Raw genomic sequence first — 72,089 nt, 5'->3', positions numbered from 1 at the left:
TTGATAATGAAATTATGAACTTTGGTTAAGGAACGAATCAACCAGATGTGAATCATGGAAAAACGAAGGTAACGAAGTAGCTAGCGGCCTCACTATTATGACTGTTTTGTTAAGGTAAGTTCGTGGGCTCGAACTTAATTTTTCATCTAATTATTATTTAAATTGATTAATGTTAAATTAGCTCTTGATATAAAATGTATGCATATTATGGAATTAATGATAAGAAAATAAATGAAGAATTTATAGAAGTAAATAATCGTACAATTGTCGATACATTCGACTAGCGCTGGGCGCAATCTTTGTCAGCTTGTCTGACTAGTGCTAGGCACACAACCGTCAATTTATCCGAATAGCGCTGGGTGCAATCACCATTGGTTCATCCGATAGAGCTGGGCTCACAATTATTTTCATCAATATACCCGACTAGCACTGGGTGCAAAATATTTTTGGTTTATCCAACCAGAGCTGGGCTCACATTCATTATCGTTGGTTCATCCGACTAGCGTTGGGTGCAACTCTTTTTCTGTCATTAACCGCTAGGCACTGGGTGCCACGTCGTTAATTGATCTCATGATAAAGTTACTGGAATTATTGAGAAAATTGAAATTTTATTTGGCTAAGTTAGATTCATATTAAGAGAGATTGGAATTGTGTTTAGCTAATAAATGGAACTTATTAATGATAAATTGATTTAGATGTTGCAGGTTAGATATATAGTAGAATTGGACTCAGCATCCTGTGAGAATCCTGTACTCAATGTTGGTAACATTTCTTTTTTTGTGTTTTTTGGCATGTACCTAGGATGCAAATTCAATGATAGTGTCCTTTTTGTTTAGTAAGCTTTAGGGTGCTAGTTTTTGTAAATATATATAATTGTAAATACCTTGTTGACATCTCATACCATATTAAAAGTAATGTTTGTTTAAATGAATTGGTCATTTTAGTGATCTATTTAGATTGTCTGTTTGATAGCATATTTGATGAATGTATATATGAGACTTGGCAATTGCTTGATATGTGTGTATGCTTGAACTTGTTGAATTGGTACATTAAGTATAAATATGTTTAAGCAAGCATGTGATAAAATGAGCAAGTTGAGTGTTTGAATAAATGTCATGACATATCATGCATAAAACTTGGTATTGGCATTGATTTGAGAGTTATTAATTGGCTTGTATATGTGCTTGGATGTTATGTAGGTGGAAGACTAATTGGGTAAGAAAAGTGGCCTGGAAATGGCCTATTTTCGTCCACATGGGCAGAGACACGGACGTGTGTCTCAGCCGTGTGTGACACACGGCCATGTACTCAGGCGTGTGGTTTGGCCATGTGTCCTCTGCACTTAAAATTTGAAAATTAAATTGTCCACACGGCCTAATAAACGGGCGTGTGCATGACCGTGTGACTCAAGTCAAAGAGTTACACGGGTAAAGACATGGGTTGGGACACAACCATGCACCTCATTTTGAACGCCGACACGACTTGGAAGACGGGCGTGTCATTTGACCGTGTGAGATACACGGCCTGGCCACACGGGCGTGTGTTCCCTATTTCTTTGAAAAATTTATATGTTTTCTGAAAATTTCTTGAGTACCTGATTTAGCCTCGAACTAATTTTAATGATCATTTTAGGTATTGAGGGCTCGTATTAGAGACCATATGAATGTTTATTAATGTTTTTTTTTTGAATTGAATGAGGAATGTACATGAAATGTTTGATTGATTGAGTTATAAGTTCGATAATGTTTCGTACCCTATTTTGGCAACGGTTACGGGTTTAGGAGGGTTACAATTTTTCCTTCTTTTCCCTTTTTCTTTTTCGTTTTAAATTTTTTTTCTAGTCTGCTTCTACTCTTTTTTACTTTCTTCTGTAAAAAAACCAGTTTCCTTAATTGATTATGGTTGAGGAGTGCTTTCTTTTATTTTCTTTCTTCTATAAAAAAAACTCATTTTTTTTCCATCATTGAAGAAAAAGATGAAGGAATCCTAATTTCTTTAATTCATTTCATTGTTTCGTTGCTTATTAATCCCAAACTACAAAAATCCAAACACAACAAACCCAAAAACCCAAGCTTTGACGCAGGATAGGAGTAGAAATGAGCGCTTTAGGTGGATGATGGTCACTAAATTAACTATAAATACGAAAAAGGTAAGCGCACCTATCGAACAGTAGTATAGCTATGGTGAGCAGAGAATATCATATCCACGAGGACTAAAAGTATTAGTAATTACCTTTTTTCTATTATTTAGCCAATAATTTGGAGTGATGTGTTTTTAATCTAAATTTACTAAACTAATTTAACTAAAAACATAACAGAGAATGAATCAAGGAAATAATCGAATATTAAACAATGAGATAGACAATACCTAAGAAAGAATTCACCTAGACTTCACCTATTATTATAAATCTAAATTAAACGATTTATTCACTTATGTCTTGATTTATAAAAATCCCTAAATTATGTTAATATCTCTTTCGAGAGTAAGAACAACTAACTCTAGGTTGATTAATTGAAATCTCTTTCTAATTAAAACCCCTATCATCGCATTAACTCGATCTATGGATTCCCCTATTAGATTTGACTCTAATCAGTAGATTTATGTCGTCCTATTTCTAGGATTGCATGCAATTCCACTCAATTATGCTAGATCTACTATTAAACAAGGACTTCTCCTACACTAAATTAAGCACATTAAACATGAATTAATATCCCGAAAATATTAAAACAAGAAATAAGCATACATAATTGAGAATAAGAATCAAGTATTTATCTTGTAAAAACAAACATTAAATAAAAAGATTCATCATAGGTTTCATCTTCCCTAGGTATCAAGGGAATTAGTTCATAATCCTGAATAAAAATATCTCAATGTCAGAATAACCACAAGACATAAAGAAACTCAATAAAACTTCGAAAGAAATTAAAAGGAGATCTTTGATCTTGACGGAGATCCGCTTTTGAGTTGATTTTGATGGTGTTCTTCGAGTGTTTTCTTCAATCTTCTCTTATGGCTCCCTTATGTCTTATTCTAATCGGTATTTATAGACTTTAGAATGCTTAAAAAGCCTAAAAATTATGTTTTTTCGCATATTTGGGAAACAGGATGCAAAATCGACACAGGTTAGCATATGACGTATGTCCAGCCCATGTGGCACACATGGGCGTGTGTCCTGCCCGTGTGGAAATGCCCAAGTAGTGTGGCTCCTAAAAACAGCTCTACTTGTCCAATTTTGGCTCATTTTTCACTCTTTTCGATCCAAATACTCTCCTAAGTATAGACACATGAATTTAGAGGATTAGGAGCATCAAATTCACTAATTTTCATAATTAATCATCCAAAAATGCATTAAGAATGTGATTAAAATATGTTACTTTTATAGCTTATTAATGGATATGCTTCGTGCTCTCAACCTGGTTTAGATCGTTTGACTATGGTTGAAGAGTGTTTCAACAATGGAGCCCACCAATTCATAGAAAAAGAAGCTATGCTACTGCTAGGGTTTCATTTCGGTTAATACAATATATACCCATAATTTTTTTCCCTCTCCTACACTCTATTATTGCTACCATAGTACGATTGGGAAGATGAAACCAAAGAAGAAAAGCAAATAGTGAGAAACAACAGCAACAACCCAAGCATATTTCATCTGTAGAAACTCCATGGATACGATAGTTGTTGGATGATGCCATCTGGTCTGGGATTCCATGATTTATAGGAACACTGGACGAAGGAGTAAGCACATAGGGAAAAAAGAAAATCACCATGATCTAACCTTAAATTTCCCTAAATGATAACTTGGAAAAAAAGAAATTCTATAATATCAAAATAGGCTCAAAATAATAACCAATCATCAAAAACTTTCTACCAATAGTATTGTATGTATCAAGCTATAAGAATGAAGGAATTTCAAACATTTACCTTCCTACACAAATATATTGAAGTTGTTCATAAAAATTTTAGAGGGGGTTTGAAGGAAAAAAAGAAAAAAAAAACGAAACAGACAAAAGAAAGGTAAAAGACAAAGAGCTCAGGTAAAAATGGTGAAAGGAAAAATAAAAAAAGGAAAAAAGTTACAGCAGCCAAAGAGGTAGAAGAAGACATGGGGAAAGAAAATTTCAAGGAAAAAAAATAATGGAAAATATAAATTAAAGGATTTTTAAAAATATAAAATGAAATGAAAAATAATTAAAGGGGAACAGTTTTTCAAGCCAAAAGAGAGTGACATGTGGCAGCGAGCGAGTGGCCAACATTGCCACGTCAGCAATAAAATTAACACTATTAGTTTCATGTACTAATATATTAGACAAAAAAAAAGTTCAAGTACAAATCTGGGACAAAAAAACCATAGGTACCAATTTGGAAGAAGTGGACAAGTTCATGTACTAATCTTATATTTAACCCTAAAAGTTATATTGCAACATTATTTAATATATTTATTTAAATATTATAATTAATACTTTATTATATTGTTTATAGTACAATGAATAAAAAATCTTAAAACCTGTGAATAAAAAAAAAGAGGAAACTACCAAAATAGTCACTTTTGTTTACCTCAGGTTACATTTTAGTCACTTATGTTTGAAATGTTATATTTTAATCACTTACGTTAACATGTTGTAATATTTTAGTTATTGAGCAGTTAATTACCGTTAACGGTATAACGGTAAGCTAAAGTGACACCTTAAATCATCATTTCAAACAAAAATTTTAGGTTAAATTATACAATTGATCTCCATATTTTTTCGTTGTGAGTAATTTAATTTTTTTCTTGTATGTTCTTTTAACTTTCCTTTTTTTTTCATTCTCTTCTGCTTCTCCTTCTGTTTTCCTCCCTTCTCCATCTCTTTTAACATAGTATTTCTATATTTTCCATTTGTTTAAACTTTTTTATGTTTATGAAAAAAGAAAAGGCAAAAATTAAAACCAAAAGAAAACTTACTTCGTATATTCTCACCCCACAATTACAAACCCTTATTGTCCATAATCCACAAGCTCGCCTCACTCGAAGACCTCATCAGTTGTGACTTATGGTAGTCCACCCTCAACAAAGCTTCCTAAGCCCATTCCCTTAACCTCCTAACCAACCTCGACAACCACCTTATCTATCTTAGCTACAACAGTCTCGCCCTCTTGAAATTACGTTGTTTTACAGATTCTTCGAACGAGCTTGACACTCTCAATGACTAAAATGACCACTATGAAACTTACCTCAACTTTACCCAAACCAGTTTGGTTCCATGCTCCCTTTCTCACTTCTGTTCATCCATGCTCGGCTTCCAATCAAGCTTGCTTGGGAATATCCAAGAAGGTCTAGATCAATTTTATTATTTGCTTAATTTATTCATCAGAAAATAAAAGAAAAAGAAATGAATAATCTACAATTTTGTAAAAGTTTGGAAATGGAAAAAAAAAATGTTTTGAATATAAAGAATTCAATTTTATGTTTAGACTTGATTAAGGATATGGCTTTTTATATTCATTAGTTAGATCTAATTTTAGTTTCAAAATTAGGTTATATTCAAATTGAGATTTGATTAAGAATGATTGATATTCGATTTTGAGTGAAATTCAATTTAGGAATCATGTGAAAGAAAGGACTTGGTTTATTTGGTGGACAAAGATTATGTTTCTGCAATGAAGAATATGAGAAGAGAGAAAAATAAAAGGGAATAAGAAAAGAAAAAATTAAATTATTCAAAAAAAAATAAAAGTACAGGGATTAGTTTTAAAAATTGAAAAGTAGAGAAAAATTACATTAAAAGAAATAAGGAAGAAAGGAAAACAGAGGGAGAAAGAGAAGAGAATTGTAACAGTCCGGTTTACACTTTAGTCAAAACAATGGTTTTGGGACTGTATATCCGCGTCATAAAAATATTTAAATATTATTTTTCGTGTTTATGATATGTGAATGAGCATGTGTGAAAGTCTCGTATGAAAATTTAAATGTTTGTGTGCTTAATTTTGAAAAATGACCTAATCGCGTAAAATATAAAAGTTGCCTGTTGTTTGTTAAAAGTGCCTATTTGATTTGGATTATTATTTTAGAGGTCCTTATGTGGTTAATATGCCATTTACATGGTTAATGGACACTAATGCCCTTGTGTTTATTGATTTATTAGTTTTAAAACAAAGGGCAAAATGGTAAACTAATTATAAAATGAATTATAATTAAAATAAGGTATGAAAATAAGTCATTTATTCATGTTCTTCAACTAAAAATCCCAAGAAAATAAAATAAAAAGACTACCTAGGTTTCGGCCATTGAATTCCTTGATTAAGGTATGGATTTTATTCGGTTTTTGATAATTTTTACGTTTTTATAATCGTTGCTTTGTGTTTTACTAAGCCCATGCCTCAATTTTTTATTTTGATGATGAATTTGAAATGTTTCATGGATAAATTCATGAGCTTTATGTTGTTATATGATGAAATATGAAAGTTTGATGTTGGGTTTATATGTTTTGTCTTTGGATTTTTGATGATTTTGAGTAAAATAGGCTAAATTGTGAAATTTGTAAATTGAGGGACTGAAATTTAAAATAAATGAAATGTGTGGACTTGTATGAGTGCTATGAATACTCGGCCAAGCATGAGTATATGCAAATTATGCGTATTTTGTGATTTTTTAATTAGGGACTAAAATGTCAAAATGTGAAAATGTGAGGGCTAGTTTGCAAATTACCCTAAATATGTATCTATGGATTTTTTTTGAATGAATTTGTGATTGAATAAGTTAAATTTGAATTTATTTAGATCAAGAAAAATTTGAATTTATTTAGATCAAGAATTAAAGAAAACGGAGTTAAATTGAGGAAAGTCGAAAGTTGTCAAGTAACCGATTTCATTCGTCCAAATCCGTACGAGGTAAGTCAATATACAATAAATGTGTTTAAACTGAATTATTATTATTCATATGATATTGAATTGTGATGAATGAATATTCAAGCTCAAAATATGCTATTTGAGAAAGTATCGACAAGTTTCGACTTCTGAAAAGCCCCGTATGAACCCTAGGAATAGTTAGGATACATATGTCATGACATAGGATTCCGTTATGTGAGTTCGTGTAAGACCACGTCTGGGGCGTTGGCTTCGACTTTTGTTTTACGTGTAAGTCCATGTTTGGGACATTGGCATCGTATCTGAGTTCGTGTAAGACCCTGTTTGGGATAGTGGCATCGATGTTTGATTACATGTAAGACCACGTCAGGGACGTTGGCATTGTTTATACTTTTTGATCTATCCGCGTATCCTTATGTTTCTGAATGGTTCAAATGGGCATTCCAAGAAAATGAATAACTTTTTGAAATCATATCAGATTCAAGTATGTTTACTTTGTATATCCTATTTGAGAATGAAAGGTAAGTATTTGAATATAAGATTTGTGTTAGTATTGGTATACAAAGTATAAATGATTTGATGATACTTATTTTCCTTGAATGATATGTTTATTTGTATATGGCTTACTAAGCTTTTGAAAGCTTACTTGTGTATGTTTGCATTTTTTTTTAGATATCGAAGCTACTGTGAGCTCGGAGATTGTCGAGGATCGTCACCACACTATCGAACCTTATTTTGGTACTTTTGAAAATGTATATATTGAAGTTTGGCATGTATAGGCTATAAGTTGTGCGATTATGTTTTGTGTTGTATATATTTAGCCATGTGATATGGCTAGTTTGTTTTTGAACTTATAGTTTGATAATGGTATATGATATGTGATGCTAATGTGAAATTGTGGTATGTTTTGGTTGGCCAAGGAATTGGTCAATGTTGAAAAGTTTTGGTAAGTTTTGAGCATTTGATTGAATGATGTATTGATCATATGTTTAGGTATGATTTTAGTTTAAGTTTTGGTATGAATTGATTGATGAATTGAGATTTAAAATGATTGATAATGTTATAGCATGAATTATGTATGGTTTGGTATAGATATGGGCTGAAATGGTTGTGCATATATGCTTGGTTTGGTGCTTGTAGGTTGACCCAAATTGGGGTGGCAAATTGGCTATTCAAATTGCCTATTTTTGTCCACACGGGCAGAGAGACGAGCGTGTGTCTCAGCCATGTACAACACACGATCATGTTACATGGCCGTGTGTCCCCTAGGGTACCCTACAAATTAAAGTCAGTATACCCTCCAGTTTTGACACGGCCTAGACACATGGGCATGTATACTGGCCGTGTGAGGCATATGAGCGTATGGTTGGCCATGTGGCCAAGTCAGTAGCCTCCCTAATTTTCACACGGCCTGGCACACGAGCGTGTCTTGTGGCCGTGTGGACAAGTCAGCATGTATGCCCTGCTTCACCACGGCTTAGACACATGGGCATGTCTAATGCCGTGTGAGGCATATGGCCTATTCACACGGACGTGTGACCTTTGAAAAGTTAAAAATTTTCTAAGTTTTCGAAACTTTTAGATGTTATCAGATTGGTCCCGACTGCACGAGTTAGGCTTTGTATGCTCAATTTAAGTTCTATTGAATATGAATGAATGACATTTTGTAACACCCCGTACCCGAGACCGTTGTTGGAGTCGGACACGAGGTGTTAACGGACTTCATTTACTTATTTATACTGATTCATTTTACCATTTCGCACAAGTGGGGTAATCGCATCACTGTCACCTTAAAAATCATATCTCGAGTTCCAAAACTTGAAAACTGATTCCGTAAATTTTCCCTGAAACTAGACTCATATATCCATCTACAAGTTTTTTTCTAGAATTTTTGGTTGGGCCAATTAGTACAGTTTCTTAGTTAAAGTCTCCCCTGTTACAGGGTTCGACTACTCTGACCTTCATGCATTACGACTTAGATATCATCCTGTACAGGGCTTCAATACTTATTCCATTTGTTTCTAAAGAAACTAGACTCGAAAATAAATCTGTACATATAGGGCATGACTTCTAATTATCTCTGGTTAATTTATAGTGAATTTCCAAATTCAGAACAGGGGATCCAAAAGTCGCTCTGGCCCTGTTTCACGAAAACTTAAACATCCCTTAAAATACAGATGATATGATCTTTTCGTTTATTCCATATGAAAATATACTCATCAAGGTTCGATTTAATAATTTATTCGCTATTTAATTCCATTCCTACTATTTTTAGTGATTTTTCAAATTCACATCACTGCTGCTGTCAGCATCTGTTTTTAAGGTAGACTATACCTATTTCATGATTTTCCATGGATCAACTAGCCATTTGTCGTACATAGCACTAAAATGATTGTGATTAACCATTCCAATGGCTAATCATTACCAAGCATTTCCATACCACTCAATGAACAATATACAAAATGATTATAATGCTATGCTCAAGATATATAAGCCATTTTCGCATGGCTATCCAAATTTATACAATACCAAAAGGTACATGACCAACAACAAAAGGGCAGTCCTATACATGCCATTTTCGAGTTCATCTAAAAGAGTACCAAAAGGATTTGATAGTGTGGATGACTTCGACTTTGACACTCCGATTCCGAGAATGGTTTAACCAAAATCTATAAAATAGAGAATCAAAGAAACGGAATAAGCATTTAATGCTTAGTAAGTTTTGAGTAATGAAATCATGCACAACTGAAGTATAGCATTCATATGACTAAACGAATAATTTCATATACACATATTCTCAAAATCGTACCTACTTCACATTTCCAACCCTTATATTCATACATAAGGAATCAACTTGACTAAAGGCCGGAAGCTTGTTAATCGATTGAGCGAATACTATTTAAAAGGAATCAATTATTCCAATGCATATACGAAACATACCTCATCGTTGGGATTTTACGAGCGTATTAATTGAAATTATTACAGCAAGATCGCTCATTCCCAAACCCAAGTATCTTCGGGATTTAGCCGGATATAACCACTCGCACAAGGCCTTCGGGTCTTAGCCCAGATATGGTCACTAGCATAAATGCCTTCGGGACTTAGCCCGGATATAGTCGCTAGCACAAATGCCGTCGGGTCTTAGCCCGGATATAGCAACTCGCACAAGTGCCTTCGGATCTTAGTCCGGATATAGTCACTAGCATAAAAGCCTTCGGGACTTAGCCCGGATATCATCCGAATAACCATGCACATATATCAATAAATCATGACACATCCATATTTCATTTTCATTACCAAAGCTCAAACACAAGACACTTATCACACTTACTAATTTCGGCTCAATAGCCACATACAAAGAGCATGATTTTGATTGGCTTTATAACATGATCTCTATACACATTCGGCTACCCGTCATAGGTATAAACTAATCACCTCAATATATAATTCAAGTAGAATCATTATATCACTTTTTTATTTGTCATATTTATATGTCATGACCTAATCGAATCATAATCTAAGTTCCATTACTCGAAAACTTACCTCGGATGTTGTCGAACGATTTCAACGTCTATTCGATCACCTTTTCCTTTCCTTTATCGGATTTAGTTCCCCTTTGCTCTTGAGCTTAATTTAACAAATAAATTGATTTAATCATTTTGAACATCAAAGAGAAATTCAAGGTACTTAGCCCATGTATATTAGGCATTAGAGTCATATATGTATGAAATCATGAATCAAATTCAACATATTAGCCAATATTCTCCTTTAGCCGATTTTCTAAGTCAAGATAAAGCCATCAATATGCTTACCTATAGCTGAACGTACAACATCAATCTATGTATTCATTCATGTGGCCGAATATGCATATCTATGTTGAGGCCGATTGTATACTTAATACATTCTACAAGTATGGTCACTTGTATTGACTAAACACCATTTTGTTTCAAGTTCAAAACTCGGCTAATACACATATATACACTAGTAATCAAATACTAACATTTGCACTTCACCTTAATAGCTAGCTTAGCAATCCTTAATTTAACATATAATTGTTCATAACATAATTAAAGCATCCTCTCCATTCCATCAATTCAACACATGCATTACTCAATAATATTCAAAATCATATTCGGCCTTAGTACACAACTTGCTAGCCAATTTTTCTCCATCTAGCAACTAATGCACATATGTGCTCATTTGTTAGACTCTACTTCATCTAACTACTAACCCCCTTTTTTTTCATCCAAATAACATGAACAACAACCATATTTCTCTTCTACTTCCTACCATGGCCGAATGCTCAAGACACCATAACATGATTTTCATAATTTTGACATGGGTTACTAAAATAACTTGATACCTCATCAACACAACATCAACACCAACCAAGAATGACAACATCCATGGCCGAGTATCATCTCCATCAAGTAGCAAAAAGAATTTAAACCATGGGCTAGGTAGAATTCAAACTAACATCTAAAAATATGCATGAATTTCATGGAATAACATCAAACATACCTTTTTCAAGACTAGAAGGAGTGGCCGAATATTTTACTTCCCCTTCCCCCTTCTTCTTAGCATTTTCGGCCAAGGATGTTAAAAGATGAACACATTTTTTTTTCTTTGTTTTCTTCCTTCAATTCACGGCAATGGAGGAGCAACCACACAAATTCTTTTTTTGTTTCTTCTCCTACTAACCACTATTATTTTATTACCCATGTTCTTTATTTTATTATTCCTAACATAAAACACTAACATAAAAATGTTTATAATACATTTTAACCCATAGCATGGCCGGCCACCATCCTAAGTTTTGGGTAATTTGACATGCAAGGACAACATTTTCTAACATGTATCAATAGGCCACTTTAACATTTGCCTAGCACATTTCTAAATTTTCTCACACAAGTCCTATTTAGCAAAATTCACTTACAATTAACAAAATTCAAACATGAAATTTTCACACATGCCTATATACATATAATAAGCATCAAATATAACAGTTAATTATTTTTATGACTCGGTTTTGTGGTCCCGAAACCACTTTCCGACTAGGGTCAATTTAGGGCTGTCACAACTCTCCCCCACTTAAGAAATTTTCGTCCTCGAAAATCTTACCGGTAAATAGGTTTGGGTATCGTTCTTTCATAGAGTTCTCTGTTTCCCAAGTAGCTTCTTCGATTTCGTGTTTGAGCCATAACACCTTTACTAACGGAACCCTTTTGTTTCGCAACTCTTTCACTTCACGAGCTAGGATACGAATCGGCTCTTCTTCATAACTCAAGTCAGATTGAATTTCAACCTCTGATGGACTAATTATGTACGAAGGATCGATCAGAACGTCAAGCATCGAAACATGAAAAACGCTGTGAATCCTTTCAAGTTCGGGGTAAAAGCAACCTATATGCAATCGGACCAACTCGTTCGGAGATTTCATACTACCAATGAATCTCGGACTCGGTTTGCCCTTACGGCCAAATCGAGTATTTTTTTCCAAGGTGGAACCTTAAGAAACACTTTGTCTCCCACCTGATACTCAATATCTCTTCTTTTTAAATCCGCGTATGACTTCTGACGATCGGATGCTGCCTTCAGACTTTCACGAATTATTTTTACTTTATGCTCAGCATCTTTAATCAAATCAACTCCGAAAATTTTACTTTCACAGAGCTCCGTCCAAAACAATAGTGTGCGACATTTACGACCGTACAAAGCCTCGTAAGGTGCCATCTTAATACTTGATTGAAAACTATTGTTGTAAGCGAATTCAATCAAAGGTAAATACCGTTCCCATGAACCATTAAACTCAAGGATGCAACATCTCAACATATCCTCGAGTATCTGAATTATCCACTCGGATTGACCATCAGTTTAGGGATGAAAAGCAGTGCTAAAATGCAGCTTGGTACCCAAATCTTCTTGCAATTTCTTCCAAAATTGCGAGGTGAATCTCGGATCTCTGTCCGATACAATAGAAATGGGTACCCCGTGTAATCTTACAATCTAAGAAACATACATTTCAGCTAATTTATCCAATGAATAATCCGTACATAAGGGAAATAAATGAGCCGACTTAGTCAGTCTATCAACAACAACCCAAATCGCATCTTTCTTAGTTGCCGACAATGGCAACCCAGATACAAAATCCATCGTAACTCGATCCCATTTCCATTCAGGTATCATAATCGGTTGAAGTAAACCTGTAGGCACTTGATGTTCCGCCTTCACTTGTTGGCATATTAAACACTTCGAAACAAAATCGGAAATGTCTCGTTTCATACCATGCCACCAAAACTGACGTCTCAGATCGTTGTACATTTTCGTACTCCCCGGGTGAATTGACATTCGGCTACAATGAGCTTTGTTCAGAATCATCGAAATAAGTTCTGAATTTCTTGGAACACACAAATGACTTCTGAACCTCAAACAATCGTCATCATCAATTTGAAACTCTGATTCCATATTCGAAACACATTCAGCCCGTCTTGCGACCAATTCATCATCGACTTTCTGAGCTTCACCAATTTGATGAATCAACAATGGTTTGGCCTTTAATTATGCTACTAACACATCGTTGGATAGAACAGACAAGTGTACATTCATTGCTCGTAAAGCAAATAGTGATTTACGACTTAAAGCATCCGCAACCACATTAGCCTTTCCCGGGTGATAGTCAATGACAAGCTCATAATCTTTTAACAACTCGAGCCAACGTCTTTGTCGCAGATTCAAGTCTCTTTGAGTCATCAAATATTTGAGACTTTTGTAATCCGAATATACATGGCACTTCTCACCAAATAAGTAATGTCGCCATATTTTCAAAGCGAACACGATGGCAGCTAGTTCGAGATCATGGGTCGGATAATTTTTCTCATGTGGCTTCAGTTGTCTCGACTCATAAGCTACAAGTCGACCCTCTTGCATCAATACGCAACCCAACCCAAGTAGGAATGCATCACTATAAATGACAAACTCTTTGCCTGATTCGGCGCACTAATCTTGAGCTTCATCAAATAAGTTTTCGATTGATCGAAACTTTTCTGACACTTTTCTGTCCATTCAAACTTAACATCTTTCTGAAGTAGTTTCGTTATTGGTGTGGCTATCATCGAGAAACCCTTTACAAAGTGTCTATAGTAACCGGCAAGTCCCAAAAAGCTCTGAACTTCAGTAATATTTCTCGGAGGCTTCCAGTTAAGTATGGCTGAAATTTTGCTCGGATTGACTCAAATACCCGATGCAGATACCACATGTCCCAAGAAGCTAACCTCTCTTAACCGTAACTCGCACTTATCGAACTTAGCATACAACCGCTTATCCGTAAAATTTGCAACACTAATCCTGTGTGTTCAAATGATCGGTTTCATTTCTCGAATAGACCAAAATATCATCGATAAACACAACTACAAACCGATCTAAATATGGTCCAAGATCCGATTCATCGATCCATAAATACTGCATGGGCATTAGTGAGCCCAAACGGCATCACTAAGAATTCGTAGTGACCGTATCTCATTCTCGAAAGCGCTTTGGGTATATCCGAATCTCGAATTCTGGCCGATAATAACCCGATCTCAAATCTATCTCTGAAAACACCGAGGCTCCCTTTAGTTGATCAAACAAATCATCAATACGTGGTAACGGATATTTATTCTTTATTGTCACTTTATTCAGCTGACGATAGTCGATGCACAACCTCATGGTTCCGTCCTTCTTTTTCACAAACAATACTGGTGCACCCCAAGGTGAGAAACTTGGTCGAGCGAAACCTCTATCTGTTAACTCTTGCAACTGAGCTTTCAACTCTTTTAACTCGGTTGGCGCCATACGATACGAAGCTATCGAAATAGGTGTAGTCCCAGGTACAAGCTCAATACCAAACTCTACCTCCCGAACAGGTGGTAAACCCGGTAATTCTTCGGGAAAAACATCCGGGTATTCACAAACCACCGACATAGATTCAGGTTTCTTTTCTAACTCTTTGTCATCAAGTACATACGCAAGGTATGTTTCACACCCCTTTCTTACATATTTCTGAGCCAACATCGATGATATTACAGCTGGCAACCCATTCAAGTCAGTAGACTCAACTCGGATTATCTCGTTATTTACACACCTCAAATCAATGGTTTTTTTTTTTGCAATTTACAATTGCATCATGTACGGTCAACCAATCCATACCGAGGATAACATCAAATTCATCAAACGGTAAAAGCATCAGGTCAACCGGAAAACAGGAGCCTCGGATTATTAAGGGGCATTTCTTACACACCTTGTCGACAAACACATAACGACCCAAGGGATTTGACACCCGAATTACGAACTCAGTAGACTCAACAGGTAAAGTCTTACTGGATGCTAAGGTTTCACATATAGAAGAATGAGTAGAACCAGGGTCAATAAAAGCAATCACATTAGTATCAAAGAGAGTAAAAGTACCGGTAATAACATTTGGCGAGGAAGCATCCTCGCGTGCGCGTATAGCATAAGCTCTAGCAGGAGCACGAGCCTCAGATCTGGTTGTAGCATCTCTAGATCCTCTCTGACCACCACCAGCATTTCCCGTATTTCTAGATGGTCTACCCCGAGCAGTAGTAGCACCCGGTTTCCCACTCTGATTTATATTCTGTTCAGATAATCTCGGGCAATCTTTAATAAAGTGGTCAGCTGATCCACACTTGTAACAGGAGCGGTTATGGAATCTACAACTCCCCGAATGCCATTTACCACAATACTGGCATTCCGTTCTGTCTTGACGATCATTTCTAACACTGGCGACCGAAGTGACTCGTGCACTCACAGGGGGTCGATCACGATCTCGTCTAGAAAAGCCCGAAGTGTCTCTAGATCGGCCTAAATCATCTCTAAATTTCTTCGATGACTGTTGAAAGGGCTTTCCCGAAGATCTCTTACGAAACTCCTTTGCTCCCATATCAGCTTTTCTTTTCTCCTTACTGAGCTCCTCGGCTTTGCAAGCTCGCTCGACAAGTACCACAAATTCTCGGATTTCTAAAATGCCAACATACGCTTTTATATCATTGTTCATCCATCCTCAAACGTTTACACATCACGACTTACGAAGAAATGCATTCTCGGCGTCTGGCTAAGCCTTACAAACTTTCGTTCATAATCGATGAACCGACATGGAACCTTGTTTAAGTTCAAGAAATTCTTTCCGTTTTGATCAATGAATCTCGATGATGTACTTTTTTCAAACTTGGTTTGGAAAACTCCCAAGTTACTTGCTCTATGGGCATGTGAAAATCAACGTATTCCACCAATAGTAGGCCGAATCACGTAGCAAGGAGATAGGTGTGCAAGATAGTTCATCGAGTACCCGAATAGTGTTGTCCAACCAAAATTCAGCTTGCTCGGCATCATCACCGTCCGTAGCTTTAAATTCATAGCCCGTGTTTTCGGATTACATCAACTGGGGCTTATTTGACCTTATTTGGTCGATTCTGGGAGGTATTGTAGGTGCGGGGTTGTATTAGTCGGGAATAGAGGTTGTGGAACAGTAGTATTAGTTCGAATGTATTGGTTGAACCAATCATTCATCACGCTTATAAAAGCTTGTCTAGCTTCATCATTCGATTACTAGCAATAGGTTAAGAGTCCGCGGTCTTTGTCCCTAGTCTTGGCAAAGAAGCGCTACACTCTCAAGATCATCACTACCGTTCGGTTGGGATCGGGATCCATTTCTATAAGGAAACACATTTTAACTGTCAGAAATCACCACACTATCAAATAAACACATAATGGCATGTATAGCTAGACCCAAACGTATTACGGTAGTCCTAGAATTGACTAAACCGTAGCTCTGATACCAAAAAAATTATAACACCCGTGCACTGAGACCGTTCTTGGAGTCGGACAGGAGGTGTTAACGGACTTCATTTACTTATTTATACAGTTCATTTTACCATTTCCAGACAAGCTGGGTAACTGCGTCACTGTCACCTTAAAAATCATATCTCAAGTTCCAAAACTCGAAAACTGATTCCATAAATTTTCCCTGAAACTAGACTCATATATCCATCTACAAGTTTTTTTCTAGAATTTTTGCTTGGGCCAATTAGTACAATTTATTAGTTAAAGTATCCCCTATTATAGGGTTCGACTACTCTGACCTTCATGCATTACGACTTAGATATCTTCCTGTACAGGGCTTCAATACTTATTCCATTTCTTTCTAAAGAAACTAGACTCGAAAATAAATCTATACATATAGGGCATGACTTCTAATTATCTCTGGTTAATTTATAGTGAATTTCCAAATTCAGAATAGGGGATCCAGAAGTCGCTCTGGCCCTATTTCACGAAAACTTAAACATCCCTTAAAATACGACTGATATGATCGTTTCGTTTATTCCATATGAAAATATACTCATCAAGGTTCGATTTAATAATTTATTCACTATTTAATTCCATTCCTACTATTTTTAGTGATTTTTCAAATTCACATCACTGTTGCTGTCAGCATCTGTTTTTAAGGTAGACTATACCTATTTCATGATTTTCCATGGATCAACTAGCCATTTGTCGTACATAGCACTAAAATGATCGTGATTAACCATTTCAATGGCTAATGGTTACCAAGCATTTCCATACCACTCAATGAACAATATACAAAATGATTATAATGCTATGCTCAAGATATATAAGCCATTTTCGCATGGCTATCCAAATTTATACAATACCAAAAGGTACATGACCAACAACAAAAGGCGGTCCTATACATGCCATTTTCGAGTTCATCTAAAAGAGTACCAAAAGGGATTTGATAGTGTGGATGACTTGACTTTGACACTCCGAGTCCGATGGTGACGAACCAAAATCTATAAAACAGAGAATCAAAGAAACGGAATAAGCATTTAATGCTTAGTAAGTTTTGAGTAATGAAATCATGCACAATCAAGTATAGCATTCATATGACTAAACGAATAATTTCATATACACATATTCTCAAAATCATACCTACTTCACATTTCCAACCCTTATATTCATACATAAGGAATCAACTTGACTAAAGGCCGGAAGCTTGTTAATCGATTGAGCGAATACTATTTAAAAGGAATCAATTATTCCAATGCATATACGAAACATACCTCATCGTTGGGATTTTACGAGCATATTAATTGAAATTATTACAGCAAGATCGCTCATTCCCAAACCCAAGTATCTTCGGGATTTAGCCGGATATAACCACTCGTACAAGGCCTTCGGGTCTTAGCCCGGATATAGCAACTCGCACAAGTACCTTCGGATCTTAGTCCGGATATAGTCACTAGCATAAAAGCCTTCGGGACTTAGCCCGGATATCATTCGAATAACCATGCACATATATCAAGAAATCATGACACATCCATAGTTCATTTTCATTACCAAAGCTCAAACACAAGACACTTATCACACTTACTAATTTTGGCTCAATAGCCACATACAAAGAGCATGATTTTGATTGGCTTTATAACATGATCTCTATACACATTCGGCTACCCGTCATAGGTATAAACTAATCACCTCAATATATAATTCAAGTAGAATCATTATATCACCGTTTATTTGTCATATTTATATGTCATGACCTAATCGAATCATAATCTAAGTTCCATTACTCGAAAACTTATCTTGGATGTTGTCGAACGATTTCAACGTCTATTCAATCACCTTTTCCTTTCCTTTATCGGATTTAGTTCCCCTTTGCTCTTGAGCTTAATTTAACAAATAAATTGCTTTAATCATTTTGAACATCAAAGAGAAATTCAAGGTACTTAGCCCATGTATATTAGGCATTAGAGTCATATATGTATGAAATCATGAATCAAATTCAACATATTAGCCAATATTCTCCTTTAGCCGATTTTCTAAGTCAAGATAAAGCCATCAATATGCTTACCTATTGCTGAACGTACAACATCAATCTATGTATTCATTCATGTGGCCGAATATGCATGTCTATGTTGAGGCCGATTGTATACTTAATACATTCTACAAGTATGGTCACTTGTATTGACTAAACACCATTTTGTTTCAAGTTCAAAACTCAGCTAATACACATATATACACTAGTAATCAAATACTAACATTTGCACTTCACCTTAATAGCTAGCTTAGCAAACCTTAATTTAACATATAATTGTTCATAACATAATTAAAGCATCCTCTCCATTCCATCAATTCAACACATGCATTACTCAATAATATTCAAAATCATATTCGGCCTTAGTACACAACTTGCTAGCCGATTTTTCTCCATCTAGCAACTAATGCACATATGTGCTCATTTGTTAGACTCTACTTCATCTAACTACTAACCCCCTTTTTTTTTCATCCAAATAACATGAACAACAACCATATTTCTCTTCTACTTCCTACCATGGCCGAATGCTCAAGACACCATACCATGATTTTCATAATTTTGACATGGGTTACTAAAATAACTTGATACCTCATCAACACAACATCAACACCAACCAAGAATGACAACATCCATGGCCGAGTATCATCTCCATCAAGTAGCAAAAAGAATTTAAACCATGGGCTAGGTAGAATTCAAACTAACATCTAAAAATATGCATGAATTTCATGGAATAACATCAAACATACCTTCTTCAAGACTAGAAGGAGTGGTCGAATATTTTACTTCCCTTCCCCTTCTTCTTAGCATTTTCGCCAAGGATGTTAAAAGATGAACACATTTTTTTTCTTTGTTTTCTTCCTTCAATTTACGGTAATGGAGGAGCAACCACACAAATTTTTTTTTTTGTTTCTCCTCCTACTAACCACTATTATTTTATTACCCATGTTCTTTATTTTATTATTCCTAACATAAAACACTAACATAAAATGTTTATAATACATTTTAACCCATAGCATGGCCGGCCACCATCCTAAGTTTTGGGTAATTTGACATGCAAGGACAACATTTTCTAACATGCATCAATAGGCCACTTTAACATTTGCCTAGCATATTTCTAAATTTTCTCACACAAGTCCTATTTAGCAAAATTCACTTACAATTAACAAAATTCAAACATGAAATTTTCACACATGCCTATATACATATAATAAGCATCAAATATAACGGTTAATTATTTTTGTGACTCGGTTTTGTGGTCCCGAAACCACTTTCTGACTAGGGTCAATTTAAGGCTGTCACACATTTACTGTAATGATATGATTATTTGGTAATGATTGTTCTGAATGTTATAAGTTTAGTAATGCCTCTTAACCTATTCCGGCGACAGTTACGGGTTAGGGGTGTTACAAAAATGGAAAATGAAGAAAAAAAAGGAAGGTTAAAAGAACATAAAAGAAGAAAGTTTAAATTGCTCAAAATGAAAAAAAATATAGGGACCAATTGTATAATTTAACCTAAAATTTTCATTGATATGATGATTTAACGTGCACGCCAGCTTATCTTTACACCATTATCAATTAACGCTTAGTGACTAAAATATTACAACATGATAACGTAAGTAACTAAAACTGAACATTTCAAACATAAATGACTAAATATGATCTTAGACAAATAAAAGTGACAATTTTGATAATTTACCCTAGAAAAAGTAAATAGTTTAAAACTCTTTTAAGTCATTGTAAATGAAAAGATAACGCATTGGTGATAATATATATTAATTTATTAAAATTACATTATTAAAGTTATTTCTAAGAGTTTAAAATTTAAAAAACAATAAACAAAAAGAGAAAAAAAAGTATATAAATAAAAAGCAAGAATATAATAGGAAAAACGAAACTTCACTTGGTTGACTGGCGTAAAATGTTCCAGTAAAAAATCCACCTTCAGTGAGGTGAAAATCACTTCAACCTCACTGAACCCTGTTACTCAAAGGGAAACTCTCGTGTGTTTGTAATAAAAACAAGGTTCACTACATTCGAGAAAGCTTATTTAATCTCCAAATTTAACAATTGTTTTAATGTTGAAGTTTAAATTTTTTTGGTCTAATTTATTTTCAAGGAAATATAATGAACTAACTTGGAAAAAAAAGTTCAAGCCTTAATGTGAGAATAATTTCTAAGTTCAAGGGTTAACTTGGACCAAAAAAAGCTTAAGCCTTAGTGTGAGAATAATTACCAAGTTTAGATACTAACTTGGACTAAAAAAAAGTTAAGCTTTAGTATAGGAACACTTACAAGTTTAGGCCCCAACCAATGCGTTAACCCTTTTTATTATAATGTTGTAAAAAAAAAGTTTATGTCACCAATGTGAAAACAATTGTCCCGTTCAAGGACTAACTTTAATAAAAAAAATTCCAAGCTCAGTGTGAGAATAATTGCCAAGTTTAGGGACTAACTTGGATAAAAAAAAAGTTCAAGCTCAATGTGAGAATAATTGTCTAGTTCAAGGACTAACTTGGACTAAAAAAAGTTAAGCCTTAATATGAGAACACTTGCCAAGTTTAGGCCCAAAATAGTGCATTAACCTTTTTTATTATAATGGTGTAAAGAAATATTTCTTATATAAAGCATGTTTTAAACTTATTTTCCAGAACACGAATTTTTTTGGATGGGTTTCTCGACAACTATAGGTGTCAAGGTCCCTTATTCTTTACTATAATCATGGAAAAATATATTCTATGAAACCAAAAAAACAAATCAAAATTTTATAAACCTCATTTTCTCTCAAAATTGATAAACCTTAACCCCATTCTAGTTATTTTTAAAATTTAGTATAAATCATTTTATCGTGTAAGTGTGTGGTTTTTTTTCATTTTTATGATATTAGTGTAGTTTAAATTTTCATAAGTTATTTGGAAAATATTACTATTTTGTGTTTACCAATTCTTGATAGTAAATTCGTAAGAGCTTTTTTAGCCAATATTATGCTTGTATAGTTATTACCAATTATTGAATGCGTTATATGTATAACTATTATCAATTGTTGAATACATTATATGTATGTTATAAGGAAGTTGTGTTATTGATTTTGTTTGACATTGTAATAAGTTGGTATTAATTTTGTTGAATTCTTTGTTAGTAAGAATTGTTTAAACGGTTATTATTGTTTTTCATGTTAAAGATTTAAGATTTGACAAACTTGAACGACAAGATGGTGAACCGATTTATGGGTCAAATCCATTTGAGTGGATATATTATTTCAACTAAGGATGGTGTCATGTTCCAATATGAAGCACCTTTTTTAACTTGACGTTTAAGAATGATGTTATTTTAGAAGACATGAAAAGAATGATTCTTAGGAAAATTAAGTTTGGAGGTATTAAATGAATACTCAATGGAGATATTAAGTGGATATTCAATATGAAATATATATTTGTGAGGTAAAGCAAAAGAGGTTGTGAGTATTACACTGTGGATCTTAATGACAATGAAGATGTTAAGACGATGGTGTTTGGACACCAAGAAAATGGTGATGTTGCAATAGATTTATTAGTGGAGGTTAAAGATGTTCTTGTTCGTGGATACAAAATTTCCAATTATCCAAGCTTACCAATGATCTCAATGGCAACATATCAACCAAAGATTGTCCCAATTGATAAATTTCCCGATTTAATACCCCATAGTCAACAATGCTCGATATTTATGAGTTGTATGAAAAGATGACAGATACAACTTAGAGGACTTGAATCGTTCATAGCATATCATTTAAAGAAGCATACATATTACGAAAATATATAAATATTATGAGATAATTTATTTTAGGAGTAGTTTTCTATATTATAGGAGGTAGAGGGCAAACAGGATTAGTTTTCTATATTATAGGAAGTAGAGGGCAAATATGAGTAGTTTTACTATTTTGATTCCAAGTGCAATGTGGCATATATATATTCTCTTATATTAATGAATGATATTTGAGACTTTACCCTACTATTGTCATGGTATCATAAAGTTAAAACCCTAAAATATCACAACTCAAATTAAGATGACCACGCCAACGCCACCATCGTCAAACAGGATTAAGCTAATTCACCATTTTTTTCTTGGTCCGCAAGACTATCCAAGAGATTTCATCACTCTCGTGCATCTCCGTCTTGATAATTTCGATGATTGGGCACACGTTATTCGTGTGCCTTTGTCCTCTTGGCATAAGTTTAAGTTCCTTGATGGTACAATAGTCGACTTGACGCCATCATGCACAAAAAAGGTTTGGGTTTGTATATAATGTATGATTATTTCATGTCTTATCAATACTATCGATCCGGAGGTTAGATCTATGCTTTTGAATTACGATAATGCAAAATTACTATGGGATAATTTGAATGAATGTTGTGCAATTTTTAATGGTCCAAGAATACAACAATTAAAATTAGATATTGCTCGTTGCGGACAATCTAAAACAATAAATGTAGCAATATATTTTAGCAAGTTGAAGGTTTAATGGGATGAACTGAGTAATTATGAACCTATATTACATTTTAAGTGTGGTAAGTGTACCTGTGATCTTGGCAAGGCTATGAGAAACATAGAGAGGAGGAACAACTTATCAATTCTTGATGGGTTTATACTCAGAATATTACAGCCAGATTTGGTCAAGTTTGTTATCTCAAGAGCCTTTTCCTAGCCTTAATCGAGCGTTTCATTAGGTTGTTCAAGATGAAAGTGTGTAAAGAGTTGCTCATATTAAAGATGAGAAACCAGATACTATGGGGTTTGTGGTTCGCACAAAGGTAACGAACGTGGTCGCGTTGATAAGGTTGACAAGTCAGGCTTGGTCTATTCACACTACCAGTGCTTGGGTCATGATGTTGAAATTTATTTTACGATGATCGGTTACCTGGATTGGTGGGAGAGCGGTATGGTCCATCTCCAAAGTTAGAAGCTAAGGGCACAAGTAGTGCTCGTGGAAAGATGTTTGCCTCTTGCCCTTCACTTGTTGCTCATTGGGATGGAGGAGGTTCATGTGAATGCTACTACTCAATGAGGTTGATGGTCTAACAGTTGCATCCCTTACCCCAGCGACGACTGCGGCACTATTTGGTTTTAATGTTGTGCAGTGGGAAGTGTTGGTAACAACGTTTGGTAATCCTTAAACTCAAATAAATCGCTTGAATAGTGAGTTTGATAATGCTTCTTGGATAATTGAGATTGGTGTTTCTAATCACATAACGGGAAATATTTCCTTTTTGACTAATATTCATGGCATGAACGCTTGCCCTGTCAATATACCAAATAGACAAAATGTTATAGCAACTAAGCAAGGGACTATTAAACTAATAGAAAAAAATTCTCTTAATAATGTTTTTTATGTTACAAAATTACATTACAACTTGATTTCGATTTCGTAGGTTGATGATGATATGAATTCTCTTGTCCAATTTTTTTCTAACATGTGTGTTATACAAGTTCGACGTTTGAGGAAACTGATTGAAACGAGTGACAGACAGGATGGACTTTATTACTTTCGGCGCATGTCAAGTGTCAAAGCGGCTTCAGTTGTAGGTTTATCTTCAGTGGAGCTATGGCATAAGCTCCTAGGGCATCCTTTTTAAAATGTAGTTAAATTACTTCCTTTTGTTAGTAGATGTAAGGAACATCTAAACAAAGCATGTGAACTGTGTCATCATGCTAAGCAACCTAGAGAGTTTGTAACACCCCTCACCCGTATTCAACGCCAGAATAGGGTTACAAAGCATTAATGGACTTACAACACATTTATACATACATTTAACCAATTCATACAATTATCATTCAATCTCAACCAATTTGTAACACCCCTTACTTGTATCCTACGCCAGGATAGGGTTTGAGGCATTATCAAACTGAAACGTAAACAAACATACAAAAATCGAGTCACAAAATTTCGTTCAAATTAAATTCGTTCATACATATGCATATTGTCCCTTATATAGGCCTACAAGGCCCAAAACATACATCAAGAGTGGTTCAGCACTAAACCAAGAATTTTAAAAAACTTTAAGAAAACTTAGAAAAATTTTCATGAAACAGGGTCACACGCTCGTGTAAATAGACCATGTAGTCACACACGCCCGTATGGCTTGGGACACGCCCATGTCTTTAGCCCGTGTAACTCTCTGTCTATGACGTCATCAATGCAATTAAGGTCACACTGCCAAGTCACACGCCTGTGTGCTTAGGTCGTGTGACGAATTAAATTCCAAAAATTAAGTGCAGACTTCACACGGCCTGGGCACATGCCCATGTCCTGCGGCCGTGTCCTTCACATGGCTGTGTCTCTGCCTGTGTGTTTACTACTGAGCATCCTGTTTTGCATTTAATAGGGTGCAGGGGACATACGGCTGGATCACACGCCTATGGGGCAAACCGCGTGTCACACACAGCTTAGACACAAGCCCGTGTGTCTACCAGTGTGGACTACTTTAAGGCTATTTTCCAAGCCATTTGACACCCTTAAATACTCATTCAGTTATTCAACTTTGATGGCATGCAACATAGTATAATTAGACACTCAAATACTTATAAACATGATTAACCCATGCCTTTGTAATGTCAACATATCTCCTATCCAAACCATCATGCTTTCATATAGCATTCCACACCAATTTCATATTTATTCATTTTGTTAAACCTACTTCCAATTTACTCAATTATACCATAGTTTTGGTCATACTTATTAGCCATGCTTCATTTATTTAGCACATGTTTCATTCATCACACATCTCATCCACAAGCAATCACATCAAGCATAATACATTGCATGCATACATAACTAATTAGGGTTACAGCCCAAATAATCAATATGAACCATATCACATGGCTATATACAAAATGAATCAAATATTACAATAAGCCAACACATTTGGCTAGACCAATATGACATATAACAAAAAGACCAAGTCCCTATTCATGCCATACTCAAAATGTTGAGACTAACTATACCCAATGTCTAGTTAATAGTGTAATCAAGCCTCCGACGTCTTTCGATCCCCAAGTTAGCTTGGCGATACTATAAGAAAATGAAAGAGAAAGGGGAGTAAGCATAAATCTTAGTAAGTTCACATGCAAATAAATAGCAACATAATCATATATATATATATATTAATACCATTAACTTAGCAAAATTTACTTATGTTTTATCGTAAATTCATAGGCATAGCTTAAATTTGAAGACATAACTTACACATTTTCATTCTTACCAAAATTTCATCACATACCGAGCTCATTCGTAAGAGTTTTTTGTACATACCTGTACCAACTCGTAACACATTATCATATTTCCTCATCATTGTTTTACTTGTCGAATAACTCACATGTTTACCAGTTGAACACTCAAAATACTATCGGATACACAGAAGACTTGCACATAGTGCTTCAAATGTAGCCACATGCTACCTCATCTCACAATCATACATTACTCGCTCTCGAGCTAATCACGAGCCCACTCACACAAGCTGACAGTCAGGACGTAACTACTCGGGCTGCTCACACAAGCTGACAGGTACCCGCAACACATGCTGGGCTACCTAGCCACCGGTAGAACGTACAAGACTAGCACCTGGATTCTCACAATCACATTTACATATAATTTCATGAGCTCATAATCACATAGTTCCTAGTGACATGTCACTTTATATCCTAAATTATTCCTAAGGTTCAAACAGGATTTTCTCGATGTCATATCTTTGTCAAACTCGTTCACAAAGTCGTTCTCATTGACCATTATGTCATTCATACACTCATCATAACAATAAAACATAGAAATTCATACATTAATAAAGCATTAAAACATGATACAACATTGCATTATTTACACATGAACTTATCTCGGTACAAAAATGGACAATTAATTCGATTTAGTCCAAAATCTTATTTTTTCCCCGGTCTATGTCCGGACTCCGTTTTTCTTGATCTATAATAGCAAATTCAGTTTATTTAATCATCACATTATTCAAATCAATCCAAAAACTATATTTAGGAAAAATTATGATTTTGCCTCTAAACTTTCACATATTTAGAAATTAGTCCCTAGGCTCGTAAAATGAAATGGGTTCATTTTCTTTGTTACCCAAGCCTAGCCGAACCTATGACATACTCATAATAGCTCACATTTCTCATTAAATCATACATCTTACCACCCATTTTAGACCTTTTATAAAAAGGTCCTTTTTAGGTGTTTTCATGAAAAACCACTTAGTAAAAGATGTTTATCATACATCAAACTTTCATATTCCTCCATTAAACACCAAAATACATGCATGTCACACATGGGTAAGTTTTTGAACATGAACCCTAGCTCAAAATAATGGTAGAAATAGCTAGATCATGCTACAAAGATCTCAAAAACATAAAGAACATTAAAAACGGGGCTAGGATTGACTTACTTTCAAGCTTAAAAAGATGAACAAAACCCTAGCTATGGCTCCTTGAAATTTTCGGCACACTAGGAGGAAGATGGACAAGATTTTTGACTTATTTTTCCTCTTTTTATTCTTTTATTAACCAAATGACCAAAATGCCCTTAAGGTATTTCTTTTAAATTTTTTCCTATTCATGCCCATTTTTGTCCATAAAAATAGAAATTTGGCAAATCACTATTTAAGGACATCTAATTAATAGTCCATGGCAATTTCATCGCTAAAGCTTCTAGAAGTCACATTTTGCAATTTTTGCAATTTAGTACTAAATATCAAATTGGACACTTTATCAATAGAATTTCTTCATGAAACTTTCACACAAGCATGCAATCACATCATAGGCCACATGAGAAACATAAAATAATTATTTCTACTTCGGATTCATGGTCTCGAAACCACTATTTTGACTAGGCTCTAATTCGGGATGTTACACAATTTGTCCCTAACACGAGCCTACTAGGCCCTAAACATGTTTTGGAAGTGGATCAGGACTAAACCGATAACTTAAGAAAATTTTACAAAACTTTAAAAAATTTACTCAAAACAGGGGACACATGCCCGTGTGGCCAGGTCATGTGTCTCACACGGCCACCGAACACGTCTGTATCACAAGCCGTGTGGACATTCAAAATGGGAGCACATGGCCATGTCCCAGCGTGTCCAACCTCATGTAACTCTTTGACTTGGGTCACACAGCTAATACACACGCCTGTATGGCTCGCCCATATGCCCTAAAAATGGCCATACACGCTAGTGTCAGGCCGTGTGCTAGGCCGTCCCAAACCTGTAGCGTATACTAACTTATGCCACACGGCCAAATCACACGCCCATGTGTAAGGACGTGTGAAGCATACTGACTTGATTTCAATTTCAACACTAGGGGACACACGGCCGTATGACATAATCATGTGTCACACATGGCTGAGACACACGATTATGTCTCTGCCCGTATGGACAAAAATAGGCTATTTACCGAGCCAGTTTGCCACCCAAACTTATGCTCACCTACATCAACTCAGTTATATCAATATATAGCATCAATAGGCATTTTAAAACAATCAATTCAAGCCTAGTTCATGCATAATCTAAACCACCTTTCTCAATACAAAAATCTTCAACTATACCATACCATTTGTACTAAAATTTGAATACAATTCAACTAACTAAACCTTTCTCAAACATACATCATTTTACACCAAATCACAAGCACAATTCATGACTAATATCAACTATTTCTCATTTATATGCACAAGCCCCATAATATAAGCCATTCACATATTCATCCATGAACTCACCATAACAACCATATATGCATATATATGTATATAACTAAATCCACCAAATTAAGCCAACTCTCATAGCTATATTTACGAACCAAAACATATACATTTACAAGCCATTACAAATAACCAAAATCATTATCAACCTATAATCAAAATGACTCAAAATACATATACATGCCATATACTTAAAATACCAAAGTTTATAAGTACCAAGTGATAGGTAAATAGTGTGAAGCGATCTTCGACGATCCCCAAAATCCGAGCTAGCCTTAAATTCACTATAAAACATAGAAAAATTAAACGATGTAAGCTATAAAGCTTAGTAATTATAAATATAAGAATTCAAATCATTTAACAAACCTTTCAATTTCTAAATCACAAAACTATATACTTTCTTCACAATTTCTCTGATACAAAGCTAGTATGATTTATTCACATACATGTACATTTCGTACCAATCTCATACACATTCTCGGCTTTCTTTTACTCATTGAACCATTCAGAATAGAAGTCAGCTACTCAAGGGTTTCACACGATAAGTACTTATACCATGGCCCGAAGCCAAATCAAGGTAACTTATCTCCGAAGTACTAATATCATGGTCCGAAGCCAAATCAGCTGATATGCATGGCCCGAAGCCAAATCGGTATAACTCTCACCCAAAGTGCTAATATCATGGCCCGAAGCCAACTCAATATATCCCCTAATGACATGTCACTAGCATCCTAAACTATTCCTAAGGTTCAACTAGGATTTCGAATGTCGAATCGTCATCGAATCACTATCGTTCATATCCACAGTCTCGTATTCACAATTTATTCAATATCAAAGCATATGAAATACATTTATATTGAAATTTATCACATATGAACTTACCTCAAATGTGGAAACGACGAAATAAGTTGATTATTCGATAACTTTAGTTTTCCCAGATCTAGATCTGAATTCCACTTTTCTTGATCTAAATATATTCAAATTTAACTTATTTAATCATATATTTATTCAATTCAATCCAAAATATACATTATGGCTATTTTACACATTTACCCCTAAACTTTCACATTTTTACAATTTAGTCTTTATTACACAAAATCACAAATTCATGAAATTTTTTCAATACTCATGATAGCTGAATTACCATAATGCCCCTAGAAGCCCATATTTATCAACTTTTCACACATTTAACCACACATTTTTACATTTTCACAAATAAATAAATCCTTGTTTTGTATTTTTACTCAAAATCACTTTACAAAATATGTAAAGCTAACAACAAGACTTCATATTTCATCATCAAACATCAAAGAACACATATTTTCATCAATGGAAACTTTTAAAATCTTTAACAGTTTTGCAAAATAGTCCCTGGGCGAGCTAGTACTAGTTGCAACGATCTCAAAAACGTAGAAATCATTAAAATGAGACAAAAATCGTACCTTAATAGACAATGAAGGCTTGGCCGATTGAAAAGCCCTAACAACAGCTTCAAAGCTTGTAAAATTCGGCTAAAGATGATGATAATAGAATAGATTTTTGTTTTGTTTTATTTAATTAACTTTATTTTATAAATTACTAAATTAACCTTGGTTTAAAACATTAAAATTCACTTGTTTTATGTCCATAAATTTCCATTACCTTAATAATGGTCTAATTACAACATAAGGACCTTAACGTTAAGGTTCTATAGCTATTATATACTTTTAGCTATTAGAACTCAAGTTTTACGCTTTACGCGAATTAGTCCTTTACATCAAATTGACCATTCAAATGATACAATTTCTTAATGAAATTTTTAAAAAATCACTCAATCATGTTATAAATGTTAAAATAATAATAAAATAAATATTTTGACTTCGAATTTGTGGTCCCGAAACTACTGTTTCAATTTAACTAAAAACGGGTTGTTACAGAGTCGTTTCCTTTAAGTAATAATAAAGCATTATGTTGAATTAATACATTGTGATTTTTGGGGTCCTTATAATCCTCCGTCTTCCTGTGGAGAAAGATACTTTTTTATATTAGTTGATGATTTTTCACATGCTGTATAGGTATATTTGTTGGTTGATAAAACAAAGGTTTTCAACTTTTTTGGTCCTTTATTGTCATGATTGAGCGCTAATTTTCCAAGAAAATCAAGATAGTAGGAAATGATAATGGTACTGAGTTTAATTGCATGAAGGACAATTTTTTTGGCTAATGGCATCTTATTCTGAACCTCTTCTGTTGGCACTCCTCAACAAAATAAATGAGTAGAGAGAAAACATCAACATATTTTAAATGTTGCCCGTGCTTTGCGTTTTCAAGGGAACTTACCAATTATGTTTTTAGGGGAGTGTGTTTTAGCTACGGCACATCTGATTAATAGAACTTTCTCTAGTGCACTTCAAAATAAAACTCCTTATCATATTATGTTTGGCTTTCCACCCTTGTATGATTACTTGCGTGTTTTTGGTTGTTTGTGTTTTTCTCATAATCAACGAAAAAAAAGTGACAAATTTGTGAGTTGAAGTCGAAAATGTGTATTATTGGGTATCCTTTTGGAAAAAAAGGTTGGATGTTATACGATTTCGAGAGAAAGGTTCTTTTCGCATCTAGGGATGTTCGATTTTATGAAGATATTTTTCTATACTTGGATATTGACACTGTTAATGTCGAACCTATACATAACTTCGATACAGATATTTTTGTGGATAAATTTTGTTTTGAAGATGAGGGTGGGGAGCCAGAGGGAATGACAGAGGCTAGTGGCAAGCCTCGTCCCTGTTCGTAGCCACAAACGCAGTCACCTTATGTTTTAGCAAATGATGTGTCGACAGAGGTGGTTGCCCAGCTGGGTAATGGTTCGCAAGGCTCAACTTCTGGTTTGAATGCTTCTCTTAATTCCTTTATTGGTCGAGGTATGAGAACAAAAATCCATTTATTCAAATTGAAGGATTTTGTGACACATATAGTGATTAAGAAAAGTTCATCTCTCGTATCACCTGCTTCCTCTCCTTCCTCAGATGTGCCTTTTCCTATAGCACATTATGTTAATTATGACAAACTTACCGCGAAACATAGGAATTTTCTTCTAGTAGTAACTGCAAGGGTGGAGCCACAACCTTTTAAGGAGGCTATGAAAGATGCGGGGTGGCGTAGTGTTATGCAAAAGGAGGTTCAAGCTTTGGAGGCTAATGACACATGGACTATGGAGTCTCTTCCTCTTGGAAAGAAAGCTCTAAGTAGCAAATAGGTGTACAAGATAAATTCAACTTTGATAGTACCATTGAGAGATTGAAAGCCTGTTTGGTTGTCCTTGGTAATCATCAGATTGAAAGAATTAATTATAATAAAATTTTTGCTTCGGTGGCAAAAATGGTGACTGTTCGCACATTCTTGGTCATCACTGCATCAAATAATTGAGAGCTTCATCAAATGGTTGCTCATAATGCCTTTCTATATGGTGATCTTGATGAAGAGGTATATATGAAACTTCCATTGTTTTTGACACTTCAGATTTGGGTACAATGTGTAGGCTTCGAAAATCTTTGTATAATTTGAAACAAGCATATCACTGTTGTTTGCCAAGCTCATTACGACTCTAAAGGGTATGGCTTCCTACAATTTAACTCTAATTATTCCCTTTTTACATATACTAGGGGTGCTGTGCAGATTGATGTGTTTGTGTAAGTTGATGATTTGATCATTTCTGGTAACGATTTTGCTGCATTGAAATTTTTTTTAGGTCTATCTCAGTAATTGTTTTCATTTGAAAGATCTCAGAGTACTAAAGTATTTTTTTGGTATTAAGGTTACTTGGTGCTCAAGGTTTGTTCTTATGTCAATGTAAGTATGCACTTGATATTATTTCTAAGGTAGGATTATTAGGAGCCAAACCAATTGGCTTTTCGATTGAACAAAACCATAGACTTACACATGCTACAAGAGAATTGATTGCAGATCTTGAATCCTATCGATGATTGATAGGTCACCTTATATATTTGGCTATTACAATCTAGATTTAACATACTTTGTGTATGTTTTATCTCAATTTATACAGCATCCTAAGTAAGAGCATTGGGATGCGCCAATTTGAGTAGCTCATTATTTAAAAGGTGCTTCAAGCCACGGTATCCTCTTCTATGCAAATAGTGAGTTGTCTTTACAAAGTTGGTGTGACTCAGATTAGGCTGCGTGCCCCATCACTCGATGGTCTCTAACTGACTGGCTCGTGTTTTTTGGGAAGTTGCCTATCTCTTGGAAAACTAAGCAACAACACATTGTCTCTCAACCCTCAACTGAAACATATATCGTTCTATGGCCTCTGTTACTTGTGAATTGAAATGGTTAAAGGCTCTATTGCTCAATTGCTGGGTGCATCACTCTAAAGCTATTCATTTGTTTTGTGATAGTCAGTCTACTCTGCATATTGCTCATAATCCTATTAATCACGAACATACAAAGCATATTGATGTGGATTGTCATTTTATTCGAGATGCAATTCAAGAAGGTCTTATTTCTCCTTCATATGTCTTTACTACATATCAGCTAACAGATATATTTACAAAGGCTTTGGGAAAGAAAAGTTTTGATTGTCTTAGCAAGTTGAGCATTTACGATTTGTATGCTCAAACTTGAAGAGGGTGTTATAGAAATATATAAATATTATGAGATAACTTATTTTAAGAGTAGTTTTCTATATTATAGGAAGTAGATGGTGTATAGGAGTAGTTTTCTATATTATAGGAAGTAAAGGGTGAATAGGACTAGTTTTACTATTTTGATTCTAGGTGCAATATGGCATGTATATATATTCTCTTATGTTGATAAATGATATTTGAAACTTTACCCTACTATTGTCAATACATCTTTTGGAAGGAGACAATCCACAATTTGATAAGTCTACAATGAAGGCCAGCCATAGGTATTTCCAGAACCAAAATATCGTAATGACGAAATTGAAGGTTTCATTAAATCCAAAGTCAAATTTGAAGATGACAGTGATATTGAGTCAAAAGACAATCAAACAGCCCTTGTCTCATTAAGTTATAATAATTCTATATGTCATCTATCAAGTTATTATTAGACCCTCAACCTCGACACTCATAAGCATGAATTTCATAAAAATACTCATGAAATGTTGGATTTAAATTTTCATTCAATTGAAAACATTGGTGAGTGATAAAGGAGAGAAGCGAACGAATATTGAATTTAAGTTGTTCGACTCAAGAAAGAAGGTTTGGATTTGACTAGAAAAAAACCAAACAGATTTAGGAAAAAAATAAAGAAAATAAAAAATTTAAAAATGAAGGATAAATATTCAAAATAATAACTAATAAAGAAAAGATAGAATAAAAATGGAAAATGCATTGAATAAATGATGGATATGATGGATAGATAGATAAGTGTTCAATTGAACCCTTTGAGGTATAAACCCCAAAAAACTCAATTAATGGCTCTAATCAAACCTCCAAGAAATAATCTTTGGTAAATTGAAAGATGAAGAATGAATTCTCACAACTCCTTGAAGAAAATTGAAAAGAAAACTGTTTTTAAAAATCACAAGAAAGTAATCTTGCACAAAAGAAACTAACTCTTGGAGTTGAAAATTTCATTAATGAAAAACAATTGTGTTTCTAATGAACAATGAAAAGGCATTTATATAGGCTAGTTAAGTGTATCTAAATAAAAATTAAGTATACTGAAACTCTAATTAATCTAAATTAGAAGTTATTTTAAACTAAACTTTCTTGTTGGCTAAGAAACATAAAACTCCTAAATAACTTAAAATACTTAAAAAATCAAAATTTTGGAATAAATAAATAATAAAATGATAAAAATTAAAAAATACAATATTGATCTCATATATAATAAAAATTAAGCCTAAAAATCAAACCAAATATGATTTAAACTCGAATTAAAAGTCCGGAACTCGTAATTTTTGTAATAAATTTGTCTAGAAATTTTGCTCGCACAGTCCTTACTAAAATGATCATAACTTGAGCTCCCAAGCTTGAAATTGAGTGATTCAAAGTGAGTTTCGAAGCTAAGGGATAGATATTCGAACGTTATAGAGGCATCTCAACCTAGAAATGCCTAGATCCTATCTAAAAAGTTGTCACAAGTCAACTAATTTTCTAAACTTTAAAATTGGCAGCTTGGGTGAATAGAATTTAATAATTTTCACCCCATCCATGTATTTATCAGTGAGCTTTCAATCAACTAACTATTTCGTTAATACAAGTTGTAGTTAGAAGAATCAAACACTACAACATCAAAGTTGGTGGGTTACAAAATATTTAAGCCTTTGTTGATAATTTATGTGACTAAATGCATAAAATTATCCAAGTAGCCTATACACGTGCATTGCTTCTAAGGTATTTCATAATCATTCAAAATTGGACTCTAATTTAAGTCTATGATTGTGTCCTTTGGTAGGTCAAAGAAATTTTGACTATTTTTGTTTCAACTTTGATAGTTGAAATCTCGATCATATATTAGTTTTTCCTCTCATATAAGAAAGATGGAAGGTAAAGCAAAAGCCAATCGAACAATTATTTGGAAAGTGGGATAAATCGTATAATAATATGCTGAATTGGAAACTATGGTTTAGGAATATGCTCTCGATATGGTTGTTAAAATGGATACACTTCTTACATATTCCAAGCTACATTTAGTTCAAGTATGTGCATATTCCATCAGCTATTATGGACATTTAAGATCGAAGGATTTCCATGCTACAACCCAATTTTTTTATATAAATGACACATTTTTGTATAGAAAGTACAATGAGAAATTGTAGCTAATCGTAACTCAATATGGGAACCAAATCCACTTGCTTTTTCCATTGTAGAGAATGAGATGACCAATAGTTGTTTTTTTTTTTTTGAAAAATCAATGACAACATATTGCTAGGACATCAAGAGAGTATGCTTAATATATAACTAACACAATAAAATCCTATATTTGCTTTGGAATTCAGATAACGGGTGGACTGAACCACTTGCCTATCATGTGTTCTACATTTGACAAATTCCATAGAACTTCATAAAGCAGTACCTAACCAAAAAATTGCATTGACTACTTATAAATGTAGGTATGTAGATGATCTTACAATATCCTTCGAACCTTGCACGTATACGAACCATTGTATTTTTTCATGCCCTATATTGTTTATTCTTTATAAATGTGGCCATAATGCCCTAATTGTATAGATGTCCAAACATTACACATGTCCCTATGTCTTTGGATTCGATCACTTTGAAATACTAATTTTCTGATATTGTAAACTTTGGTTGCTATAAACAGAACATGTTCTGATGGAAATTTTATCCCAACACAGAGATCGCATTGTGTAAAGAAAAAGGGAAATGCCTTAGTATAATATGGGCATATTGAAATCCATACATTGTATCAATGTCAATGGTCTGCATAAAATATAGAAGTTGATATGCATAAAGATTATGTGTATAGCCGACAATAATGAGTAGAATTTCCTTAACCTCAAAATCACTATCATCATCATCTTCGACCTCATTTTGAAGCTTTTTTGCTTCATTATATTCTTCGACACATTCACCAAAATCTTTAGTTTACGAATCAACTTCAAATGGAGAGTTTATGTTATAATAGCTTGACAACTAAATTTTATATTAATTTATAGTTATTAAAGAATGTCTCTTACATCTTGAGTTGATATTGTGCGTCCGGTTAAATTTAAATTGATAGTGATGAATTTTCCAACAACTAATACAACTTATGAATTGACTGTATTGTGGAGTCTTAAGTAGGAACATCAATAAAGGTTGAGGCCATTCTTGATTGATATTATTTGATCAACAACGTTGATGCAGTTAGATAATTGGAAACTCAATATCCGCCGTCAACATCTTCACTATCTTCATACACCTCGATTGCAATATTGCCACTTCCTTTGTTTCCAAACACCATTTATGATATCAATACCATCATGAAAAGTCACTACAGAATATAAAAATTCTTTTCTAGTAGAAGCTAGAAATCTACACTTAGGATTGGATATCATCTTTGTATTTTCAGCTTAGATTTTCCTATGAATTTTCTTCATTTCCTCCATGGTGATATCATTTTTAAAATGACGTTAATAGGATCTTTTTATTGAAATACAACATCCATGTTAATCACCCTAATTGATTGTTTATCTTGTAATTTGAGGTTGTAAAATATTAAATTACTAATATTAGAGAAAAACTCTAACATTTCAATCATTACACTAACATATAATATTTCAATAATCACAATAAACATAATATATAACATATGAACAAAAATAACAATAAAAATAGCATTATAAACATATCATTCTAGACTAAAATACTAATTTACTATAATATTAAAGTACAAATATTTTTAACATTTTATTTAATGCATTAACATATAATCTTTCGATAATATCAATAAAAATAACATATAACACATAACGCTATATACTATCTCATATTTTTTTACATATTATCTCATATTATAAATAAAAATAACATCACCAACTTATTATAAACAATTTTAAATATTAATACTTACAATGGACAATTAGTTGTAGTGTGTGTTTGGAAAGCCATATAGTAAATAGATTTGGATGTAATTGTTTGTACTAAACATGTATTGCAAGTTTGGGTAATAATTGTAATTAGTCAATGCTATTGAATTAAGTTAAATTGAAATACCTAATTACACTCTCCAATTCTTATAAGAGTTGAGAATAGGAAGAATTACACAAGGACATTAGTCATAATAACTTTCAAAAAAAGTAAAAAAAATATTATTTCTTTTTAAAGATGTAATTACACTCAATGAGACAAACACGCATAAGGAATTAGAACTTTGTATAATTCCAAGTGTATAATTACTATATTGATGATGACACATTCTTGCAATTATTTTGTGGTGTCCAAGCATTTTTTTTATAATTTTTAAGAGTAAATGGGAGGGTTTACTAGTTTAGGGTATTTGGAGAGAAGTAAAAATTGAAATTAAAAAAAAAATGAAATGGTGAAAAGAGTGAATATTTAAAGGAAGGGGAGAGTTGACAAACATCTAAAACTTAACCTCAACACTCGTTAGTGTCAATGTCAAGAGAAAATCAATTTTTTATCAATTAATGATGTACAAGATTTTTGACATAATATCTAAAAAGATTTCAAATTTCAACACTCATTGATGTTGAAGTTAAGTTAACGTCGTCTCATGATATCTCAAATTATGAGAATTAAATTGCATTAAGAATCTCTAAACAAGACACTTAAACTTAAGGCTTAGTTAGGTTCGGCTTGGTTGAGTTTTTTTATTTAGATTTTTAATTTTTTAATAATTTTATTTAAGTTGGTTCTTGAATTTTCATATTAATTTTAGGTTTTAAAATTTTGAATTTTATTTTGAAAAATTTAACTTTATTTTATAACTTTTGAATATTATTAGATGAAGTTTTAAAGTCTTTTCACAAATATTTTTAAAAAGTTTAAGTAAATAAAAATAATTAAACACTTATAAAGTATTTTTTGGAAATAAATTTTATAGAATAGTTTTAAATTTTTTACTATTATAAATATAAAACAATTATATTTAAAATCATAAATAAATAAAATTGGATTCAGCTTAAATAATCATGTTTTTTTCTGAACTAATCCAAAATACCACGGTTTGAATCAACTTTTGTTTTCTCAATATTATAAGATCTTTTACTGTTAGAAGGGAAAAAAAAGCAAATTTTGAGACTTGATTTTTCAATTTTCTTATTTTGGAAAATAAAAGAAATATTAGATTAATTAAGCTTCTATTATAGTGGTCAGAGATCGTGACTCCAGGGTTTGACCAAGGGTAGTTTTGCACTTCAAAAATATGGTTGACTAATTATGATTGAATCATGATCCTTGTTGGCTGGCTTTGACAAATAAAAATCATAATCACAACTAAGTACTGCACGTGCTTTCCATGTGATTGTTGAGGAATTCGTGATTAATTTTCTTTTCTACTCCAAAATTGTATTAAGAAGAAAAAGAAAAATAAAATGTTTTTCTTAGTTGATGCAAATTGCGTAAAAGATAAAATTGAATAAAAATATTAATTAAAATCATATAGTTGCAATCTCATACCCATATATATTAGGAATATGATTATATTTGCATTTTATTACTTTAACATAATATTTTTATAATTAATTTTATTTTTAATTATATAAATATTTTTTCTTTCAATATTATCTTTTACATTTTAGGATTTAATTTATAAATAATTTATTTGATTTTTAAAATTTTAATATCTAAAAGTTTAATATAATCTTTGGTACTTGACTTTGACATTTTTCTTAATTTGACACCTAAATGTTTTTGGGGCTCAATTTGTTACTTGAACTTAGCAATTTTTTTCTAATTTGGTACCTAAGATTTTTTTTACGTTTAATTTGGTACCTAAATTTATTAGATGTTATACAAATTACATAAAACACTAACGGTGTTAAATTTTTTTATTATGCTACAAAAATATTGCCAGTGTTAGAGAAAATTAATGTTACAAAATAGATATTGAGTTATGCTTAACTAATTAATATTAAATAATAAATTTTTAAAACCCCAAATTAAAATAATTTCATTATTTTCAATTAATAAAATAAATAAATAAAAGCAAAAATAATTGAAGATATAAAATACAAACAAATATCATATCACATGTCGATTATACATTGATTATTTTTGCTACCTTATAAAAAATAACATTGTTAGTATATTGAATTAGTTTGTCAAACGTTTGACAAATATCAAATCGAACAAAAAAATTAGTACCAAATTAGGAAAAAGAAGTCAAATTCAAGTACCAAATTGGATCCCGAAAAATTTAACTACTAACTTAAGAAAAATATCAAATTTCAATACTAAATTAAGAAAAAGTCTCAAATTTAGGAACCAATTATTATATTAAGCCTATCTAAAATTAAGTATTTATGAAGAAAATGGCAGAAAAGGAAAAAGAAATATAAACATTTATAAAATTAAATAAAATAAAAATAAAAACACACAAATTAAATAAGAAGAAAAGAACACTCTTGAAGAGTGACATTTTGGTTTTAATTTAGAATATCTTAGTGCTAAAATCAACACCAATCACTGTTTTATTGTTGAATATGAAAAGAAATATAAACATTATAAATTTAAAATACAATATAGAAGCACATGAATTAAATAATAATAAGAAAAAAAATCTCTACTTTAAATTCAAGTAACTTAGTGATAAAATCATTGCTTCATTGGTGAACATGTTTAAAATCAATTAGTTGATTCCCTACATTGTAAAATCAATTTTAGGCCCATTTGTTAGACCCAAGCTCGATTATAAAAATGGGCTTAAAAATTTGTTTAATCTTGGCTTAGATAAAATGTTAAGATTAAATTTTACTCGGTCAATATTAATTTTTTTATATAATTTTTAAAAAAATAATACATCAAAAATGTTAAAAATATTAAAATATATGTTTCTTAACAAATTGAAAATAAAATTGTAAAAAAATATATACTTAAATACTACTAAGATGGTGAAATGATAGAAAAATAGTGAAAAAAAGTAAATAGTAAAAAAATTAAAAAAGCTTCAAAATTTTTTTGTACATATTCAGGCTAGGCCTAAAAAGCTTTGCCCGAGGCTCAGCCCGTTTTCTAAACGGGCCTTATTTTTTGGCTAAGGTTATTTTCTAGGCCTATATTTTTACTTAAACCCTCCCACTTTTCGGACAGCCCGACCTGGAGCAGGTCTACTTTCAACAAATTAAAAAAAGAAAACAATAAAAAGCACAAATATTTAAAATAATTAATTAGCTTTTGTCAAAATATCTAAAGTGCGATTAATTTTTAATACTTAAATTACGTTTACTCCTAATTTCTAATACCTAAATAATCCCTTATTATTTCTAAAAGAATTGTTTATATATATATATATATATATATATATATATATATATATATATATATATGGATTGACAAAGTTACAAAAAACCTTTCAATTAAGAAATTACAAAATAATTTTTATATTTAAAGAATATGTATAAGGTGAGATTTGAACCCATACTAATTATATTAAAAGAAATTTTAAATTTACCATTCAACTAAAGTTTTATTTTAATTAATTTATATATTTTATTATTTTCATTAGTTGATAATTATATATTATTTTTAAACACACATTTTTTTTAAATATATAATTTCCACACAAATTCTCGTATTATAGGATTTTTAATATATATAAAAGAAATTTCAAAAGCTAAAGAAAATTAAAAACAAATTATAACTGCTAACTAAAAAAACTACCCTAGACTTGTCCCTAATTAGACCGAACTTCAGCTTGATTTTTTTTTGTTAAATAATGGCTTTTAAAGATTTTTAATGTTAATCTATATTTTTTAATAATAATAACATTATAAAAATCTATAACATAATTGATTAGTAAAATATATAATAAAAAACGAAAATTTTAATCTTAGGTATTTGACCTTTTTGCTTTTGAGGTAGGTTGGTTATGGGGTTTTGTGCATTGGTGTGGCCATTAAAAGGAGATGGAATCCAAAGGCAGTGGCTTATGTATTTTGGTTTTTTCTTGCTTATATGACACCTTTTTCCCACCCAAAAATTTCAAAGACTAGGGCCTCCGTTTTCCAAAACCATCCCCTCTCTCTCTCTCTCTCTCTCTCTCTCTCTCTCTCTCTCTCTCTCTCTTTAATAAAATAAATTTTAAAAAAGAAAAAGAATATCTTCCACATTTTTCTAATAAGGATTGCATCACCGTATGCATGATGTCCATAAAAATCTTGGCAAATAGTGTTAAATTTTAAATTTTATTTTTTGGGCAAAAATATATTCCAAGGGGTTAGCAATGCCAGCTGAAAAAAAATGTTGAGAATATTAGATCTTTTAGGCTGCAATTTGTTGAACGTTAGAGGGTTAAAAAATACCAACAAAGTTGAATATGACCAAGTGACTAACAATGTCAACAAAATTTGGGTTGATTTCTGAAATTTTATGAACATTCTCTTTTTTTTTTCTTTGAGAAGAAAAGCTGAAAAAGGACAAACAGAAGTCTATAAAATTAATCTGTATCCAACTTGATGTGCCCTTAATACATGGAAGCACAAGTCTTTTTCCATTGCATATATATTTATATATTTGTCTTTTTTAGAAAAAAATAGATTGAATAATCTTTATTCTTGAGCCCTGACCTGGACCATAATCAACATTCAAATAGCATTCATCAAATGCTGCAAAAAACAAGGATTTTCTTTTTCATTCTTTTCCTCTTCTATGTTGGAAAAATCAAAGTTTGAAAGGGTAAGAAGCAAATATTATCAAGATTTTCGACATCATCCTCTGGTGTTTTAAAGAGTTTCCTATTTATTAAATTGGGTTGTCAACCTTTGCAAATTGCAAACCAATCTTCTTTGATGATCTCATTTTAGATAATATAAATAAAAAAGCTAAAACTAAACAATCAATTTTTTAAAGCCTGATTGAAAGACACCAAGATAAAGTCTTTTTCTTTTTGGGCCACTTGTTCAGTACTGTGTTAAGTCAAACATAATTTGAGCAGATAAAACCAATTGGAAAATTATATATTTATGTAACTTCTGATGGGAAGTTAAAATTTGAAGGGGTAATAGCAATGCATAGACTATAGATTCAGGAGGTGGATCTTTAGCTGCCTAGTTGGACAGAAAGCAGCTTTTACAGAGCAGCTGAATTTTGACGAAAAAGCTTTATTGATAGGCCCCACCCATCACAACCCACAAAAGGAAAACATGAAATTAGTTATAAAAAAGATAAATAAATGTGTAAATATTAACATAGTAAAACAAGGATTTTTACATTTTGATTTGTGAAATCAATGTCCGTTTCTCACTGTTGGTTATGGGGAGGGTTCTTTTGTGTGGAAGATGAGAGTGTAAATGAGAGAGAGAGAGAGAGAGAGAGAGAGAGAGAGAGAGAGAGAGACTTGGCTATTAATTTTGGTTGTATGTAATTGGATTTACTGCTTCCACAAGTAAATGCGCATTTGATGTAAAGGAGTTAGCTTGTTTTTAATTAAGAGAGAGAGAAAGAAAGTAAGAAAGAAAGAAAGGGAAAGATAAACAGAAAGGTGCATGTTTTTAGCTGGTTAATGGAGGTCTGGTTTTTGGGTTGAAGAAAGGATCTTTATACACTATGTTCTTCTTCTCTTAAACCTTTCCTTTTTTTGGGATCTGGGTTTTGCGGGTTGTAGTTATACTACGGCTTCAGTTGTTTAGCCTTTGACTCGTGAATCTCTTCATTGGGTTCCCTTCCAAGTTTTTGTCTTTTTTGTACTTTTTCCTTCAAGGAAAAATGGGCTTTTGACTTTTTCTATACTTCCAATTCTATGTTCTTGTCTGTGTGTTGTGCACCAGAATATTTTTTTTGGTCCTGTCATCGGTTTCTTTTCTCAGGTTGGAGCCTGAGATTTTTTATTTTTTTTTGGAATTTCCTTCCTCTTAAACTTTTTTGGTTCCTTATGAGTTGTTCCTCTCTTAATCGAATCCTTTTTAGCTGAATTTAGGGCTTTTCTGATCTTGTACAAGATCCCTCCCTTTTGCTTTGAGCCTTAGGTTTTGAAAATTGAACCCATCTGGCAGAAAAAAAAAGTGGTGTGGGGGGGGGGTGGTTGTTAGATGTGTTAAAGACTTCTTGTGCTCTTCTTCTTCCTGGGTTTTGTCTCAAGTTTAGGCTTTGATGCATCTTTCACTGTGGAAGCCCATATCTCACTGTGCTGCTCTTATCTTAGACAAGAAGAGCAGGAGAAGATATGGCTCTGAATCAGCTGCTGAAATCAAGAAGAACCCGTCTGTTCTCCGAAAACTACACGAGAACAAACTCAGGGAAGCACTTGAAGAAGCATCTGAAGATGGGTCTTTGTTCAAGTCTCAGGACATGGAACCTGATTCACTAGCCGATCAAGATGAGAGGTTGGGACGATCAAGATCCCTTGCAAGACTCCATGCTCAGCGTGAATTTCTGCGAGCCACTGCTCTTGCCGCGGAGAGAATATTTGAGAGCGAAGATTCTATTCCCGATGCGCTTGAGGCTTTCAATAAGTTCCTCACAATGTACCCAAAATACCAGTCATCGGAGAAGATTGATCAGTTGAGGTCAGATGAGTACGCACATTTGTCACCAAAGGTATGCCTTGATTATTGTGGATTTGGGCTTTTCTCTTATGTTCAAACCTTGCATTACTGGGAGTCTTCTACATTTAGCTTGTCTGAGATAACTGCCAATTTGAGTAACCATGCGCTTTATGGTGGTGCTGAGAAAGGCACTGTGGAATATGACATAAAGAGTAGGATAATGGATTATTTGAACATTCCTGAGCATGATTATGGCCTTGTGTTTACTGTGAGTAGAGGGTCTGCGTTTAAGTTGTTGGCTGACTCGTATCCTTTTCATACAAATAAGAAACTATTGACCATGTTTGATTATGAGAGTCAATCGGTGAATTGGATGGCTCAGAGTGCTAAGGAGAAGGGTGCAAAAGTTCACAGTGCTTGGTTTAAGTGGCCAACTCTTAAACTTTGTTCTACTGATTTGAGAAAGCAGATATCGAATAAAAAGAGGAGGAAGAAGGATTCAGCTACTGGGCTTTTTGTTTTCCCCGTGCAGTCTAGAGTAACTGGGGCTAAGTATTCATATCAGTGGATGGCATTGGCTCAGCAGAATCATTGGCATGTCTTGCTTGATGCTGGGTCATTGGGTCCCAAAGACATGGATTCACTTGGACTGTCCTTGTTTCGGCCTGATTTCATTATCACATCATTCTACAGGGTCTTCGGATATGATCCAACTGGCTTTGGGTGCCTTCTTATTAAAAAATCAGTCATGGGAAGCCTTCAGAACCAGTTTGGATCAACTGGCTCTGGGATGGTGAAGATTACCCCCGAGTATCCGCTCTATCTGAGTGATTCTATAGATGTTCTTGATGGATTGGGTGGAATTGAGGACAATGAAGTTGGTGAAAATGGTGATAAGCCCTCTGAAAGCCGTTCGGGGACACAGTTGCCTGCCTTTTCTGGTGTCTTCACATCTTCTCAGGTTCAGGATGTGTTCGAGACAGAAATGGATCAAGATAATAGTTCTGAAAGAGATGGAGCAAGCACCATATTTGAAGAAACCGAGAGCATCTCTGTAGGTGAAGTGATGAAGAGTCCCGTCTTCAGCGAAGATGAGTCATCAGACAACTCATTCTGGATTGATTTGGGTCAGAGTCCACTGGGGTCAGACAGTGCTGCTCAGTTGACTAAACAAAAAATTGCCTCCCCTTTTCCCCCATTTTGGTTTAGTGGCAAGAAGAACCACAAGCGGCCCTCTCCAAAGCCAACAGCAAAGATATATAGCAGCCCACTATATGATGATAAAGATGTTAACTTGGGACATGATGATCATCATGTGTTATCATTTGATGCTGCTGTTCTATCCGTTTCGCAGGAGCTGGACTGTGTGAGGGAGATCCCTGAAGAAGAACAATTCTCAGGAGCAAACATCACCTCACGAAATCATGTCAAGGCTTCAGGCCGTTTGCATGTTGTGGAAATCAAGGAAGAACCTGATACCAGCAAGCCACTTTCTGTGGGGACTGTATCTGGTTCAGCTATGAATGGAACTTGCTGCAACAATTCTTCTGTCTTTCAGAGTAATGGCCTGGCAAATGGCTCAACTTCTGAAATTTCCTCAGAGATTAAAGAGAGTGCCATAAGAAGGGAAACTGAAGGTGAATTTAGGTTGCTTGGGAGAAGGGAAGGAAATAGATATAACGGTGGTAGATTTTTTGGGTTAGAAGATGAACATCCAAGCAGGGGAAGAAGGGTATCATTTAGCATGGAGGATAGTCATAAAGAGCACCCAAGTCATAGTATGGCGCCAGGAGAAGTGCCTGTGACCAGCCTTGACGATGAAGACTACAGCAGTGATGGAGAATATGGTGATGGACAAGATTGGGACAGGAGGGAGCCTGAGATAATATGTCGGCATCTTGACCATGTTAACATGTTGGGGCTCAATAAAACCACTCTTAGATTACGGTTTTTAATTAACTGGCTTGTAACCTCATTACTACAGCTCAAATTACCTAATTCAGAAGGAGATAGTAGAGTGAATCTTGTTCACATTTATGGCCCAAAAATAAAGTACGAAAGGGGTGCAGCGGTGGCTTTCAATGTGAGGGATAGAAACAGGGGCCTAATAAATCCGGAGATTGTACAGAAGTTGGCTGAAAGAGAAGGTATCTCTGTCGGTATTGGTTTCCTCAGTCACATACGAATATTAGATGGTCCACGACAACAGCGAAGGGCTTTGAACTTTGAAGATGCTACCCTATGCAGACCTACGGAAAGCGGGCAACAAGACAGGAAAAGTGGGTTCATAAGAGTTGAGGTTGTTACAGCTTCTCTTAGCTTCCTGACAAATTTTCAGGATGTCTATAAGTTGTGGGCATTTGTGGCAAAGTTCCTTAACCCTTCATTCATCAGGGAGGGTACACTTCCGACCGTTGCGGAGGAAGAATCAGAGACTTAACTTCTGCAATTGAGCAATTGAAAATCATTTGCAAAAATAATCCCAGAGTCTGAGTGGAAGCTAAAGAAGATCCTGAGAGGATTTGGTGGTACCATTATATGCATGGTGTGCTCTTCCTTAAGACTTTTGGATGCAACAGGGTGAATTTGTTAATTCATATTTATTGTTGCTTGAAGTTTTCTTTTTCTCATTTTGGGTTCTTGTAGAGTTGGTTTTAGTTTTAGAAATATATTTGTACTATTTTGGACGTTATCATGACCTTAAAAGCAGAAATATATGAACACAAATTCCTACCAGTTTTCAGTCTGCTTTTGGTTTATACACATTTCATTTATCTTTGTAAAAAGAAGCAGCTAATTTTTACCTTGTTGGATTTAACTACATTCACTACTATTCTGATTTGGTTTATATGTTGTTATTTAACCATTTTGCATTTAGTTTCAACGAGGACAAAAATCTTGTCAATAAACGAGGGAGCTTGACTGAGGTGGTTGATGATGGTGAAACGTTGACAAACTTCATCTAATTGGAGATGCTGTCCGGCTAGCAGTTGAAGCTGTTAGATATACAAGGTTTTGCCTGTCATCATCCTCAACTGGTAATCATCTGATATAAAAATGTACATAAAAAGCTTCTGGATGGGGCTAAGGACATATGTCCCCACTAAAAAACTTGCACTTCATTATCATAAAATAAAGGGATAAGGTACAATGACATTTACAGATAACTAAACCATAAATAATGTCAAGGAATGAAAAGAACAGATGGGTGGGAAATTGTATTTATGATCCCTGATGTCATTATTCAATTGGCTCAACGAAACTACTTGACAAAGATTGAAAATGAGCAGGTAAGTAATGGACGATCAGGATAATCTCCCCAGAGAAAGGTTTTCATGCATTCCAAAAGATTAATGTCCCACAGGCCACTACCCTTCTGGAATTTCATTATCCCTATTTAAGCTCACAAGTTCCATAAATATCAGTAATTTTCAGGCATCCCTTTTATCTCAACTGTTAAGAGAGAAAAAACTTGGACTGATAGGTTTCATTTTCCTCTACTTTTTGCATATAAATTATCCATCTGTTATTGTTGTTTTCTTTTCCTAACTTCTTACGTGAACTGCTGATTTTCAAGTTAGCACTTTAAAGGCAAGGTTTAACTGTACTGTCTAATTGGATTGGTTTTTCAATGTTTGCAAAGTATAATAATCTACTTCTAATAAATTAAAGTAGGTACTTAACATTTATATTTTTTATAAATTTGAAATTTATTTTTTTAACTAAATTTGACCCTAAATCTTCAAAAAAAAAGTTCAAATTTAACCATCAACCTTTCGAAAGAGTCGAGTTTTTATTTTTAACGAAAATACTGACTAAAATATTAAATTTTTAAACATAACAATTCGCACTGGTAATTCATATGTATTTTATGCTATTTATTTTAAATGAATTTTTTATTTTTTTGTTGATAAAACAAATAATGTTATATAAGCATGAAGTACATGTGCACTATCATACGAATTGTCATGCCAATATCGTTGAAAAAAATATTTTTTCGTTAGCATTTCCATTAAGAAAACAATTGACTCTTCTTGAAAGTTAATAATCAAAATTGTCTAAAAAATTAAATGCCAAATTGACTAAATATGTAAATGCTAAGGGCTAAATTTACTATTATACCATTAAAATAAAAAAATTACCTCTTCATTTTTTTTATGTGATAAAGTATTACTTTGAGAGAAAAAAAAAAAGATAGGCTAGTGGTTACTTGTTGAAGTTTGAACCCTCAACACGTTAGGTATCATCAGGTATTATCCTCGATAGAAGTTTTTGTCTCTCATTTCTATCGAGTGAATTAAGAGATAGTGAATTTACAGAACAAAAATACTTTGTCAAAGGCTAAGAATGTTAGTCAACTGGTATCATTCTAACTCATTAAGTCCTTGTAAGTTTGTGTTTTCAAGCACTTGATGATATACTCTCATTTTATAGACCTATCATCTTTTTTTATTAAATGTTGGACTTTCAACACATCCGTTATTATCTTGGGTAGAGGTTTTATTTTTTTTTACCAAAAATTTGAGTGTTCGAAGAGTTTACAAAGTGATCTCATCTAGTGTCTAAACAAACAAGCCATGTGAATGTGCACGATTGGACTTTAACTTATGTCCTATAATTCATATGTCATTAATTAGTGAGAATCTTATCACTCACTACTTCTTCTGATCCTACTCGAGAAATAAAATTCTCACCAGAGAATACTAAATTTGTTGACTATTCGAAAATTCATGTGAGAATTTTATCTACTAACTCGATCGAGTATTTGAAGAGGAGAAGAATTTTACGAGAGAATCTTAAGCAGACCACGGGTGATTGAGCTTGATATTTATATGCTATACATAATCGCATATAATTTGACTGCGTAAGCACCCCGATGAAACGTTACTACTATGTGAACTCCTGCCTCTCCAAGCCACCCCCTTAAGCGCACGAAATTCTCTACTACTAGTCTTGGCTACAACTGGTTGACTGTCATAATCACTCACCATCAGGATCTGAAAATCTCTAGGAACGACGGAGTTTTAGTTGGTAATTTTTGTAAGTAGCTACGACTATATTTCTGCCCAAAAAAGGAAAAAAAAAGAACTACGAATATATTAACCATTTATTTGTTATAGCTGTTTTGCATAAGTTTTCCAAGAACTTAATTTCTGAACTTCCTTCACATTCGACTATGACTTCTCACCATGGTAGAGTCGATGGTTATTCACCAGAACCATACCATTTCTTCAAAGTCATTCTTGAAAGTACCATTCGGGATGGCAAACTTGTAAGCATATATTCTCTTTTATTTTAATGAAGAAATTCTTTTGGCATCTTATTGGTGTCTTGAAATGTAATAAATGAGGGAAAATGGGAAACTTTCAATGGCATTTTCCCTTTGACTGAAACACTTGTAAGCATATATTCACTTGCTCTTTTAATTTTCTCTCCACATTTATGAGTTTCTATCTGTACTCTGCAAGTCTACAATTATCGGGTAGTTTCCACGTTTTTTCCCTATAGATTTCAGATTCCTCTTCACAGGTAATTATAGCAATTAGCAAGATTCTAAATTTTTTTTGGGGGGTTGACAGGGAATTCCTCACAAGTTTGCAAAAGATTATGGAAGTAAACTGTCAAGCCCAGTATTCTTTCAGGTTCCAAATGGTGAAGTGTGGGAATTGGAGCTGATGAAACTTGATGGTAAATTGTGGGTTCAAAATGGGTGGCGAAAATTTACTGAGCATTACTCTTTGGAGTTGGGACATTTCTTGGTGTTTAGATACCAAGGGAATTGCCGTTTCCATGTTCTCATATTTGATAAAAGTGCTTCAGAGATTCACTATCCATACGCTAATAACATCTCTACCGACATGACAAAGAAACCAGTGTTGCAATGTCCTCGCCCTCCAAAAATTATGAGAGCTAGTAATAATGGGTTTTCAGCTACAAAGGGAAATGAAAAATCTAAAGCTCTGGAGAGAGCTAGCAGTGCCTTCAAGTCTGGAAACCCATTCTTTTTGGTTTTCATGCAACCAACATATGTTGGTCTTCACTCCAAAGTTAGCTGCCTTGTAAGCTAGCATTTTGAAACTATGCTTGATCTTTACAAATGGTGTTTGTTGTCTTCCGTTTTGTAATAATTTCCTTTTGTTTCAGAGTATACCTAAGGAGTTTGCCAGGAAATATTTGATGGATCATGGTGATGTCATTCTCTGTGATTCTAGTGGGAATACTTGGTCTGCTCAGTACCGCGCTACTCTAGGAATGAACGGACAACCTTATGTGAAACTCTTAAATGGTTGGGATGCTTTTGTACGCGACAATAACTTACAAGTTGGTGATGTTTGCGCCTTTGAGTTAACCAACTGCATTGACATCTCATTCCAAGTATTCATTTATCGTAGTAAGAAGGCAGATTTTCATGGATCGCCTGCACAAATGGAAGCCGGAATCACATTGACTCGTTCCGAATGCCTGAGACCAGTGAAGGCCCGTGAAACAGCTTTTCACAGAGAGATGAAAGTCCGTGAAAAAGCTCTTCAAAGAGCACTGGCTTTCACATCTGAGAATCCCTTTTTTGTTGTTGTTTTACGACCATCATATGTTCAGTCTCATGCATTGGTTAGTTTTCACTACAGAAACCTGCTCATATTACCAGCTTTTTCTGATGAATTTACTGGTTTATAATTGTCTTTTCTACCAGTGTATATCCAACGATTTCACAAGGAAACATTTCAAGACTACCCTCACCAACGTCGGTATTGCCCTTCGTCTTTCAAATGGGAAATCATGGCCGGCAGAGTACCATCAGCGAAGCATTGGAAATCCAAATGCAAGGATCTGTAATGGTTGGAGGGCTTTTGTTAATGACAATAAATTGAAAGTTGGTGATGTTTGTGTCTTCGAGTTGGTGAGTGACGCTCAAATTTCCTTCAAAGTAATCATTTTCCAGGCTATTGCAGATGAAGATACCCACCCATTACAAGGTGTGCAAGTCCACTAGTTTTAAGTCATTAGTGACTAAATAATTAAATTTTGTCTAATCAATTAACTGATACATGGAAATGCACTTGGTGCAGGAGTTAGTGAGGAAGCTTTAGGCTTGACATCACAGTCTGCTAAAGCTCCATTAATCTTCCGACGAGTTGTGCTGCCATTACACCTTAAGGAAGACTGTGTGGTAGGCTTACTATCTATGAATTCCTACTACCTATATACTTGGACCAGTGCAACCTTTGATTGATATCTGAGAGCATGACAATAGTAACAATATTCTGGAAATTCTACTTTCTGCAGGATATACCATTTAGATTTGTTGAACAATATTTCGAGCCCAATGTCCAGAAGTTGATACTTCAGGTTGCAGATAGAACATGGCCCGTCGAGATAACAAGCAACCCTCGAATTCGCATAGCTAAATTAACAAGCGGCTGGATCAAATTTGCGAGGGAAAACTCTCTAAGAGAAGGTGATATATGTGTCTATGAGCTGGATACAGTCAACAATAACTTGCTTAAAGTATCCATTTCAAAATATGCTAGTTAAACTGTAATGGACATTCCTGCTGTCTATGGAAGCAATCAGATTTAAGTATATGAGGAGACAAACTGAAGTCCAAAATCTGAGTATTTATAAATCTCAACATTTTATCACTTCTAGTGTGATTTAATGGATATGAACTATAATTTTACGGAAAAAAGAAGTGATCTAATTAGATGAATTGATATATCCTTTGTAGAATGCACTCTTTTGTTCTGTATGTCATGAATTGATATATCCTCGATTAGCTACTAATTTCTTAACATTTTATCACCCACAACTATATCTCATAACTTTACATACACGAATGCATCTGCTTCATAAAATAGAGATTGAATAAGAGACTTAAAAGAGTGATTTCATGGATTTTTTAAAAATTTTATCTAAAAGAAAATTTTAAAAATTATAAAGAATTTCAAGAAAGAAAAAAAAAACCAAATCAATGAAATTGTTCACTTTAATTGCAGTTTCCTCAAAACATTCTTTCATTTAATCCAAATGCCTGTCACAATTCTCTTTTTAACTTAGTTGTGTTGTGTTTTTGTTTATACAATGCCAACTAAAGAGAGAAACAAACAGAGGTGTGATGTCGGTTCACTTGAATAAGCGGAGAGCTGTAGAAGAGATGAGAGATAAAAAGAGGAAATCCAGAGAGAGAGAGGAGATATCCTAATGCCTGTCTGTTGTATGCCTGTTTGTTGGTCTTGGGGGGTCTTTGTATGGAGGGTTGAGGTTTCACTTCCTGTTTGTTGGTCTTTGGGGGTCTTTGTATGGAGGGTTGAGGTTTCACTTAAAAGCATCCTATTGATAGACAGGTCATCTTGTAGTCTTTTAGTGAAAGTGACAACCTGACCTTATAAGACTATGATGTGATGTTATAAGTTGAGCTAGTAATAGATGATAGTTATCTTGTTGATACAAGAATTTTAGCAGTAATGATAGGTGAGCAGTATATGAGGTGGAGGTATATCAGTTGATGGAGGTGTTTTCTTGGCAGGAGGCTCAGTAGAGGTGGTATAACCGTTCTCAAAGACCGGCTTTCTAGAGCTGTTCAAGATACAAAATTGGCTGCTTGGCTGAAGCCTTATAACACTGTTTCTGATGCTGTCCTGATGAGTACTTTTCACCTGAACAATGTAACTTCCTAATTTTCAAGTAAAAATAGTCTTGAAGAGATATCTTCTCCATTGACATAATGGCGTCATGTTTTTATAATTTCATGTATGTAATAAACACATGACAATGCAATATATATATACATTTTTTATTTTTAAATTAATAGAAAATAATAATTCAAAATTATAATCTGTTTTATAAAATTGAGTTCAAATATGTTATATACATTTATATAAAATTTAAATTATTATTTATATAAAACAAATTTTAAATTTAATTTTACATAAATTTATTTATCAAATGTTTGTTAATCTGTATGAGATAGCATAGGCTTAATTAATGTTTTAAACTATTTTTTTGTTTATCATAGTTATTATAAAATAATAATTCTATTTATAAATGCGTTAAGTATGATAATTAATCTATAAAACAAATTAATTAAATGTAACTCATATCCATTTTCATCAATAATTAATTATTATTTTTAATAATTGAATTAAAAATTTTAAATTAAGAATTTTTATGTTTAATTTTAAAATACAAAATTAAATTTTATACATGGACAAAGATACCGTATTTAATTAATTTAATTGCGTTAACAACTTTTATTTTTAATTGTGCTAACACCATGAACAAAGATATCCGGTTCTTATGTGGCCTCCTTAGTGTCATGGTTCTGCCATAACATTTTCACAAAAGGGAGTCGTTTCCTTCTCAAAACCTTTACCTCGCGATCTAGAATTTGTACGGGTTCCTCCTTAAAGGATAAATCCGGTCTCACCTGATTCTCTTCTATAGGAGTGATATAGGAAGGGTCGGATTAATATCATCGCAATATGAAGACATGGAATTCATCATGGATACGGTCTAGTTCAGAAGGTAACTCTAATTGATATGCAATTGGACCATGTCTCTTGAGAACTTTGTAGGGTCCAATGAATCTAAAACTTAACTTGCCTTTTCTTCCAAACCTCAACACCTTCTGCCATGGGGACACTTTCAGAAGACTCGGCCTCCAACATCATATTCAGTGTTTTTTCTCTTTAGGCCTGTATACGACTTCTGCCTATTTGAAGCCACTTTTAGACTATCCTAGATTAACGTTATATTCCCCTCAGGTTCTTATACCACATCGGGACCCAAAATTTTCCTTTCTCCCAATTCTGTCCAACACAGTGGTGTTCGACACTTGCGACCAGACAAGGCTTCATAGGGTGCCATTTTGTATACTCGATTGGAAGCTATTGTTATAGGAAAATTTTGCTATAGGCAAATGTTCCTCCCAACTACCTCGAAATTCGATGATGCAACCCTTAGGATATCTTCCAATATTTGAATAACTCGTTCGAATTGTCTGTTAATTTGCGAATGGAAGGCAGTACTAAAATCCAAACGTGTACACAGTGCCTCGTAAGCTTTTTCCAGAATCAAGATGCAAAACGGGAATCTCGATTTGAAATAATTGACAGTGGTATTCCATGAAGTCTTACAACTTCCAAAATATATAACCTAGCCAGCTTTTGTAAAGAATAATTTGTGCGGACATGTAAGAAATAAGCCGACTTGGTTAATTGGTCTATTATTACCCGAATTGAGTTTTTTTAGCGGGTGTCAATGGTAACTCACTAACAAAGTCCAACGTCATTCACTTCCACTTCCATTGAGGTTTTTGGTTGGTTGTAAAAACCCAAAAGAGAACTAATGTTCAACTTTCACTTGCTGACACACTAAGCACTTAACTGTAAATTCTGTCACATTTCATTTCAGTCCAAGCTACCAATACAGTTTCTTTATGCCCCGATACATTTTATTTCCTCCGAGATGTATGGCATAAGAGCTAGCATGTGCTTTCGAAGTATAGTCTGCTTTAACTCTTAATCATTTGGCACACAATATCTCCATAGTAGCATAAAATACCATGTTATTGAACCCAAAATCTTTACTTTGGTTTTGTCGTCTTCCACCTGCTTAATCCGCGACAACAAGGATACATCTAAGGTTTATTTAGCCTTGACCTCATTGGCTAAGGTGGGTTTCACTTGTAGCTAGCTAGCTAGCAAGCCTTCATCATCCACTAGATTTAACCTAACAAACATTGCTCTTAAATCAATCATCTGTTTTCTACTTAGAGTATCTGTCACTACATTGGCTTTTTTGGAGTAGTATTCAATTACACAATCTTAATCCTTTAATAGTTCTATCTACATTCGTTGCCTCAGGTTCAATTCTTTTTGGGTGAGAAGGTATTTGAGACTCTTATGATCGGTATAAATGTAGCACTTCTCACTATACAAGTAGTGCTCCCAAATTTTTAGTGCAAATACGACAACTACCAACTCAAAGTTATGAGTCGAATAGTTGCACTCATGCTATTTCAACTGCCTCAATGCATAGGCAACTACTTTATTACCTTGCATCAACACATATCCAAGGCCAGTGTAGGATGCATCGTTGTACACTATATACTCATTTCTCGACTCGGGCTGAATTAATACGGGATCTTGAGTTAACACAACCTTTAGCTTTTCAAAGCTAAATTGTTGCTTATCCGTCCACTTAAATGGAATATTCTTTCTCAACATCTTAGGCCAGTGGTGAAACTATTAGAGAGAACCCTTCAACAAATCTACGATAGTACCCGGCTAAACCAATTAAACTTCGAATTTTAAAAATATTCTTGGGTTGCTTCCATTTTAGGATGACCTCTATCTTCTTCAGGTCCACTTTGATACCTTCTAAGGATGCCACATGACCTAGAAAAATAACTTTATTAAGCCAGAACTTGCACTTAATTTGACGTACAATTTCTTTTTTTAAAGGATTTGCAAAACTTTCTTATGGTGCTCATCATACTCAATTTTGGTTTTTGAATAGACTAAGATGTTGTCGATGAATACAACTATGAATCGATCAAGGAAGGGTTGAAACACCCGGATCATTAAGTCCATGAAGGTGGTCGAAACATTGGTTAAATCGCAAGGTATTATAAGAAATTCATAGCGGCCATATCGGGTTCTAAATGCAGTTTTATCCGCCTCCTTCACCTTCAGTTGATAATATCCCTACCTTAAGTCTATCTTTGAAAACAATGTTGCCTCTCAAAATTGATTGAATAATTTGTAGATCCTAGGCAGAGGGTATTTATTCTTGACGGTCAGTTTATTCAATTGCTGATAATCTGTGCATAACTTTAGGGAGCCATCTTTCTTTCTACACAAACAGGACCAAATTTCCCCAAAAAGAAACATTGGGTCTAATAAACTCACGATCCAAAAGCTCTTAAAGTTGGATTTTCAATTCTTGAAGCTCTTTAAATGCCATGCGATAGGGAGCAATGGACACTGGAGTGATTTTTAAAAACAGTTCAATTTTGAATTCTCCCTCACGATCTAGAGGTAATCTTAATAACTCCTCGAGAAACACATATGAAAACTTCTTAACAATTTGTATGTTACCTAAGATAGAGCTTTTTACATTCTCATCCATTACATAGGCTAAATAAGTCTCACACCCTATGCGGACTAACTCTTCGACAATCATAGTGGAGATTACATTAGATACATAGTTTCGTTACTCCTCAACCATAACAATCTCACTACCCTTTAGCGTTTTCAAGGTTACTCTCTTAAAGGTATAATCTAGGCTAACTTGGGGTTCCACTCATTAATCCACACTCAGAATTAAGTTGAACTCCCCAAATGATAACTCCATAAAATCTGCTAGAAACACTACCTCTTGAATCTCCAATGGACATCTCCTATAGATTTTATTTACAATAATCAATTGTCCTAAGGGGCTTATTGCAGTAACATCAATAGTGGTTTCCTCTACCCTAACACCCAATTTATCAAACATATTACAAGCAATATACAAATGGGTGGATCCTATGTCTATTAATGTAAAGTATGAAACTGAATGAATGGTAAAAATACCCGTGACAATATTGAACGCATCTCTATCCTTACATCCTCTAACGACATAAATAAGGGCAAGTTGTCTAGCCTCAGTTTGGTTCGCACTAGTTGCTATAATATTTACGACCCTATTTTAACCTCAACCTCTTAGAGGCAACTAACCTGTTCTTTGATTTTGGGTTTGATTTTGGACCATAGTTTGCAACTCTCCGCCTCGACGATGATAATTTTTCACCATATGTTTTGCTGATCCACACCTCAGACAAACATATGACTTTTTCCAGCACTCGCCTACATGACGCTTATTACCGTATGAACAATTGCGAGTCCTACCCTTAGAATTAGTCATGACAACCCTTTTTGTAGTCTACCCTCTCTGGCTCGTTTTATAGGATAAGAGTCAAACTAGTTGAACCAGAATCTCTCTTAACCGAGTCCTTACGTTTCTCCTATTTTTCACATTCCACTAGTTTAATCTTCTCTAAAATTTTGGCTTTCTTTACTAGGGTCTCAAACACCCATTCTTGGTGTGGAGCAACCTATATTTTGAGGTTAAATAGTAGCCTATTTTTGAACCTCATACATTTTTCCTGCTCCATGTTAACCATTCCTTAGATATAGCTGCTAAGCCTAAAGTGTGACACCCCCTACCCGTATCTGTCGCCGGAATAGAGTACGAGGCATTACCGAGAAGTACGAAACACTTACAGATAATATAAATACATTTTCATAACAATTTGTTTCGATTTCATACTATTTCATATTTAAGCTTTATTCACTAAAGTATTTGAAATATCATCTTTATACAAATAGCACACATGAGGTACATAATTCTATAATTATGAATGAACACATTTATCAAACATATTCCATGTTTTTATATATATCATAGTTTTATATTTCCATGTATCAATTACAATCACTTCCTCGTATTTCAGACAAATACGTGTAACAATTCATAAATATGCAATTCATTAACTCTTCCTACCAATTACGATTTAAATTGCCAAATCAATTATTGAGCCCAATTTCAATGTTCACTAAAATTTATCATATAAATTTTGATGTACGTATTCATCAATAAATTCCATGTACAAATATCATCATCTTATATTTCCACATACATTTGCTTTCCACATTTATGAATTCAAATAGCATATACAATACATACCAATGTATTTCAAGTATGCGTTTTCATGATATTTCATTTCGAACTCAGATTATTTCATACTAGAAGTTTTCTCATTAACTCATTTGGAGTACCAATTCATACGGATAATACACTTAAGGCGTAGAAATATATAATCACAAATGAATTCATCCATCAACCAAGTTTTATGCTCATGTCTCATCAACTCGTATTTCCTTATGTCACATAATTCCATGTAATACTTACCAAACTTCTTCAAATTAGTGAACATTTTACGGAATTGAGTACTTCGTTTTTTTCGATGCTATAGTTCAACTATGGTCTTACACATCTTTACATAATGATGCCATAGCCCAGCTATGGTCTTACACGTAATCACATATCTCACTGATGTTATATCCCGGATATGGTCTTATCTGATAGCATACATCACACCGATGCCATATCCGGATATGGTCTTATCACGAAATCACTTGTCACTTGTCACTTGTCACTTGTAGCCAAAGCTACCACTATTCACTGATCAAGTAGCTGATGCTACCATTTTTCATCGATCGGTGGCCGAGCTACCACTTTTCACTGATCAGGTAGCCGAAGCTACCACTTTTCACCGATTAGGTAGCGAGCTACCACTTTTCACTTGATCGGTAGTGAAACTACCACTTTTCACTGATCAGGTAGCTGAAGCTACAACTTTTCAGTTGTCATTTGCCATTGATCAGATAAGTGTAGCCGAAGCTATCACTTATCACTTTCACTTGTCCTTAATTAGATAAGTGTACCCGAAGTTATTACTTATCACTTTCATTTGTCCTTGATCAGATAAGTGTAGCCGAAGCTATCACTTATCACTTGTTTCCATGGTCCAACCATGGTCTTTTCCTTCAATTCATCTTGTCATTTGAACTGAAATGCTCAATTTGATCATTTATTCAATTTTCATGCTTTTACATTATTCACGATTTTATCATCAATACATATGAAATAACTCATCATAAAATTCATAAAATTAACAAATAATCACTAAAATTTAGCCATATAAACTCACAAGTTCAATTTTGTATTATAACGATAATCATAATTTCATAATAAATATTCCAAATAAAACATTATATCATTTCTAATCCAACACTCATCGATTATAACCGGGCATGTGATCAATTTATACACAAGTCATTCATATATATGTATATTTTTCCTCCTCCTCCTCTCCATCCACATCCTTAGTATAAACAACACACTTGTAAGTAACATTATCCATAATTTTCATTATCTACTTATGTGAATATTCAAGCTATCCATCTGTGTCATAGTCACTAAATTATTTTTATCTTGAGCTATAGAACTCCAAATTAAGATCCGCTAAATTTCCATGAAACTAGACTCATATACCTTCTTACCATAAAAATTTCATAATTTTTTGTTGGGCCAATTAATACAGTTTATTCATTGAAGTATCCCCTGTTCTGCTGTCTGACAGTTCCGACCCTTCTTCACTAAAAATTAATTATCTTCTTGTACAGGATTTGAATGATGTCCTCGTTTGTTTCTCTTGAAAATAGACTCATTCAAGATTCTAAAAATATAAATTTAAACCCCTAATTATTTTTATCCAATTTTTTATGATTTTCCAAAGTTAGAATAGGGGAACTCGAAATCATTCTGACCTTGTCTCACAAAAGTTATTGTATCTGATGATTTACAATTTCATTACTTACATAATTTCTTTTATAAGAAACTAGACTCAATAAGATTTAATTTTATATTTTATTCATTCTCTAATTCGATTTCTATAATTTTTAGTGATTTTTCAAAGTTAGACTACTGCTGCTGTCTAAAACAGTTTTAGTGCAAAATGTTTATTTCCGTTTTGCCCCAAATTTCACAATTCATACAATTCAGTCATTGCTCAATTAACCCCACAATTAAGATAATTTTCTCAATTAACACTTTTTTTAGACATTATAAGTTATTTCATAATTTTTGAAATTCAGAATTTCCATATGAAACTTTAACTTCAAACTCTTTTACAATTAGGTCCCAAACATTCACTTTCTATTCAATTCTTTCAATAAAATCAGCATATAAATAATTTAAAGCTCTAATTCCATGCCAAATCATCATATACTTCCAACATATATTCATAACAACTTTCAATTTCTTTCATAGAATCAAAAACTAATGAATTCAACAAGTGGACCTAGTTGTAAATGTCACAAAAACATAAAAATTTCAAGGAGAAAGCAAGAATTAAACTTACATGAAGCTAGAGTATGAAAACCAGCTTGAACCCTCCTCCATGGCTGTTTTTCAGCTGATGAATATGAAGAGAAATGAAGAGAATTCTCGATATTCCAATTTAGTCCCATTTTATTTAGCCAATTTTGGCAATTTTCCAATTTGCCCTTATTTCATCCATTTCCTGATTTTTCTCAGCTATTGCCGCCCAAAATATCTCCTTTAGGACTATTTTCACTTTAGGTCCTTCCTCATTTGACAATTGAGCTATTTAATCCTTCTAGCAACTTTTACACCCTTTTCAATTTGTCCTTTTATTTAATTAACCACCCAAGCGTAAAAATTTTCGACTAAATTTTAATACTACCTCACCAACACTCCATAAATATTTCTAAAAATATTTATGGCTCGATTATGAAGTTGAGGTCTCGATACCTCATTCTCGACCCAATTTACCTAATTAATTCTTTTAAATCACCAAATTCACTAATTCAAAAATGCTTTTATATTCGCATTTGACTCATAGGTATTAATTTATTAAATTTTTAACTCACCCGTCGGATTTAGTGATCTCAAATCTCTATTCCCGATACCACTGAAAATTAGGCTGTTACATAAAGATTCAGCATCATATTCCGATATAGTCTTATCTCCCTATTTTAGCTAGATAAACTCGAGTCTGCGAGCCTCCACATATCTAGTTCCCACATATTTATTTTGAAAGGCCTCGTGGAAGTATTCTCAGGTTAGATGTTGAGCCTGTGTACCCTTTACAATATACTGCCACCAACCTTAGGCTTCTTCCCTTAACAAGTACATAGTGCCCTTCAACTTTTTCTCTGGAAAACAGTCTAGATCCTTCAAAATCCTTTCCTTCGACACTACTCAGTACTCAGCCACATCAGGAGTCGTTCCAGCAACGCTTTTGAATGTTTTTGCCACATTCAATCGGAGTCTCTCAGCAACAGATCCATGCTTCACTGAATTTGTTTATTTAGCATAATTAAAAAATAAAAGAATAATATTGTCATTTCTTTTTAATTTGTTTTTACTTGCCATTAATTGAAATATAAATTTATGAAGAAAATTATTATATGTACATGTTTACTTTCAAAATAAAAGAATAAAAGTGTTGGTGAATTAATATCATAACTAAGAAATTGATAAAAGCTAAGTGAAAATTTCATGTAGAGTCTCGATAACGTCAGAAAAGAAAGCTAGAGTTAGAGATTGTAACTGAAAATTTTAATGTAACATTCCTTATTGGTATATATTAACGAGACAGCTGAAGGGTGTTACAGACTTTTAAAAACAGTGAGTGACGATGCGACATCAGATTATCAATGTCTTGACAAGGGAAGTCAGTGAGTTGTGTAGCAACTGGGAACCCTTGGAGTCACAATGTCAACCCGATAATTTAAAATTTTTACACTTTAGTCTTTATTCGACCTCTGGTTATAAGAAGAAGCCCTTGTAAGTTCGTATATGACCCTGATATGGTTATAAAACATTCCGTGAATCCGTAATGTACTAAATAACATGTGTATATGGTTAAATTGATTTGTAATTAGTTGTAATTGCTCCAGCAACGAATGTGGTATTCTGTAGTTTAGGCTAGGCGATCAGGTCAGGTATGGAATGTTACACTTGATGTGATTATATAAAAATAATAATAAAATAAATTATGAGTGTTGAGATGTATGATTGAATCACGAAGTAAATGAAATATTAAAAAAATGAAACGAATGAATGAAATGTGTAAATATGGATTTGTGAATTTATGAGTTTCTGTGTGATATGTGTTGTGAAAGAACTGTGCATGAAATATGTGAAATAATAAATGTGAAACATGTTTTAATGATGTACATGACATGTAAGAAGAAAAGTAAAAATAAAATAAAATGTGAATTATGTGTGATAAAATTGAATAATAGAGAGAGTTAAAAAGATTTTGAATTGTAAGTAAAATTAATTATTAAATTAAAATTTGTGAGTCTATAAATTAAGAAGTAATAATAAGCCTTCAAAAATAACATAAAATACTATTGAAAAACGATATTTGTTATAAATTATTAATAACAAGTGATTTAATTTATATGAAAAATAAGAGAAGTGAAAAACAAGTGAAACAAAGAAAGATTGTAAATGGAATAAGAAAAGTGTGAATTTAACTATAATGGAAATTAGTGAATGTGTGAACGTGTATATGAATGTAAAATTAATAAGAGAGTGTTTAATGTGTGAATTAATTAAAGACTAATAAGAACTAAATAAATTTTTTACAAGTACTAAGCGTATAAAAGTGATGTATAAATGAGTTAAATATACATATAATGGTGAAGTTATGAAATAATCACTATTTATAAATAAATAAGCATAGAATATTTAATATTCAAGTATTTTAGTGAAAGCGATACTTCGATGCATGGTGAAAATTAAAGTAGAACTTAATGAAAGTGGCATTTCGGCGTTCAAGTAATATTTATCACTTATGTGCTCATATAACTAAGCTTTAGTACAAAAGAATTTGCTGCTATACAAAAATAATATAAAAATAAAATAATATATATATATATATATATATATATATGAATACTTTCGTTTTCAGTTTTGATTTTATAAGTAAATTAAAAAAAAAAAAAAAAGAAGGAAAAGAAGAAGAAAGAGAAAAAGAGGCTAATGAATACTTACATAAGTACAAAGTGTGAAATGGTGATTTACTCCAATCAAGTGATAAGTGAAGTAGTGAAGTAGTGAAAAGTGCATGAAATGACTATGACAGGCCTTAAAAACCCTTGAAAAGCAGTAATGATAATGAAGACCAATAAGAGATTTTTAAAGTGAAAATGAGTTCATAAATATGTTTTTTAAAATGATGTGTAAAAAGAAGAGGAGGAGGTTTGTGTGTGAATAGTGTGAATATAATATAAATGACTTGTGTATTGTCTAAATGGATGAATAAGTAAATAAGATGCGAGTGATATAAAGAAAGCATGAATGAAGAATATACTTAATTACCAGAAAGAAGAATATAATGAGAAAATTGTAAAAAAAAAAATGAAAGGAGGAAACATAAGTTTAAAATTGTACAAGGAAGAATGGTATGAGAATGAAATGAAAGAATTGGAAGTGTAAAGTGAAGCAGGCTAAACATGAAAACATTAAATAGAGAAAATTTATAAGATAAAAATAAATATGAGATTATTTATGTAAATCAAAATGCAAGTGAATATGAATAAGATGAATAATGAAAAGAAGTATGAAATTTAAATAAAGAGCTGAAATTGATCTGTCATCATGTGAGTAAGAAATTTTTTTAAGTGAATTGAAATTATAAAATATAATTAATTAATTAACGAAGCAATAATAGTGACAATAGTAATAGTTTAGGATCAAGCTACTCTCTTCCCATTTCTTTTTTTTCTTTTTTTTTCAGTAAATTAGGATGAAAAACATACTAAAACAAGTATTATTAAGAGTAAAAATTTAGCAAGATATAGGCCTTAGGCAACCTAACTGTTAAGAGCATGCTTCCCTACCTTGTTACCCAAGTTTAAGCCACCCCTTCCCTTAAAATGCATTTTTATTTTCAACAGTTAGGGAAAAATTGCTATGTTGCCCTTAGGGTTTTCCAGACCCTAAGAATTTTGTACAATATTACCCAATTAGACTTGAATTATGCTTCTTTTCAAATCCCATTAGAAAATTTCTTTCCTCTCCTTATTTCTTCTCATCTTTCTTTTCTTTACTCTCCTTTACATCATATTTTACATCTTTTACTATTGAGTATTTTCTTTCTCATATCAAATCAACTTCGCTTCTTGATTTCTTGCAATACCGTCAAATAATATCCTTAATCTTTTCCAAGAATCGGTAAGTACATTTTAATCTTGATGTTTAATCTCGAATTTTTGTAGAAATTCTATCTGGTACTAATCGTACGTTTGATTAAATGATCTTTCACGTTCTTGCCAAAATCTTTCATAAATCTTGTTGAATCTTGATACCCAATGTTAATTCATGCGAGTTTTTCACTTGAAGGATCGAATTTAGGTGAATCGGATTAGAATTAGGCATGAGGAACGTTCATAACACCCCACACCTGAACCCTACGCCGAAACGGGATACGAGGCGTCACTTCACTTAACACATGCATTCTAACTTTTTCACGTCTTCAAGACTTGACCAAAATTAGACTTTTTCAAACTTTGTTTAATCTCCTTAATACGGGCCTACGAGGCCTCAAACATTTCATTAGAAACCACTCGGAACCAACGCGAGTCCTTAAACCGACTTAAAAAATGATTCTTGAAATAGGGCACGCGCCCGTATGGAAAGGCAACACGCCTGTGTGGTCATTATGACATGGTCGTGCTGATGGTTTGTGTGACACACATGGCCTAAACATTTAGGGACACGCCCGTGCCCCATACCCATGTGAATTAAATTCTAAATTCGAACCTATAGGGATTTTCACACGGCCTGACACATGCCCGTGTCTATGGCCCGTGTCCCTCACACGGCCTCGACACACCTGTGTCCTAGCCCGTGTCTAAAAACCTTGACATTCTATTTCTGACGTCAGCATCCAAATTAGGGCACACGGCCAAGGCACACACCTACGGCCAGAGGCCGTGTCCTCCACACGGCTGAGACAAACGACCTTGTCTCTGCCCATGTGTTTACTACCATGCATACTGACTTGTAAAATTTACGTGAAGGGGACATACGCCAAGCAACACGCCCATGTGGCTGATCGTGTGTTGCACACGGCCTAGACACATGCCCGTTTATCTACCCGTATGGACAATATAAGGCAATCTATAAAGCCTTTTGCCACCCTAAAACACAAACCAACATAACAAAATCTAACTTAGAATGATTTCTCAACCAAACAACCATAGCTAAGGCCCATACACATTTCATACATCCAAACAAGCCAACAATTTCACATTCATGTAGGACTATCTTGTATTTATATATAAACTTTCGATATTAGCCATTTTCCATGGCTTTATACAAAATGAATCAAATGCTAAAGCAAGCCAACGCATTTGGCCAATTAACAATGACACAAAACTCAAAAGTCAAGGTCCTATACATGCCATAATAAAAATAAAAGATCTAACTATACCAGGTGCTTCGGATGATAGTGTGATCGATGCCTCCGACGTCCGATGATCCTCAAGCTAATTAGGCGGCACTATAAGAAAATGGAAAGGAGAGGGAATAAGCATAAAGCTTAGTACGTTGTATGTAACAAATATAACAACAAATTTACCATTCATCATCATGCTCTTAGTACTAAAGTAGGCATAAGCACAACTTACTCATCACTATCCAATACAATTCACATAGCATATATTGAGCTCACATCTCAAACATTTCAAATAGGCACCTGTACCACTCACAACATGGTTATACTTTCCTTGTTTAACTTAAACTGTAACTCTCACCGTTGAACCATTTGAATGCTAACAGATATACATTAAGCCTCAAACATAGGGTGTAATGCCACTGCCATGTCACAGACATGGTCTTACACTGGCTCATCCATCAAGACGATGTAATGTCCTAGACATGGTCTTACACTAACTATCGAAATCGAGGCCGACGCCATGTCCAGACATGGTCTTACACTAGCTCTCACATATCCGTGCCGATACCATATCCCAAACATGGTCTTACACTGACATCTCTCGTAGCCGAAGCATGTCCCAGACATGTCTTACATTAGCTTTTGTCTTAATGCCGATGCCATGTCCCAGACATGGTCTTACACTAGCTCTCATAATGTGGTCGATGCATGTCTCAGACATGTCTTACACTAGCGCACAAATGACCCAAATGTCATGGCATGAATATCCGATTTGTTCCTAAAGTTCATACGGGAGTTCTACTATCTCAAAATTCATCATACATAATCGTTTCCACAAACAATCAATTTATGCTATATCAATTCAAGCACATATAATAACAATGTAGTTGTATTATTTACATACAACTTACCTCGATGTACAAAATGTAGGCGACTAACTCAGCTTAGTCCACTTGTTTTGCTTTTCCCTAGTCTAAGACCGGATTTTGTAATTCTTGATCTAAAACAATAGAAATTCATTCATCTCATTAGCATATTAATCTAGATACTCAAAAATTCATAATTCGGAAAAATGACCGTTTTGCACCTAAACTTTCACAAAATGACCATTTTACCCCTAGGTTTGAAAATCGATTTTTATCGAACTTCTTCATATCTTAAGCCTATCCAAACCTTTCATACTCTTATATCAGCCCAAAATTTCCATTATTTCTCACATTTATCATCAAATTTTTGACTTATGCAAAATGGTCCCTAGTTAGGGTTTCCATGAAAACTACTTCACAAAAGTTGTTTATTACACAACCATAAATTATATTCTTCCATAAAATTTTAGAAAACAACATGAACACTCTCATGGTAAAACCCTATACTTTCAACCATTTTACAAAATAGTTCCCACATTTGGAAGCTCATGCTACAAAGGTTCTAAAAATACAAAAATCATCAAGAAAAACCATCAAAATCACTTACTTGAGAGGGTTACAAGTTGCTGAAATTTTCAAGCTTTCAAACCCCTATTCTTGCTGAAATTTTTGGTGGAAGAAGGAAAGGTAAAAAGAGATGACAACATTTTTCTTTTATTTTATTTCTAGACAACATTAAGTCATCAATTTACCTAACCCATTGACTAGATTAATTTTCTTGTCTCATTGCCGGCCAAGCTAAATCCAAGGGTCTATTTTCCTTTTAAAGACCCCAAATTTAAGTTTCATGGCAATTTAACACCCTTAGCTATCGATTCAAGACTTTTGAACTTTATGCGATTTAGTCCTTTTTTTGCGATTAAACTCACAAACGCTAAAATTACTTCACTAAATTTTTCATGCACTAATATAAACATGTTATAAATCTAAAATAATAATAAAATAATTTCTCTGACTTTGGATCGGTGGTCTCCAAACCACTGTTCCAACTAAGCCCAAAATTGGGCTGTTACAACGTCAATCAGTCTCTTGGTGAAAGGTGTGTGTTTGTTTACAAGTGAATCAGGGCAAATCATGTGTAGGATTAGGACCACATGGTCTCCTACACGGTCCCCCACACGACTATGTGCCCTGCAAACCCTTGGCTAGTTTAAATCTCACACGGCCAAGAACCCTTCATACAACCGTGTCCCTTATGTAGCTTAATTTTGCAATTTGTCATATGGCCACACTCTGTTACATGGCTTGGCCTCATGGCTGTGTAAACCCTCCATATGGCTTAGACATACAGTCGTGTGTCCCCTATTTTACAGTTGAATTGTCTAGTTTAGTCCTCGTATAATCCCCTGAATTGTTTTTAGAAATTTTAGTCACCCAATTGAGTCCCCAATATTATGAACATGTTAGAATCTATTATTTGATGATTGAAATGCTACTGAATAATGATGATATGTGAATATTACATGTCTACTGTCACTATCTCTTTGATGAATTGATATTGTTTGTCTTACCTTTGTATTAATAGTTGCATGCCTATTGTTATTGTTGAACCGAATACATGTTAAACATGTCTATTATTATCGTTGAACCAAAAACATGATAAGCATGTTTATTGTTATGTTGAACTGAATACACGTTAAGCATGTCTATTGTTTTAGTATTATATTGTTACTAGTATGTTATACTGCATTGAATGGGGTGGGACGATTGAAAGGAGGAAGTACTAACAATTTAATAATTGGAAACACTAGTGGTTTATCTACGAATTTAATGGCAGCTTTTATCTACAATTTTTTTTTGCACTCACAACCTACTGACAATTTATTTGCAAATATTGGTAGTTCATCCACAAACTTACTAGTAGCTTTTATGTGCAAATGCGTTGTGCATTTATGACATACTAGCAGTTTATCTACAAACACTGGTGGTTCATCCACAAACTTACTGACAGCTTTTATTTGCAAATACATTGTGCATTCACAATCTACTGGCATTTTATTTGCAAACACAAGTGATTTATCCATAAACTTGAGTGTTCGGGTTAAAAGAGTTCCGGGGAAATCTTACTGTGGAGTGTAACGGTGGGGTAGGAATTTTTCTGTTAAACTGAAATTGCATTGCATTGACACTCATAAGTATGCTCAAATGAACTGCTAACTTCTGCTATACTATACGAATGCTATTGCACTGAAAACTGTTATTATGTATGCCTGGTTTATTATTCTGTACTGATTTTCTTACGATTGAACTCAGATTGAGCTTCGTAGCTCACCTTTTTTTTTATTTCCATCTCTACAGATAACCCACCAAATTAGGGCACAGACACGATATCTGAAGGGTCTCAGCTCAGAAAGTTTTTGTTATTTAAAGTATTTTAGGTCTATTATCCACATTTTATGTTATTCAGAGATTGTATTGTTTTATTATTAAATTGTGCTATGGAACTTAAGTTTTAGTTTTATTTAGCATGCATAGCATTTAATTTATTTTTTAAAAAAGTTGAATTTTAATTAATTATGCATGAAATATAGATTTTATTAAAACTAAGCAAATATCACTTTTCCGCTGCTAAATTATAAATAAATTTTGAGTATTAAATGGATTAGAAATTAACTAAATTTTCTACTAAAATGAACAAATGTTTTAATATGACTGTTTTAAAAACCCTAATAGTTTATTGGGTCATTTTGGTGGTCAATGTAGTCTTTCAAATTCGAGTCTAATGTCTAGACCGGGTTGGAGAGGTTACAAAAAAAGAGTAAAAAAAAAGAAAAATAAATAAAACAAAGACTATAATTTAATAGAAAGTAAGAGTTATTAATCAAAACTAGAGCTAAAGTAGATATCGAGAGAAGAAATGTGTAGTGAAGTTTTAGTAAGGACTAAAATTGAATTTTTAATAAAAGTAAGGGAATCAAAGAGCCAATTTATCATAGGAAGAAAAGCTGGTGTAATAGTAAATTACTTGAGATGAATGAGAGGCACAGAAAAAATATCGAGACTAAAGCGTAGTTGTGTCATTTTGCAGAAAAGGACCCATTGTAATTGAACCATGATTAAATAAATATCATAGGATATAATTTGGACAATTAAATATACTAATTGTTCATTTAAGAAAAAAAGAAGAAAAGCTTGGTGATTAAGTGTGCAAAATGGTGACAATTGATTGGTTGATGAAATTAAAGGGTTAAAAAATTGTAAGAAAATAAAAAGGGAAATTTGTCTATATTTGGACATCATGGACGAGAGTAGAGGTGGTCATGGGTTGAGTCGGGTCCAACCAAAATCTTAGGCCCATTTGCTAGACTCGAGCTCGGATCGGCCCGAAAAATAGGCTTGAATTTTTTCGCAAGCTCGACTCGGATAAAAATGTTAAAGCTTAGGCACGGCCTGACCCGGCCCGACTTGACTCGACCTGCCTGTATTAAATTTTTTATATAATATTTAAATATATATAATACATTAAAAATACTAAAAACGTTAAAATAAATATTTCCCAACAAGTTGAAAATAAATTTTAAAAAGATGTATACTTAAATAATACTAATATAGATGTAACTTAACAAGCAAATGCTTTTAAAATAAATAATAAAATTAACAATAAAACAAGTGTTATATAATATCCAAACAATAACAACAAAATAGTAGTAACATAATAGTGAAATGGTAACAAAATAGGGAGAAAATGATAAGAAAATAACATTAAAACAACAAAAAAAATAGAAGTTTTTTTTGTCTTTTTGTGAATTCGAGCCTGACCAGGCCCGACCAAAATGCCTTACCTGAGGCTTGGCTTGTTTTTTAAATTGGCCTTATTTTTTACTCAAGCCTATTTTTCAAGCCTATATTTTTACACAATAAATAGGTCTTCGGGTCGAATTGGGTGACTCGACCCATGAATAGGTCTGGACAAAAGCAAGAGAGTGAGAAAAGAAATATTATTTTAATTTTTATAATAAAAAAATAATATTTTGATGGGATGAATATGGGTAGAGGTGATCATGGGCCGGGCCAAGTTCGGGCCGAGCCCAGACAAAATTTTAGTCCCGTCTACTAGGCTCGGGCCCGGCCCGAAATATAGGCCTAAAAATTTGTCCATGCCCGGCCCAAAATAAAGTTGCTAAGTTCGAGCCCGGCCCGGCCCGGCCCGGCCGACCCATATTAAATTTTTTTGCTTATTTCATTAAATAAAAAATTTAAAAATATAATAAATCAAATATATTTAAAAACATAAAAATAAATATTAAAACAAATAAAAATGATACTAAAACAATTCTTAAAACAATACATAAATTGACAATATTAAAAAAAATGGTTATATTAAAATTTTAAAATGATTAAAAATAAAATAAAAATATATTAATATATAATTTGGGCTGGGCCGGGCCGGTCCTAAGCTAAAAAACTCTTACCCGAGGCCCGGCCCATTTTTTAAACGAGCCTCATTTTTTTACCCAAGCTCATTTTTCGGGCCTATATTTTTACCCAAACCCTTCTATTTTTCTGGCGGGCCTTCGGGCAGGGCCGGGCCACCCAGCCCATGATCAGCTCTAAATATGGGTCATTGGATTAAAAAAATTTAGAGTTTTAACATTTTTCATAATAATCCTACTTGACTTGAATTTTATTGAAATTTTCATGAAATATAGTTAGTTTAGATATATAAAATTAATTCAAAAGTGATTTCTTTACAAGAATTAGAGATAGGAGGAAATGAAGGAGAATCGTGGAGAAGATTAGAAGATAAGGAAAGACGTAACATATTTGATAGGATTGATATAGGATTTAGTAATAATATAAAAACGTTATTATAAAAAATAATACAATAAAATTTAATTACTTATCATTTTATAAAGATAAATAGTGGTTTAATATGCAATTTGATACATAAATTTTAATTTGGTGAAATTATATATATAAATATTTGATTTAGTTCAAATATATACATGAAAGTCTGATTTTGATTCAATAATATACATTTAAAGAAATAAGTACATCAATATATTTTTATATTAAAAATAAAATTATTTGTATCTACAACATGTTAATGTAAAATAATGTTATATTAATAATCTTGTTAGTGATTTGTGAAAATGCATCAAATTAATATTTAAATGTATAAAATTACACAAAATCAAAATTTATATATAATATTGTATATTTGATCAAAGTTCATGTGTAATTTTAAAATTTATCCTATTTAATATAAGTTAAAATAATAAATTTAATATAGGCAACAATTTTATATTTAAATGGCAGACCTCAAGGATTGTTATCATCTAAAAACAATTTATTCCAAAACTAAATGAGAATAATTTATATAAAATAATAAGTAAAAAAACTAATACAAAACTTAAATTATTTAAAATAATAATTATAGATGTTTATTTAGTTTTGGGATTAGTTATTTTTTAATGTATTATTTTAACGTGTCATTATCTAAAAATAAAACTTAATACAGTATTATTTAATATAAGATGACAAAAATTTTAATATATTATTTATTTAATGTATGTAATAATTTTATATAGAAAGAATAGAAATTTTTTCCTAAAAATAAAAATATTATCTCAACTATTAATTTAATATCATAGTTGTCATGTATCGAACAAAAGTTCTGTCACTTATCACATAATGAAATACCTTATAATATATACATAATATTAAAACTCTAAATCTAATATTTTAAATTTAAGAGTTACTGATATTTATTTATAATAATTATAATTAATTGTATATTTAAATAAAATTATCAATATTTATTTATAAAATTTATAATAAAATTATTTATATATTCCGTCGCGATGCACGAGATTCATACATTTAGGATAAATATATTTTAGAATAAATAAGGATAAGTCACAAGAAGAAAATATTAATCGATATGATTTATTTCAAATAGTACTCCTTTTCTGTCTGTATTCATATGAAAATATAATTTTCATGTTTTTATAATGAACTATATTTTTAATATTTATAATTTTATTATGAATTATATTAATTGGTGACGTATGAACTATAACTTAGTTCAATTATTTGCCCAGTTAATTATCTATTGATTTAATCATGGCATCACATTGATTAAAATAAATAACATGCATCATGCTTTTTTAAATAAATGGCAAAAGACATTGCAGTCTTTAATTAAAGATATGTAGCTCCATTTATTTTTTTTGAAAGAAAAATATATAACTCCATTAATCTTTAAAACCAACCTAATGACAGAGCAACCTACTTGACCGTAGTTGTTGAGTTACTACTAACTGGATAATTTATTTAAATAAATATAAATTTGCAATTATAAAAATTTTGATTTCTAATGACATTTGTAACTATCCTGTAAGTACATTCCTTCCAAAAATATCATTTGGTAAAGGACAATGTCAGCCATGGGAAGCGCAGGAAACAGGAAACAGATAATCTTTTAGAAAGCAGCTTCAAACTCTTAATGATAAGGTCTATTCTGCAATACCCACCCCTGCCAAAGCTTTGAGTCTTCTAATGGATCCTCTCCTGTTTAGCATATTCTGCACCCTTTTTTCTCTA

General features: G+C 33.2%; 4 protein-coding genes across 5 annotated transcripts in view; all 4 read left to right on the top strand.

Moving 5' to 3' along the window:
• Positions 1–42,040: 42,040 nt before the first annotated feature.
• Positions 42,041–46,392, top strand: LOC108456363 (uncharacterized). The gene has a single exon (XM_017754959.2). It carries the CDS (start codon positions 43,180–43,182, stop codon positions 46,012–46,014), a length of 2,835 nt encoding a protein of 944 aa, XP_017610448.1. The 5' UTR covers positions 42,041–43,179; the 3' UTR covers positions 46,015–46,392.
• A 1,986-nt stretch (positions 46,393–48,378) lies between these two features.
• LOC128284305 (B3 domain-containing transcription factor VRN1-like) lies at positions 48,379–49,712 on the top strand. Its single transcript, XM_053022274.1, has 2 exons — positions 48,379–48,846; positions 49,154–49,712. Exons 1-2 carry the CDS (start codon positions 48,751–48,753, stop codon positions 49,640–49,642), a joined length of 585 nt encoding a protein of 194 aa, XP_052878234.1. The 5' UTR covers positions 48,379–48,750; the 3' UTR covers positions 49,643–49,712.
• Positions 49,713–49,729: 17 nt separating this feature from the next.
• Positions 49,730–52,214, top strand: LOC108477623 (B3 domain-containing protein LOC_Os12g40080-like). 2 transcript variants are annotated; one of them, XM_053022273.1, is made up of 5 exons: positions 49,730–50,183; positions 50,266–50,548; positions 50,642–50,742; positions 50,859–51,030; positions 52,099–52,214. In XM_053022273.1, the coding sequence occupies exons 1-5, from the start codon at positions 49,752–49,754 to the stop codon at positions 52,119–52,121; spliced, it is 1,011 nt and encodes a 336-aa protein (XP_052878233.1). In that variant the 5' UTR covers positions 49,730–49,751; the 3' UTR covers positions 52,122–52,214. The 2 variants fall into 2 exon arrangements, with proteins under 2 accessions (XP_052878233.1, XP_017635635.2); XM_017780146.2 differs by lacking the exon at positions 52,099–52,214 and having other exon boundaries at positions 50,859–51,264.
• A 19,646-nt stretch (positions 52,215–71,860) lies between these two features.
• Positions 71,861–72,089, top strand: part of LOC108488169 (cytochrome P450 CYP82D47-like) — a 3,538-nt gene continuing 3,309 nt past the window's right edge. Inside the window, exon 1 of the mRNA XM_017792468.2 lies at positions 71,861–72,089. This exon is cut by the window's right edge and continues 894 nt beyond it. Coding sequence (XP_017647957.1) covers positions 72,045–72,089 — 45 coding nt within the window. The 5' untranslated portion in view covers positions 71,861–72,044.

Source organism: Gossypium arboreum, chromosome 11 (genome assembly GCF_025698485.1).
Source record: "Gossypium arboreum isolate Shixiya-1 chromosome 11, ASM2569848v2, whole genome shotgun sequence".
NCBI classification, from domain to species: domain Eukaryota; kingdom Viridiplantae; phylum Streptophyta; class Magnoliopsida; order Malvales; family Malvaceae; genus Gossypium; species Gossypium arboreum.
The sequence above is the reverse complement of the archived record's forward strand: the minus strand, read 5'-3'. Positions and strand labels throughout refer to the sequence as shown.

Excerpts from the sequence above, each read along its gene's own strand:
- LOC108456363 (XM_017754959.2), top strand. The coding sequence starts at position 43,180 with ATGCATCTTTCACTGTGGAAGCCCATATCTCACTGTGCTGCTCTTATC.
- LOC108477623 (XM_017780146.2), top strand. The coding sequence starts at position 49,752 with ATGGATCATGGTGATGTCATTCTCTGTGATTCTAGTGGGAATACTTGG. Across the intron at positions 50,549-50,641 it reads AGATACCCACCCATTACAAG|GAGTTAGTGAGGAAGCTTTA; the intron begins GTGTGCAAGTCC and ends CACTTGGTGCAG. Across the intron at positions 50,743-50,858 it reads ACCTTAAGGAAGACTGTGTG|GATATACCATTTAGATTTGT; the intron begins GTAGGCTTACTA and ends TACTTTCTGCAG.
- LOC128284305 (XM_053022274.1), top strand. The coding sequence starts at position 48,751 with ATGACTTCTCACCATGGTAGAGTCGATGGTTATTCACCAGAACCATAC. Across the intron at positions 48,847-49,153 it reads CCATTCGGGATGGCAAACTT|GGAATTCCTCACAAGTTTGC; the intron begins GTAAGCATATAT and ends GGGGGTTGACAG.